The sequence below is a fragment of the Pterocles gutturalis genome, unplaced genomic scaffold, assembly GCF_000699245.1.
Source record: "Pterocles gutturalis isolate BGI_N339 unplaced genomic scaffold, ASM69924v1 scaffold26890, whole genome shotgun sequence".
Lineage (NCBI taxonomy): Eukaryota > Metazoa > Chordata > Aves > Pterocliformes > Pteroclidae > Pterocles > Pterocles gutturalis.
Genome location: NW_010141667.1, coordinates 1 through 70141, shown reverse-complemented (window position 1 = coordinate 70141; position 70141 = coordinate 1). Strand labels below are relative to the sequence as shown.

At 39.6% G+C, this 70141-nt stretch overlaps 1 protein-coding gene across 1 annotated transcript; it reads right to left on the bottom strand.

Annotated features, from left to right (window-relative positions):
- Window positions 1–18701: 18701 nt before the first annotated feature.
- HSPA12A (heat shock 70kDa protein 12A) lies at window positions 18702–58782 on the bottom strand. The gene is made up of 12 exons (XM_010084108.1): window positions 58767–58782; window positions 56809–56894; window positions 54411–54538; window positions 48271–48457; window positions 47265–47369; window positions 44483–44599; window positions 26903–27074; window positions 24019–24105; window positions 23352–23456; window positions 22015–22273; window positions 20819–20922; window positions 18702–19351 (listed from the first exon to the last, which is right to left on the bottom strand). The coding sequence occupies exons 1-12, from the start codon at window positions 58780–58782 to the stop codon at window positions 18717–18719; spliced, it is 2001 nt and encodes a 666-aa protein (XP_010082410.1). The 3' UTR covers window positions 18702–18716.
- Window positions 58783–70141: the final 11359 nt, after the last annotated feature.

The window sequence follows — 70141 nt, the reverse complement described above, 5'->3', positions numbered from 1 at the left end:
ACCAGTGCTGTGGCCCTGTCGTAGAAGGCAACCGAATTCATCAGGCATAATTTTCCCTTGGTAAGGCCGTGTTGGTTGTCACCAATCACCTGCTTGTTTTCCTTGTGCTGTGTCACTTCCACTTTTCCAAGAAGGAGTTTGCATCTTCATGCTTGGCGGTAGGTGTTTTTGTGAGCTGATTCCTGTTTGCGGACATCCATGCATTCAGTTGAGCTGAGTCTGCCAGATCTGGGTGCACTCCAGTACTCCCTAGCGGCTATTCGCAGTACCTGTGTCAATTCAGTTGCTGGAAGTGAACTTTTTCCCCCACCAAATCTTGCTCTAACCTACAAGGCACGCCTGTCGATCCAGCAAAGAAACAAAAAGGCAAAGGGGTTTTGTCCTGTCTCTCATTACTTCCACCACCATAAGCCTTTTAATATGGAGAAGAGTAAACATGCTCCTCTGAAGGCAGAAGAATGAAATAGTGCAAAGTTAGGGGAAGGAACAAAACTCCTGTCTTTCTCGTGAAGCTTGTTAAAACCATAGATGTTTTTTCTGGGAGGTCCAGCTGGGTCCTCTGCATTTTTTTCCCCTTCTGTACCTCTTGGGTCATGTCTTCAATAGCACATCTGCAGTGATAAAGGCATCACACAGCCAAATAACTCTCAATTTCATACAGCAGGGATAAATTTAAGGAAATAGCCCTTCACCTTCAGAGTACGAGCGTAAAGGAGAGCATCAGAGAAGCATTGGCTTGTATTCAGTGAGATATAGTAGCTGAAGCCATTACCAACCTCAAACTGTGGCTGTTTAGAGCTTGCTGTATTGATATGACATGAAATAAGTAGCCAGATTATAAACTATGGTTACCCAAGAGCAGATGCACATCTGACTCGGCCACGGTGCTGCAAATGTGGGAATCTCTGACAGAGAGCCAAGCTGAGCAGCTGGTGGAACATCCTTTTGGCCATCCCATACAAACATCTGTATCATATAAATTAATTAACATTAAATGAAAATTTAATTTGTATGCAAAAAAACCTACATAAACAACAGGGAGCAAGCTCTACTTGCTCCACAGGGATTGTCCTGTAGTAGGGTCTTCACTGCAAGGTGTGAGTGCAGCACATCAGGCCTACCTGCCTCTGCTGCTTCTGACATACACGGACTTGGGATGAACGCCGGAAAATTGACAATATAGTTGTTACTAAATTATAAGCTAAATATAGTCTCTGCTAACTTTCTGCTCATTTGTTACCACAGCCAATCAGTTGACAGGACTGGTACTTACTATTAAATGCTATCATGCCTTACATCCATAAAATGTTATTTTTCACAGGGGAACCCTCCAGCCATCCAGCACCTACACAGGCTACGTTGATGCAGAAATTAATGTTGGAACAGTTACAAAGATTAAATTTCTTTGGAACAACAACATTGTAAATCCATCTCTTCCTACACTAGGAGCTGCAACTGTCACAGTACAATTCGGAGAAAATGGAGCAGAGTAAGTATACCCACTGTGAAAATCTTGAAAGTTACTTGTGAAGATAGGTGACAAAATTATATGTGGGGTGAAAGCATTTTCACAAGAAAAGCTATTTAAAGCATTCAAAGACTCTCGAGGAAACCTTTTATTTCCTTCCTTTCAAGTCACTGTTCATCCATAGCTCATTTCACCACTATTTCAACCCTTTGCCTCAAATCACTTCAAAGAAAAAATATTTCTAAACTTCAGAAGAGCAAACTTCCTTTATGGACGTTTGGGTGAGAAAAATTAGTGCTGGCTTAAGTAATCAGCATCATTCTTGCCAAGCTCCTACTGTCCACAAGAACTAGTTATCTGTGTCTGAGCTTGCGTTACGATGTCTGATTCGCTGTCAGCTGGAACCAGCAGAAGTTTTCTACTGATATTGATGGTCCCTGAGATCACGATTGACAAAAGAGGATGGTGGCAATAAGCCTACCTTTCCAATGAGCAAGACTAATACTTCGAAGCTGTGCTTAAAAGGCTTCACATAAAGTTTTGGCTAAAACTGATTTCTCTGTGCTTTGTGGAATATGGCTTGCATGCTTAGTTTCTAGAAGTGTGATTAACTGATCTGATTTTACTCATTTTCCTGGGCTTTTTAAAACAACCTCCCTCATTTTCTTCATCAGTTTTTATTTTATCCACCCCATGACTGGGTATCTAGAAGAGGAAGTACACTAAAACGTTTTAGACCCATATACAAATTCATAGTTAAAATGCCATCACTTAAAAGACAACATGGGAGATGGAAACAGTTTCCAACAAAGCAAAATAATTACAGCCCAGCAGCATTACCTTTAAACAGGGCTCCTAAGCCCAGTTGTAGTTCTATTCTCCAAAGCACATGGCTGGTGAAGCATATTCCTGCAGATAGGCACTCACTCTTCTATTGACTCACAGCCTGTGCACAAGTAGTTTTGGCCATCTACGTGGTCATGATGGCACAAAGTCTGGACCAAAAAAAAAAACCAAACTGTAAAAATGAAAGGAAGGCAGGCAGTCAACCAGGATGTATACGGTCCATCAATACTTTCCCCAGCAATAATATTTCAAACTCAGGAGCTCAAAGTATGTCATGTTCATTTGTGTCAAATAACAAATCATATTGACTTATTTTAAAATAACTCTGCTTGTATAATCTCAAGGAATGTTCACAACTCACGGCACTTGTATTTATTCTTTTTTTCTTCAGATACCGTTTCTGCAGTCCCAACACGGTGAGGGAGGATGTTCTGCTAACTCTTACTCCTTGCTAACAGCACATATGGATGCCTGAAACCTTGCTAGCAATAAAAGCTAATCATGCATAAAACACTGGAGTCTGTGGTCACTGCAGTTATAATACTGGTGGTGTGTGTTGGGTTTGGTTTTGTTTTTCTGGCTTGGTGGAAGGGTGGGTGTGTCTGTGGATAACCATCTATAGGCAGAATTTTTAGAGTAGTTTTAGGGGTGAATGAGACAAAACTGAAAAATTCCGCTGATTTCAGCCTGTTCCAGAATAATTTCAGAATGAAGGCTAAGCCAGGAAATAGTATGAGATAAAGACAAAACATATATATAGTAGGGTGAGTGGTTACAAAACGAGGCCAGAAGTTTAATTTTAATTACCTGTGAGAGGTGATGGAACAGTGAACATGATGGAGAACTGATAATGTTTTTTGGTGTGTTAATGCTAAGCTAAGCTTGGACCTTGTGATCTGGACAGAATTATTTCAGAAAGCTGCATAGCAAATTTCAAATATTAGTGAAGTTTCACTGACATGCTTTTAATCACAACAATCACCAAAGTGTCCTGAAATCCCATATGCTGGCCTTCAACCTCAAACAAAAATGCCAGATTATGAAACAGTTAAGTCACAAAAAGGTACTGAGGAGTCACTTTTATTTTTTTTTTACTTTTTGATAAACACATTCAGCTGAAGTGGGGATAGTTCACAAATTAATTTCTGCCCCAGCTCCTTCAACCTGCTGCTGGAGAAGAGATCATCTTCTCCTCTGCTCTCAGAGGAACCCCATCCTCCCTGAAAAACCCACAGAACTGCTGGGGCCCTGAGATCTACCCCTCCTTGAGCCCTTTTCTCTTTAGTAGTTTCTCTTGAGGTTCCCCAAGTTGGGGCACCCTGCTCTTTCTGCCTCTCTATGTGACCTTTCCTCCCTCAAAATGTCTTGTCCTGGAGGACATCAACCCCTTAGGAAGACTTCAGATTCCCCTTGCAGTGCTGGAGGTTGAAACCAAAGTATTCTCTGTCGGAGCACTACTCTTCTAATAAAGCAGAAAAATAAGTTTAATTAATTTGGTGCATTCTGACAGCTCTCGCAGGGTGACAGGAGGGAGAGGGGGCTGTAAAGAGTAGAGAAAGAACCATCAGCACTGAAGATTGGCAACCAGTGGCATGCTCAGAGCTGGAATAAGTTCCTGTGTGAAAACCAAAGTGTTCCTCAGTTTGACCCAACTGAAGTGAATTTCCCCCAGCAGCTTCCATTTTAGTCAGAGATGTGCAGGTTTGCTTTTATGTTTAAAAACCTTCTAAATTGCACTTGTGCTTCTGGCCCAGATTAAAAGGCACTAGCCAACTGTGCTGCCCCAGGAGCACAATATGAACCAAATTTTGGTTTGGAGAATCACTGTTTTCTGAGTTCCTTCAACCTTGCCCTGGGGAGGAGGCTGGAGCACCTCCCCTATGAGGACAGGCTGGAGAAGAGAAGGCTCCGAGGAGACTTAATAGCAGCCTTCCAGTACCTGAAGGGGGCTACAGGAGAGATGGGGGGGCACTCTTTATCAGGGAGTGTGGTGAGAGGACAAGGGGTAATGGGTATAAGCTAAAAGAGGCTAAATTTAGACTGGACATTAGGAAGAAATTTTTCACTGTGAGGGTGGTGAGGCAGTGGCCCAGGTTGCCCAGAGAAGCTGTGGATGCCCCATTCCTGGAGGTGTTCAAGGCCAGGCTGGATGAGGCTTTGAGCAACGTGGGCTAGTGGGAGGTGTCCCTGCCCATGGCAGGGGGGCTGGAACTTGATGATCTTTAAGGTCCTTTCCAACCCAAACCATTCTATGATTCTATAACAGGGAATCAATACATGAATTAGTACAGGAGACACCCCTTTCTATGCTGTCACAGATGTGTGAGGTATTAAAATGCCAAGCCAATTTCTTGTCCAACTTCTTTCAAGAGGGAAAACCAGATGTTTTTCACCCTCATGATATTACTTGTGTCTTCACCTCATGACACTGCTTCCCTCCCTGTTCACATCCTCACGGCAGCAACAGGTGAAGCAGGCAAGTAGCCGAGAAGTTTTGTGTGTCTTCTTCCCAGCCTATGCTGTCCACGAGGGGTAATGGCTAACACTTATTTTGGCTCTAGTTTTTCCCATCTGTGATCAGCCTTATAGTGGTGGAATAAGAAAGTAAGGCTTAATAAATTCTAAGATGTGAATTGTTTGTCCTGCACCAGGCTGTGGTGAGTCCAGTTTTGAGTTGCTCCTGCAAAGCCTTTCTCGGCGCTCTGCAGCTGCATGGCTGCAGCTGTGCAGAGTCAGGGGATCCAGCCACAGGACTCTACCCACTGTCACACTTCATCATGTTGTCCAGTCCAAGGAGGAACACACACCCCCTCTCCAGGGAGATAAATACTTACTGGGTTTACCCAGAGCCCGCAGAGCCTTGGACACAGGAGCTGGCATCCAGTGTCGGGTTTCCATCTACCCCACAGCCCTTTGACATCACCTGCTTCCTTCTGCCTTGACTATTTGCCACCTCTAGAATTTGGCTTCCTGATCTCAGTACCTCCTGCTGAGGAAACCTCAGCAGGGTTATCAACTTCCTAACACTGCAGAAGAGTTTCTCCTTTGTCTTTTGTTCCATTACCTTAGTATAAGCAGATTCTTGCCTACGCAATTGTTTTGACAGTCCTGATATTCTCTGCATTATCCCTTGCCATAGCCACTTCAGCAGCCCATGTAATTTTAACAAACACCTAACAGAATCAAGACATTAAAGTTGACAATAGCATAATAAAAAAATCTCCTTTTAATAATGAACTGGAGCTGCCGTCATCTTGCTTTAGCAGAGTAAATTCTCCCCCCCCCCCCCTTCTGAACACTTTACAAAGCTATTACATAAAATGCAATGTTAAATGAACAACAAATTACTTTCCCTTTAGCTAGCTTTTAATGCTAATGGTGCTATTTATTCCTGACCTTTTGAAATATTAGGTTTTTTTAAATGACAACATAAAAAGAATTCTTGTTTGAAAACGCAAGCGACTTTAAACCACATGTTATTACTTGTAAGTGTAGCATGCACATGCATCATTCATTTCAGTGTCCCATTTATGGCTAATTGGTATATATTTCAGTTGACATATATTGTTCTCCTGCAAACGTGTCAAATTCCTTAACGATGTCGATGACAAAAGCATAGTGCTTGAGATATATAAATTACGCTCTTTACCATATAATCATTCTCATCTATTGGAAATGCTATTTGTGACAAATCATGTTCAAAAATACACACTAAATTTTTTTTTTTAACTTTAATATCACAGCATTCATGGCAAGGCTTTGAATCTTTAAATGTAGGAATGTTTTGATTTTTATCTCCATCATTTTGTAGCTTTTGAAAAGCTCACTTTATTTATTAAAGGAAGAGTAGCACAGCGTGGATCTTAAAATGTATCTTTTGTTATCACCATAAGAAAACAAATGGGCTATAATTGTGGATATGGAATGAGTAATTTGGTGAACAAAGCTTTGTGCTATAGTTTAGGTTTTATAATTCCTGCCAGAAATTACTATTATTTTGTTGGTGGGCAGCATTGCAATCAGAATTTTAAATATGGGAGCAACTTGGGCCACATATTTTCATTACATTTTAGACTGCTATGTGCAATGTATTTCTCTCCTATATTACAAATCATCTGAGAACAATCAGAAAAAATTGAAGATTTCATGTGACTCTAATTATTACTGAGATATAGCAGTGCTCATTGTTGTCTTTAGACAATGCTGTCTATAGTCATTACTTTGGTCCATAAATCAGCAGGATAATGAGGTTCTATCTTTCGAGAAATATTTGAGTGCATCTTAATTTGGCATTGATGAATTCTCCCTCCTGAACCTCTTGAGGGTTTTTTTTAATCTAGTTTGTCATGTTAGAGCTTTCATCACCTAGCCACAGCTGGCAGTGTTTATGTGCGCATATTTATTTCCATACCTTCCTGCAATGTGTCCTCAGAGGTTGCAAATAGGAATTTTACAATGTTATGCCTGGAGGCTATTTTTTTCTTAATTTGAGTGTAAATCACAGGGTATTTTGCTACACCCTCATACCTCAGAAATACAGAGTCTGTACGATTGTATATAATTCTGAAAAAAAAAGGGTAAACTTGTTAACATATTTTTACTTTTAAAAATTGCAAACAGTTTCTTTGACAAGAGATACTTACTTGAAGAAAATACTGTCTTTTGCCCCCCAAAATATATAATAAATTCAGATACCCAGTTTTTCCTCTGCAAACCCTCTCAAATCTGAAGACAATGAAAGGGTAAAATGTATCAGAATTTTTAGTTGGTGAAAACAGAAGGCTTCAGCAGGGGGCAGAGGAAGAACGGAAGTCAATGTGATGCTCCCGCAGCCCTAAATGAGAAAATACTAACAGTGGCCTATACGTCACTTGTAAATTGTGCTTTCATACAAACAGAAACAAGAAACAAAGTACTCTTCAGATTAGTCTAAATGTTGTATTCAATTGCACAATAGCAACTGAGTGGCTACTACACTTGCTAACATATTGAAGACATATGTCATGTAAGACCCAAAGACAAGAGTTGTATTCAAGTCCCTCTTTGTGCTATGGCCCACATAATTATTGTTGTGTTACATATCCTATGAAAAATCTTACCATTAATTGCAATAAGTGGATAATTGCTTCACAACAAACCACTTAGGAAGGCAAAGCGGAAAAAAAGGGGGGCTCTAAACCTCCAAAGCAATGCACTTTTTCACATAATAATTTGCATTATTATAATTTTGCATATAATTTTAGATAAACATAATCTCACCTGATCTCATTACAAATAACAACAATGAACAACACTGGAGGCTTGGGTGCCTCAGTTTGGGGTGTGCAGTTTCAGAGTCTGGATTCCCCTGGGAGTGCTGATTATCCTCTCTTGAAAGTGAGGTCTCCCCTTCTCGCTTAGAAGAGGTTCTTCCTGGAGAAGGAATATAGTCTCACCTTAATTCTGTGGGATGCAAAACACAATGAGGATGTGTATGTTTTGCCTGAGATGATGGAAGAGCAGAAGCCATGCCTTCTTTCTCTGAACACCAAGCACTGTGTTTGCTGACCACAGCCTGAGTCGGGCTACAGAAATTTCCAAAGGAGCTGCTAAAAAATAAACTCAAATTTGTGCTTTAGCCTGGCAACCTTTTCCTTACAGCCCTTAATTCCTTAGTCAAACTCCAGCTATCTTTCATTTGATGAGGGAATAAAAGTCAGCCTGAGGGGAGCGTGAAGGAGGTTCTCCGCTGCCTTCAGCTCTCGCCAAGGCTGCTGTCAGTCCCCTGTGGCCTGAACTCACGTGTCTCTCCAATCTTTCTCATCTACCCTTTTGCTTGCAGTTTGGAAACTGGTGCCATCTGACCATTTTACACCCCTTCAGAGGCACAGTAATTTCAGAAAGGAGGATGCATTTGCTCCACAATCACATGTCTCCAAACCCGCATCTCCCGCAGAACGTGGGGAGGGAGAGTTGGGAAAAGGAGGTTTCGTCACCTCATTATAGAGAGATCGTAGATCCTTGTGGCCTTTGCTTTAATTCAAAAAGGAGTCCCAATGTCTTCACTGGGTTATGAAAATCAGCCTCTCGGTTCCTCCCACTGAACCTGGGAACTGAACCATCCCTTGCTGGGTCTGAAGGGACCACAACACGGCAGCAGAAAAGGGCATGGTTTTGTTGCAGAGGATGATTATAGGGGATTAGCAATTTCTTTTTAACTGAGGAAAACGTTAAAAGTGAAAAGTGACTGCACTAAAGAATAATTGTCCTTTTGACCCACAGAGAAAGAGGTGCCTAATGAAAATATATGATCACGGACAGTGCGAAGATAACTGTCTGATCAGATAATGGAATTGTTTTCAGTGATAAGAATGAATCCATTACTAATGCAAATAACGATAATAATTATAATTTGCAATACAGTAAAAATCACCTAGTCTACCTCCTCCTCTGACAGGAGACTGTATAATAAATTATAGGCTGAGAAAAAAAAAATTCAAAGGGATAAAGGTTAAAGGATTAAAAAAAATTCTGAAACTTAAAAGCTCAACAGGGAAGTCAAGACCTGAAAGCAGAAATTGGTGCTGTTAAATGAAGCAATTGTGAAGAATGAGATATTATGGAATTGATTAACAAACCAGAAACCTAACGTTTCCTCGTATTACTACCTCTTGTCAGAGATTTCAATAATTTTAAAGAACAAAAAATTAAGAGTTGGCGTGTAACAAGAAAATTAATTATTTAAATGTAGGTGAATATGCTAATAGTACTCTGGGAAGATGAATATAACTTAACATACAAAAAAGCTTCCAGAACGGTTCCATAAATTTGGGGAGTTTCTTTTTTGCTCTGCTTTGGTATCTGAAACAGGTCCATCTGTTCTGGCACTCCCACACAGGCCATTTGCAGACCACCCAGATCCACAGGGCAGATCTTCCAGGGTTCTCTGGCCACACTGAGATTCTCATACCAATCCCATAATCTTCTTTGTTCATGCAAGGGCTTTTGGGTATGGAGACAATGTGAAAAATGCTTCATTTCACCTTTGTGGAGGAGTGGAATAGGGCAGATGAAATAAATCTTGTATTAGAGAGTTAGCACTATGGTGAGAAGTTTTGCTGTTTTACTGTTTACAGCAATTCTGCTTTCTCCATTGGTTAAGCAGAGAGGAAATACTGCTACATAAGGCTTAGCCTACATCTTTGGCATCGTACCAGCCATATAGATTTAAGCAACAGAGCATTGAGAATCTACCAAGAGATCATGTCATTCTTCCACACCCATCAATTGTGAGTAAAATAGCAATTAAGTGACCGAGTCTAAAGCACTCTCTTTGAACACTCTTCATTAGATCTTCCTTTTCCAAAGCACAGTATGTCCCATAACAGCCACATAAGAAGGGCCGGCGATTTTAATGACAGGGGTGTGTAAGGGAGACTTAAAGATCAGAGGTGCTGACACCTAGTCAAAAGTAGGGGTAACTATACCAAATGAAATCAGTTTTTAACCTCAGAGTGGACCCTGGTTTTCTGCAGTTGGAGTCTTTTATTAAATTTTAACTTCACAGTTAAAAGTTCAGTGTATCCTACCTAAACTTCCTCGGCAAGTCATTCAGGAAGGCAGAGATTTCTCACCCTCTTTGGAGTTTTTCATTGCAGCATTTTTCATGTAGCTGAAAAGCTCAACACACTTCAGGTCAGTAAAGCAGAAGCAGTTTATCAGAACTTCCACAGTCTAGGAGTTGGAGGAAAATGCTTTAATGATGCAAGTTCTAAAAGCAAAATGAGTGCAAAACTCACATGATGTTTCATAACCATGATTTGTGGTTACCTCATAAGTGCAATTTATCAAAAACACACCCAGCTAATACAATATTAACTGCTATAACAAGCTCCCAAGGTGTAAACACGCACCCCTCAGATCGCACGCAAGAAGGTCTTTAATCAATGTCCGCAGAAGTCAAAACCACAATGTGCCTCAACTACTCATATCACATTTCATTATTTGTTGATGCTTTGCCAGGGTTTCCTGTTTCTTAGTGGGATGGGCAGGCACGACTCCTCCACGTGCGTGCACATAGAACGACTTCGGCATTGGTTTCCAAATGTCCTTCCAGCAATTAGATGTTTATCTGCAACCAGCATCTACTATCCCCAAAGCTGCCAACAGAGCCGTAAAAAATACCACAAGTCTATAAAACAGGATTGAAGGACTTGGGGTTTAATTAGAGAATTAGACTCAGGGCAAATATAAGACTAGTCCTCAGATATGTCAGAAGTTGTCAGAAGCAGAAATGGGATGAAAAGTTCCTGCGTTCTCTAGGAGTAGGACAGCCACAGAGAGTCAGAGTTGACATTACGTAAAAGTTTAGAAAGGTGAGGACAGCAAAACATAACTGCCTGGGTAGGTTGCACCACTGCAGCATCAGAAGGTTTAAAACCAGACTAGACTGAAGTTGTGAGTATCTTAGGCAGAACTAATACTCTTTTGCCAAAGGAAGGTGAGTTAGTTGATGCCTGAGGTCCTTCCCAGGTACATGCATCCCCTGCAATGCTCTGACAGAGCTGCAATTGCAGTCAGCAAAAACATTGGATGGGTCTGCACAGAGACAGAGAAGAAAAAAGAAGGAAAAAAAATAAAGCCGTAATTAATACTATATACTGCCTGGCTCCAAAGGAGAGAAATTACAAATGCTTCCATGGGATGTGATCAGTGTATTTTGGCAACATCCCCTTGGTCCTGGAGCATCTCTAGTAAGTGTGCAGTATTTTTTCAACTCACTCTCACGTGTCTCACACCTAAAGCAAAACAAAACTACTAAATTGTGCTTTGGAAGATGTGTTTTGGAACACCCTCTATCATGTTATCTGATTCTTCAAATTCCTTTCACAATTATCAGCTTAAATGCTGACCTTGTTGTCCTGAGCTGACAAAATATCTGTCCTAAAAGCTCTGTGAACAATACACTATACTGCAATGCTCTAAATGTTACCTTGGTACATGTTAGCAAATACGCAGTGGAGGCACGTGTACGGCATGGGGTGTGCTTCTGTGGGGGAAGCATCAGGCCAGCTTTGAGTTTGCTCTTTGTACTACAAAGGAAGAGGATATGTTCAGTCTGGTGTCCGCTCTTATCAGCTGATGGCAGACGGAAATTCCTACTCGAGGTGCAGAGCTTATTCCTCAGAGGGAAGGAAATACTTCTTGTCCTTAGGAAAGGGAGAGTCACTTTTCTAACTCCTTAGATTACTATGGTTTAGCAAACTCTGGTACTCACAGCTGTCAGCCTCACCACTCCTTTCTACTGTGAGACCTTCCTTGATCTTCAGTTACTGCTGGAGCACACTAATGTCTCTGTTCTCCCACATCCCAATCCTGGTTATATACCTCTTCAGCCCATTCCTTTGGTTTCCTTACACTCAATCCAGTATCATCCTCCTTTTACTTGCTGGCTCTGCGGTAGCACCCAGTATTCCCAGGGTAAGCTTATACTGTATTTTTCATTTCTCCATGTTTATGCAAGCTCACCTGTGAACACTGATGGATGGATCATAGCAGTTGCGAACACTGTGTCCTAGTTCAATGACTTTTGCTTTGGGCACAAAGCCAGTTCACCTGGGATACAGCAACTAATAAATTTTTCCCTATTATTGCAGTCCCTGAAAAATGAGAAAATAGATACTACTTCAAAATTTTAGCCAGCACCTACAAAGCTGTATGCTAAACAAAGAAGACACTGAATTTCTTGGTTTGCAGAAAAATGTTTGCAGTTACCTAACTTAATATACTGCACTTAGTCCCTTTATATCAGTGAGGTATATGCTTAGCTGCTTTAGATATATCTTTCAGTGATGCTGAGATCATCTTAACTATTTTATCCATAAGCACGTCCACATGTTAAGTCACAGGTATGAAAACAGAATTGTCATGAACTCATACATCACAAATACACCAGGAACATCTTCACCTCCCCAGAAGCTACTCAGCACTCCTGACATTTGCTGTGATGCATTTTCAGGATAGCAGAAGACAGTTTTTGCTGCAATAAATTGATCTTTGCATCTGTGGGCACTACAGGCTGTACTGCAAACTTCTTCCTTTGTTTGAATACCCACTTTCAGATCTCTAATTTGAAGGGGAAAAAGTACAAAATTCTGCCCCTCTGCCCCCTAACACCCTGTTGTCACTCTACAGATGTTCCTGTGTGTTAGAACACAGCAAGGCATGAATGAGAACTAAAAAATCAGAATTTATTCCTAAAAAGGTAAGTGCAAGTTTTCCAACATCAGGATCTAATGAGATTGGCAAATACCAGGCCTGAATCCCAGTTACACAAAGCATCTGTAGTTCTCACCAATTTATCCAAACTGCATCTCTTGAAAAAATCAGACAGCTCTTGCATGGAGTAAGGGGACGCTGAATCCATTGTCCTTAAGACAGATGTCTGGGTGGTGTGTAGTGTAGCATTTGAAAGGAGAAAATCTCTTTGAGGAAATTGGAAGTGTCATGGAGGTTGTTTGTTTCATTCTATGGAATATTTATTTCCAACACGAAAACACCATCTGCGTATTTCAGTAAGGATTTATGTGATCTTGGTAAAACCAACAATTTATACAAACACCTTCCTATCAAGATGGGGCTGTAACTTTGAATACAAACATACTCTTATGAGAAAAACCTTACAATTTAGAAAAGTCCAGTGAAAGGACCAAATTCTGAATGCACATACGTGAAACCCCCCTGGAAACCAGAGCAATGCACTAGAACACTGAAAGCAAAATTTGGTTCTTAATGTGTCCCTGAAGACTGTAATTATATTTCCCATTGTACTAGTAACATTAATTGAATGTTTAGCTGAAATCAAGTTCATTACAAGTTAAATACAGTACCTAGACTATTAGGATGGTGTTTATAATTATAGTCATAAAGCACTTGTACAACATCTTCATTGCAGCAAATAGGCGGAAGGTGGGGCGTAGTGACTGCTCTGCATCTCAGTTCATTCTCCGCATCTTGAGCCTGAGCGGCATTGTAGACTAAGGTCACACACACCACTGAACTGTCTCCATAGCTAGTGCCAACACTGACAAATTTTAGAGGGACATGGCCCAGAACAGTTAGCATAAAAAATATAATATTGCACAAACTCGTGTACAAGTTTTTTGCAGTGCAGCCAGACTTTACTAAACATTCCTAGATCTAGAAACATACAGTAAAGATGTGCACTGTCATACAAATACACCTGGTTATTGGCCAGCTTATTGGCCTGATAATACAATTTTAACATTAAACTGGTCTTTGACAAGGCCTAAGAGACTCCAGTCCCCTGCTCTATCAGTTTTTATATTTGATTTCCTGGGTCTCCCAGAGCATCACTACAGAAAATATCTAATCTGCTTTTGGTATTGTCCAAAGTCTTAACTCCAACAGATACCCTACACAGAGCCTGGCGGAATTGGAGTAATTCCCAGCAGTGGACTTCCACCTCAGACACATGTGGCGTCCTCCTAGAAAGTGCACAAGTGAACTAAAAATGCAGCAGCCTCTCGTTGAAGAGTTGTGATGCATAAGGGCCTGCAAGCCCTTGGCCAAAACTCTAGGTGTCCCCATACTGAAAGATTGAAGAAATCTCATAAGCAGCACATCCAGTAGATGTAACTTTTTCTCAGTTAAGCATACGCAAGAGTAGCCAAACACAAGTATAATCACTTGGTCCTTCTCACTTTCAAAATAAATTAGGTTTCTTTTCATAGTCATTTTCATAAAAACAGTAACAACCAAAAAGAAAAATTAGTTTTACTGTATTTTATTTGACATGGTTGAAGACACAAGAACACTCAAGATACAATCCAGACAAGTCGTGAAGAGCTCCAAACATCAGTGAAATCTGAATTTATCTTGCACAGAGGTGAACAAGACCACAATGGTTTGGTTTATAATATAGTTTAAGACTATTTCAAGCAGGTGAGTGCTGTGACGTTTTGCCCAACAACTTTTATACTATTCATCCGCTTAAGCCACTTCATACCATAAATATGCAGCTTATCTTGGCGATTAAATCTCTGCAATATATAATTAGCCTTCTCATAATAATGCATTAAAACTCCTGTATATAAATATTGGTATGTTCATACCAATGTAAACTGTCCTAACCATCACCGCGCATTTATCATATTCTAGCACAATTTGTCATTCTATCACAATTAGCTGCTAACTTTCCACCTAGAGTTAAGTAACTTGGACCCAAACTTGCAAGTTGCTGCTTAGAGCACAACTTCTGCCATGGCCTTCTGCTTTCCCTAAGGAGAGCAGTCCTTGCCTTCTCAATATTAAGTTGCACAATGATATCTGAAACCCCTAGCAAAAAATGCTCTGCAGGGAATCTCCTGCAAAAGTATCAGAACTACTATTCTAACAATTACTCATTTCCTAATAAATTTCATATTAATTTTATAGCCTAACATCCTTTATCAAAATGGGCATCCGCATGCCACTTACAATGTAAAGTCATTTAACTGGGTTATAGACTACAGACCACAGCATAATATTCTACTTACAATTTTAATTCCTTAGAGATACAAGCTAATTTTCCATTCTTAGATTTAAGAAGGGCAACAAGGACAGCTGAGAGTTTGTTCAGTAGTTCAGTGCTCTGTAAAGATAAGCTTGACAGTGCTCTCATCAGACTGAAAGAGGAAGTGCAAAAATATGCAAACTTCATATTTTACAGTTACAGTAGAGTCATTTCAGCTACAAATCCCTGCTTGGATCCAGATGGAATCTTATAAAAGGTGAATAAAAAAGGGCAGAGAATCACTTCTGCGCTTCAGAAGAGCTGCAGAAACTACCCTTAGCTTTCCTTGCAGACAGGCTGAAAACAGCACAAAAATCATGGGCCACCTGATCTTGCAGTTCGCCTCCTCTTCAGGGGGAGAGGGGGAGGTTGCAGGCATTAATTAGACCAAATTCTGTGTTAACTTAAGGACACGGGAAACAAATCTGTGCAAATTGGACTGATTCAGTTTAACATAGGACGCAAAGACATGGAAGCATTATTTTAAGAATTTTGTCTTTTGGTAAGGGGTAGTAGTAGAGACTGGGTCCTACCTGCAGCTACAATAAATCAGTGTTGCCTGGCTTTGGAAAGTAATTTTGTGTTTGCTTTTTTTTGGTTTTTTTTGTCTTTTAAAACTAGAGAAGATCCTTGATAAAACCCCAAAACCTAGTGAAGAACTTATATATCTGATAAAACCCCAAAACCTAGTGAAGAAGTTGCGTATCTAGATCTTACAATCTAATTCTTAACTTGGTTTTACAGGAGGATTCATCCATTATTATGATGAACTGCTGGAGATGGAATGGTCATCATCTGAAACAAAGAAATGAAAATCCCAGCAATTTACTAGTGCATCTGGGTAATGTGCTGAACTGGTATGACTTGGATTGCAGGAAGAATGTTGTATTCTCTGACACACCAACATTCATTTCCTATTATTATAAGATCAGCCTTTTACATTTCATATCTTACCATCTTTAAAAGCCTATAATTACAGAAGCTGATTGAGAAACTATGTTATTTAAAATTAACAGCTGAATGAAATCAACAGAGGCAAAGAGCATTTTTATACAAGAAAATAGCACTGTAGAAAGAAAGAGTCTGTACAATATTTAAATATTGTATATACATAAAATTATATTGTTCATAACTCATCTTAAAGTTTCTCTTGTTTGTAAACCATGGAAAGCAACACACACAAAAAATCCCAGTACTTAGCTTTTAAAGCATTTAGCAGGCAGCAGGAAACTGAATGCTAGCAAGCACACTTTGTAATTATAGAAAGTATCCACCCAGATACTGTGACTAGCATTCTCCATAGTCCTTTTCTTTTCTTTTCTTTTTTTTCTTTTCTTTTCTTTTTCTTTTTTTTTTTTTTTTCTTTTTTTTAAGCTGAATGTGGAATAGATTTCACATTCAACTAGAGAATTCTCCAGGAGACAGAAAACTCGATGGCAAAATGCAGTCGATCAGTTCTGCAGCTCTTCACTGTGGCAAAACTCCAGGCTAAACACAGAAAGCTTAAGTGCAGGACTGGAACGTAAATGAGTGAAATAATTGATAAAGATTTCTTTTCCCAAAAGTGTCAGTAATGGATTTAACTCATGCTCAACTTATTAGAATGGAGGGTTTAGTTTAACAATTAACATTGCAAAGTTTCAAAAATGTAATGAATTCCAGCAGGTAATCAGGCAGCTCTGTATAGATGCTCTAAGAGTGTCAGCATTTTAGGGTGAATCTATGGGTTAGTATCGGTGTGCCAATTTCAAGTGGGATTTGGATTTGAATCTGAAATTGTCAGCTCCTGGCAGATACGGATCGTAGGTTTCAGAAGTTATTCACCAGTCACATTTTGCAAAATAAAAACTGTTCCAGTTGCAGAAGAAATTTTCCAGGTGAATGTGCTTAAGAAAACATTTTCAGAAAGTTATTATTTGCAAAAAAAGATGCTAAGATGACCATCACTGTATTTCACCTGCATTAGAGTTGTCTGCTCAGAGCCATGTAGGGAATGCTTTATTTAATGCTATTTGTAGTTTCATTCTCTTGGCTTCTGCCTTCCACTTTACTGGCCATTCAAGTCAACCCAGAAATATATTTTACTCAATTAAAATGTTTGCTCCTCAAATTATATTATGGTACTTTTGATCTGAAGGTTTTATCTCACTTAAGTTGTTTAAACCTTCCTGGACTCCCATCATGTAACTCTACTTCCAAATCTTAACATAGGGATTAACTGAAAGACATATAATCACTTGGAGAAGTGCTTGATAAATGAGACGGGTCAGAAGGACCTCGACAGGCTGGAGAAATGTGCAGACAGGAACCTCACAAGGTTCAGTGAAACAAAGTGCAAAGTTGTGAACCTGGGGAGAAATAACCTCATGCACCAATATATGCTGCAAGCCAACCAGCTGGAAAGCAGCTTGGCAAAAAAAGACCTCGGGGTCTTCATAGACACAAAGTTGAGTGTAAGCCAGCAACGTGCCCTTGCAACAAAGAATGCCAACAGCCTCCTGGGCTGCATTGGGAAAAGCATTGCCAGCAGGTCAAGGAAAATAATTACTCCCCTTTATTCAGCACTGGTGAGACCACATTTGGAGTGCCAGGTCCAGTTCTGTGCTTCTCGGTACAAGAAGAGACATGGACATACTGGACTGAGACCAGCAAAGGCGCATGAAGGTGTATCTGTCACGTGAGGAGAGGCTGAGAAAGCTGAGACTGTTTAGACTCGAAAAAGCTCAGGGGATGCAAAGAATATATATAAATGCCTGATAGAACCCAGTAAAGAAGAGCCAGACTTCTGAGAGGTATCCAGTGAAGGAAAAAGAAGCAATGGGCACAAATTGAAACTTAAGAAATTCCTCTTAAATATAAGAAAAAACTTTTTCGCAGTGAGGGCTGTCAAATACTGGAACAGGTTGCCCAGAGTTTAGGCACCTCCATCTTCAGAGATGTTCAAAACCAGAAAAAGCATCCTGCTCTTGTTGATACTGTTTAGAGCTGAGAGGTTGGACCAGATCGTCAATGGATGTCCCCTCCAACCTCAACTATTCTGTGATTCCATGATTGCAGATGGATACTAATAAAACTCAGTTTAGATAGACCCAAAAGGGAAATAGCTTTGTTCTTAGTAATTTTCCAAAGTAAAATGAGGGAAATACTAGTTATTTAATCCAACAGCTAGTTCTGAGAGCTTTGACAATAAAGGACTTGTTTTCAAACTGCAGCAAACAATATTAGGCTCCTAGAATATACATATATTTCCTATATCTAAGGATTTTCTCTTCAGTGGGATCTCGGAATTTCAGCAACTCAGTTCCCATTTCTTTAAGTCATTGACTTTCAGCACTTAAATTTTTTAAGCCATGGGGCAAAATCCAAAGAATAAAAGAATGCCTTAGACTACTAATTTGTTCCCATTGCTAGAGCATGGTGCTGTTTAAACAGATGCCCCACAGAGACACACCCCCTACAACAACCATGGGGCTTAGAGAGTTTTCTGGGGAGAAAGAGGAAGAAGAGGAACAAGAACAAGGCAAAGAGATTACAATTTTATATCTTTTTAACTAATCTCCAGGATCCAACAATAATCACTATTTACTTAATAAATGTAAATCTTTAAGCATGCTTGAGTAACTTGGGAACTTTTACTACCTCTGGAACTTCTGCTCCCAAAACTTTTTAAGGGTCTTTCAAAATCCAGTCTTTGGTCATCAAAGGGCACAAATATGACATACTCCACCTTTCTAGTTGTTCTCGTATAGCCTGCTGAAATTCAAGTTGATTATGTAATATATGAAAGTCAAAAAATGGAAGAGTGGAAGATCAGTCTCACAAACAGGCTGTGGTGGGGAAAATGGGCTGTCAGTAGTTTAAGAAATCAATACCGACTTTGACACTTTTAGAGGTGGCAACATCAATGGCCATGGCTTTGATTTCAGTGTCCCCAAACTGCATAAGTGTTTTGATCTCCCTCCGGTTTGGCACTGAAGCATCAGTTCCCGTGAGATCCAAACGAAGGGTGCCACACTTTTTCACTCCAGATTCGGTGATGAAGCTGACATTATCTTGTTCTGAGCTATAGATATTGATCACTATTACTAACTGAGAAGGTTTGGCAGGCGTGTAACTGCGTGTCACAGTTTCTCCAAGGGCTACAGATTGGTCGGCTGAGATAAATTTGTCAAAGACATCAGTGCACCAGCGTGTGCCATCTTTGATTAGAAGCTTTTCTGGTGGATGCTTTCCTTCCACAAACCGATTGAGCACACCCACACCATAGGTGAGAGGTGAACGCCGCACTTTGATGACAGCAGGGTCTAGACCAAAGAGAACAGCTCCTTTGAGGATAGTGAGCCCCACATCCTGAGGAATGATGACTCGACATCTTGAACCAAAAGCACTCTGGACAGCTTGTTGGAGTAATGGGGATTCCGCAAAGCCACCCACCAGGAACAGAAACTTGACATTGGTCACTTCTGGTTTATCAAACACATCACCTAAACAGAAACAGAGCCCATTCAATAGGAAAAAAAAATCCACTGTGAAAGGGGAATGCAGGTAAAACTCCTAACGTCTGAGTGCACTGAATGTCCCATGCACATGCATAAAATCTGAAACGGCCACATCTATGCCCACACTGCTGCTCTCAGCATGCACTAGCTCCACTTCTGCAGTCTCTTCTATACTCTGTTTCACTGTGAATGGAAACTTACCTTGAAGCGTGCAATATTTCTGAAGCGGCACGTAAAACAGAATTTTTATTTAGCTTCTATCAGTAAAGTGAGACACCGATTTTTGCAAAGAAATCCTGCCAGTCACTATTTGGGTGGTAGGGAAACAGACATCATCTTGCCACTTCAAGTATCAGTAAGATATTCCCAAACCTAACTGATTCACACACCCTTTACAGCATTCCAGTTAAGTCACCCCATTTTAAATTTGCTTATTATTTCTGACCCTAACATCTTAACCACAATATGTACCATGTGCAAAATAATACCTCCTTACTTTTTCACAGATGTTCCTTCTTAGCTTAAGCCCACATCCCCTACCTTCAAGATTATCATACAGTTTAGTTGTAGGTTCACACTTAGTTCAGATAACTGAGGCAGCATGACTGAGGTATGCGTCACAACTATTGCAGTTCTAGACCTCTATCTCCCTGCTCACATATAAGCTGTTTTGTACTAGCTGTCAAGTTGTGGCGTCTCAAAATTTATCTAATAATTCCTCAAATATAGCGAGTAAAGCTGGATATTCCACTCCAAACACAATTCAATTAGTGCTTTGTAATGTGTAGAACAGCAATACTTTGCTCAGTACACACGTTATAATCTACAATGATACAAATCCCGTCTTCCACCAGGAAGACTTTAAATGAGAGATTTCCCAACAAGCCTATGTCACTTCCCATTACTGGATAAAGAAATTCAGTGCTGGTTAAGCCATGCCTGGAAGTACTTCCACCATGATGTGTCATTTATTATTTGTGTTTTAGACATGTCAGTGATTTGGATGTTCATGAACAAATGTCACTTTATAAGTCCTTCCACTGAGGAGAAACTAACTGGAGGTCTTAATTATAGGAATAATCAGAAACTAGCTATGTCTCTGGCATTATTTAGTTGTTGCCTGAAACGGGAAAAAGAAAAGTGCAATTCAGCCTTCTGAATGCTTGCAGCCCTGGAAGTATAATTGAAGCTTAGGCAGTAACAGGACTGAATCACACCCAATAACTAGTATTAGAACTAGGAAAGAGTAAATGTTAAGGTGATGTCCCTTACTTTTATTATTTTCCTAACTACTTTGTAGAGAACTACAAGCTTCAGAAGTAAATTCCTTGCCCACATTTGGTGTGCCCTAGGGGGGTTCTTTGACTTGAATTCCAGTTACTGGTTTGAAACAGGTAAGCAAAGCTTCAGTTTCAGCTCAGCTGGAAAGTGGAATTACACACAGATACATACTAAGGTGCTGAACAATCTGGTCAATTGTAGGTTTGAAAAGAGCATTCATTGCATCCGGGCTCATCCTCAGCATTCCCTGGGAGGACCACTTCACAAAGTCCACGCTGGAAGAGAACAGTTAGAAAAGACATTAAAATATTATAGATGAGCTATAACAAACAGCCAAGCACCCACAAGACATGCTAAATAAATCAATAAATGAATGAGTTTACAGAATCTGCATGCATTTTGCTTGGAAGAAAGTGCTTCACCCCACCCTAGCCCCACGCCAACTGCAGCAACGTAAAATTTCAAAGGAGAATAATTATTTTTGCTTGTCTAATTGTTGTTTTCTTTGCCTGATTGCTTTCTGTAGCATTACCAACGCTCAGCTGCTTCCTGAAACAGCTGGCAGTCAATCCAGTGCTCGCTCATCTGAAACAGCACTGATTCATCCCCAGAAGGGCAACATTTAGATTATAGCACTAGCATGCCAAACAAGCAAGTATGGGAAGCCTCAGGAGGCAGAAGAGAGCACAGCATTTTTAATAAGGTATAACATTTGTTAAGTGAACACAGGCATTTTGTTATTCCATCACTGCTGCACATTCATATAGCTCAGTAATCTCCTTTTCATTCATGCACATTATATGTCACCTTTATACTCTTTCTATCCCATTATCCAATTAATTTAATTTGATTTGAAGGGATCATTTAGCATTCCTTCTAAGATTTACCATTAAGACTATTAATAAGAAGGAGATGGCCTTGTGAAGGGGAATATTTCCAGAACTTTTTAATTATTTCAGAACCTCAGTCTCATTTAGGAAGTGACTCCGAGCTGGATTCCAAGTCATTTAAACTTAAAGTACATTTACCAGTAACTTTAGGAAAAGATGCAGGAGTTTCAGCCTGCATGCTACATTCAACATTCACTAGCTTAAAAAATGCAGAAAGAGGCCAAGGTACAGGTTCTAAATATCACGTCTTCTCCTCTCAGGTCCCAAGCATTCTGCCCCAGATTCGCAGCCTCTCTCTTGTTCATTCTCTTTGATGCCAATTAATCTAGAGGTCTCCTGTAGCATATAACTTCGAAAGACGCAAAATGCTCACTTCAACCTTCTCCCTACTTCCTCTTGTGTAGTAAAGTGTAGCAGCCCATGATCTTGTCATTTAGGGTGCTTTCTGCATCCATTTGGGTTCAATCGTCTACTCACTTGCTTTTCCTCAAGGCATGTTCTACACTGTGACCTCGAAACTTCTTGTAATAGTCAATGAAGGAGAAAGGCAGAGTGATGTTTAGTGGATTGGTCCTGTCTGGAGCTGCTGCCCGTTTACGGGACTCAAATGCTATCATCAGATCTACCCAGGCAGCAGGGCGCTTGATTTTAAATTGCTCAATAAAATCTTCTCCAAATATTTTACACAGGAGCTTTTCAAATTCATAGTCCACACCTAGAGAACCATACGGTCCACCTGCATTACAAACAAAACATAGCTTTAATATTCTGGACTGCTTACCAGTTTTCAAGTTGACCAAATACCCATCAGACTGACACTGCTAGGACTGCCATAGGAGAAGGTCTACAGAAAGAGGTAACTATACTAAATATAACAGTTGGCCTAATACAGAAAATAATCTTATCTTTGCTTCACTTTTACTCCTATGCCACCATAGCCACTGTAACATTACCATGATAAACCAGAAACATTTCTCAGTAAAAGCAAAGGAAACTGCCTCCTTATCCACATATGAGAGGGTGTGAGTGGGACTCATATTCAGCAGCAGATAGACTTGATGTACAGTGTCCCATTTGCTCTTACTAGCTTGTTTCCTGAGGCAGTCTTACAGCCAGCAAGACTGAGAACGCTCAGCAATGAATCATACAGATGAAGACTAACTCAGTGTGGAGAAACAAATAACAGGCTGTCTCATGTGGGTAGCATCTTAGTCACAGGACAAAGTCAAAGGGGATCTGGAGTTCAAGATGGGAATACCATTCAAGGAATTGCACTTTGTTGTGGAACAATCATGGTGCATTTTTCACAGGGGATTGCAGATGTTCCTTCTTACACTGCCTGTGAAATTACTGGAATATATACGCTTCCCCTTAAATTTAGGGAAACTTCTGTTCTGCCAGCAGTCACTTTACAAGGTTCTTGTTGTGACACTCAGCTATTCTGCAGTACATCTCTAAATACCTGGACAGAGCAGCAAGACACAGGTGTCCTCTCAAAGGACAGGAATATGACAAATCTACTATTGGAAGTCAGACAAGGACCACGGCAGGAGGTCATGGCCTGAATGGAAGTGAATAAGACAGGAGACGACAGTTCCTTACCCTTGCAAACTGAGATTTACCACTCCAAAGTTTCAGAAGCATTAAGTGATTTACCCTTGTATGCTGACCAGCAGCTCGGTTTTACTTATTTTGAACACTGCTCTTATTTCAGGAAAAACTGTTAGTGAAATGTAGCGAACAATAAAGGCATACATTTCCTTCACTGACAAGTAAAATTACATAAATAAAGGAAGTAGTGGAAGTGACATTACCTGTTGCCTTGTATAGCTCCTTAAGGTGTCCTTCAGGGAGTCTTATCTGATGGACAGTAATATCCACTGTGCCTCCTCCACTGTCAACAACGATGTAACGGTCACCTAGTTTTCCAAAGGAATAGGCAAATGGTATTTACATTAACATTATCACAGTAGCGAATTGCAATGAAAACTTCTCAGGGGCATTACCAGCATAAGAGATAATGACTTACAGAAAATCTACACTGAAGACATGATCTTTTTTTAGTAATGATAACACAATGATTGACAGTACATATGAAAATCAGATGTCAAAAGCCATTGATTTAGCACAGATGAAAAGTGGTTTAGTAGAATTGCTCATGCTGCTAGTATACAGTCTAGTAGGTTACCTAATTAATACTATGGCATATTTGCAAGGTCTATTCTGAGGAAGATATTCTGGTAACATTTTTAACCTGGATTCCTTTCTACCACCTCCTTAATAAACAGTATTTTGCTAGAGCATCCAGAATAGCAATTCAGCCTTAGTAACGAAGAGCAGCACATGAACCTGTATTTTCTTCTTTTCCTATTTATAATCACTGTGAGAACAATTCAGTGCACAGCACATTTGTGGTAAACACAATGTTTGCCTGCAATATAAAACTAGTGAGAGCAAAGTTTATTCAAGAAAGGACACTACCTTCCTCCAGTTCGGACCAGATCTCTCCTATGACATTTTCCACCAAAAAGGTACGACTCTGTCGATTACGACGGATGTGTTCCTTAGCTGGTCATTGACAGAGAAAAAATTACTGAGTATAAGAAAGCATGAAGAAGGTGGTATCATAAGCTGCAGGAAAGAAGTGCAAGCATGCTGACAGATCTGTATGTATTGCTTCTTAACAAAACAAAGAACAAAAATTATTGCATTAGAATCGGGAACATTTTGACATTGTTCCTAGAAAGAAGGAAAAATGCTTTGCAGCCACACTGATCATCCTTGATACTAACTGGATTAAAACCAATAACCTAATACGAAAGGTATAAACAGCTCTGACTTATTTTTGTAATACATTCTGGTTTTTAAAGCGCTGCCTGGAGCCGGGTGGGCTCGCAGCCAAGCTGTGCTCAGCGCAGCCTTTGCCAGCAGGCGGCAGCCCCAGCCTGCTGCCAGACTGACCTGTGCCACCCGGGGCCGAGGAGACAATCCCCACGTTGCCAAAAGCAAACGCTGATTTTGGGTGCTCAGGCAAAGATGCCTCCAGAGCCTTTCAGGACGTCAGTCTGTCTCCAAACAACAGCCAAAAGCACTGCTTCTCAGATTTATAACTTCTTCAGTTCACAGTGATCATCAAGTCTGACCCTCATAATATTTTAAATATACACCAATTAAAAATTAAGCATAATCTAGCAATACTATTATAAGAGCAAGTTCTCTTACAAGATTTAATTGCTACTTAGGTATTTAAAAGATGCAGAACAGCCTGTGAAGAGAGAGCAGAGCAGTGAGAGCCTTTGTTATTATGCTTCTAAATTAGCCCCTACAACCAATCAAAAAAATAATTCCCTGCGTAACCTTCACTCACCTTCAAAGGCACCTCTATAAAACACTACAGAAGAAGAGAGGCATCCTGTCATGCATTAAAATACCATTCTTTCTGAAAACATGAGCATGCAAACCACTGAATGCTTTTTTTGCTTCTCATTTCTATAGTGCCTATAATCAGAAAAAGACCAGCGGCTCCAATTGCACCTATATCCTCCCCATAAAGACCCTATGATGCAGAGAAACCACATCAGCCTCGCTGCACTGACTTAGCAGCACACAGCAAGAGCTTAAACGATGAAGCATTCAATGCAGAACAAGCCCTAGGTCCAAGCAAGGGCCTGACACAGAGCCCACAGAAGTCAGCGAGAGCCCTTTCATTCACTCCTGTGGGCTAGAAGGAAACACAAAAGCCAGTCTTTAAGTACAACTGAAGTAAGGTTATCCTGGCTACTATGAAAGTAAAATGTTTGTTTTGACTTCACAGCAATAATATGGTCCTTGGAGTGCTTCTCTCTGTTTATATTTAAAGGGATTTTCTTCTTAATCTGTTCTCAGCTTGTCTTGGGTGCCTGCCATCCCTTTATGAAATTTTAATTCTAACCCAAAATTAATTCATTCCAAACTTTGTTTTCATTAATTTTGACATGAAACCTTTCTCATTCCCAACAGCTTTTACAATACAAAGATGCAGAATGGTACTCCCCATCCAAGAAAAAGTCTGTTAGCAGAAATCCATGATCTGCCAGATTCTGCCCAGTTTCAAAACCTTAACCAGAGAACCTCTTCCTTTTATTATTTTCCCAGAGGCAAACCCCCGTGTAACCTGAAAGTGAGTTCACGTAAAATCACACGGAACTGGAATGGTTCAGGACACAAACAAGGAGGACAGAAGGTGAGGGGCCCCTGAAGGGACTGTGTCCTGCGCAGGGATTGTGTCCTGTGCTCTGCGTGGGTCTCTGTAACACTGAACACATCTGACAAGTGCTGGCTAGGAGAGGCATGGATGTGAGAGAATGATGTCGTGACTCCGCCTAACTAAAAAAAATACCCTCCGGGAAGTACAAGAATAGCTTTACTAGCTCCATCTTCCACTTGCCTGTACTGTTTTGACCTAGTAAATGTGATAAAATAAAAATTCTTCTGAAAAATTCCTTCTGGGGTAGATTGTCACACTACCACCAGTATCAGTGCAACTGTTACAATTCACAGCAATGAGAAATCTGTGCATTATGCAGCAATCACATCTTGCTCCTGCTTTCTTTTCTTTTCTTTTCTTTTCTTTTCTTTTCTTTTCTTTTCTTTTCTTTTCTTTCCTCTCCTATTTTCCTCCAATCTCAGGTAGGATACCAAGCTCAAAATTCTTTGGTGGCAAAGGATCTTTTGGCAAGTGACTTACACTGTGATCTAATCTCTGGCTGTCACTGTCAGTCAGTCATCAAACATCAATATTAGCAACAGATCCCAGGTCAATAAATCAGAAGTACCGTATCTCGTTACTCATCTATGAGCAGATAAATTCATTGCTATATTCCAATACCATGTGTTCCTCTGAGTGTTTAAAGTAATTAATAATATTTCATAAAGATGGCATCAAAAAGCATCTGTCAAAACTCTGGAACACTTCAGACTAAAAGTCTCTTTGCAGATCCAGGTATTCAATATTGCTTCAATAATGCAGCTAATCTAACACATAAATGCTTCCAATAAATTAAATTTTAAAAATGATCCAAAGTGAAGTATTGATGTTAATTAAGGCAGAAAAATACTGTCATGAAAATACTAAAAGACTCCCACAACATCCCAATAAAGACAAGGCAATGAAGCTACCTGCATGCTAAAATTCAAGCGTGTGCAAACGCTGCTGTATCAATGCCTAAACTAGTTAAACAGCAGAACAGTTTACAAAAGCAAACTGATGCTAGCCTGAAACACCTCAAGAGACCAAAAACAACAAGAAATGCTAAGAAAACATCCCTCATGGGCAAAGAAAACTTAGGCATAAGAATCTAAAGAAGTGAGTTAATAGAAGTAGTACCCTGTGTAAATCCAGTTCCAACAGTGTCACTCGGGCTATAACCATTGACAGGCGCTCTGCTACTCAGGTCTATCATCTGGTGCAGGCGGAGCTTTCGGCAGTAGATAGAGGCAGCCTCGGGTTCCAGGGCAATGATCAACTGCTCAGGATTTTCAGGAGATGCCATTCCTGCCTGCGAGAGAGAAGGGATCAGAGAAGTGGGGTGGGAAATACCAAAACCTAGCAGACCCTTTTCAGCAAGTGAACAAGCCTTCCCCCAGCTCGCGGTTTCAGTTAGGGTCAGCCCTCCAGGTTCAACACGCAAAAAAGCTGTTTGCTAAAGGTCTTGATTTGGGAATCGTCCTGCCCACAATATATAGCACAACTTCACAGGCTGGAACAGGGCAGTATGCATGCACTTACCATGCTACGTGTCTAACCAAGCAGCTGTGTGCATGGCAGGTGGAGAAAGGAAGAAAGTAATTTTGAAACCTGTGATGAATGGCCTAAAACCTGAACTCCTAATTAACCTGTGAATCTGCACGCTACGAGGGGCCCCAGCCTCCTTTAAGAAATGAAGGAATACCTTTGGCCTCTCGTCCCCACAATACTTCAAGTATGCCTTTCTTCCTCTCCCAGATACATATGGTCTTTCCTGAAATGGACCCTCCCCACATTGTGTAACTTACTAAGAATATGTGATACACTTTGCCAGTAATGCATCTCTTGACTTAAAACCAACATTTTCTATTTCAAAATCCATTGCTTTTAAGCACATTCACTTTTATAACATCAACAAAATACTCAGTATATTCAATGACTCAAAATACAATAGGGCAGGTTCCCTAAAATGTAACGAGAACAAACCTAAAAATAATCCTACATTATAAAATCAACATTTGGCAATCTTTCTATCACTTTCTGGATTTTCAGCCTCCAGACACATAGATTTTCAAAAAGCCACAAGTTCTCATGTAACCACATCACTCTCAGAGCTGGGCTTAGAGAAAAATATCAAAGAACAGTTGACAAAATTGTGTTTCCATTTCTTTTCTCCTGTATGTCTCCCTACTGTATGGTTTTCTGTTAAAATAGATAGTAGTATCTTTCAACTCTTTCACCTCAACTTTTGGTTTACCTGCTGTTGTTTTACAGTTAAGTGCATGAGTACTGAAGCATGCTAGCAAACAAATAAATGTATGAACATTTTTCTGCTTCCATAGTCAGTCTTCCAGCAAACCTTCACACCAATTCATACACACGCACTGTGGTGGCTCCAGAGCATCCCCAAAAGAGGGCAGACTCACACAGAAAGACTGCAGACCTGGACTGGGATTTGGCTCCCTTCGTACAGCCACACTGTGGGCTGTGGGAACTGCTGGCTAGTTTACACCTGTGGCTAAAAACACAGCGAAGCTTGTTCAAAAAGCAATACTGGGGTAAGACTTGGAGATATAAAATTGTCCTTCATATTTACTGGCTCATTTTACCCTCTCCATCTTAATAAATGAGATAAATAGATTTTTCTAGAAAGCTTCTTCCTCATTGTGGCTAACAAAAAAAAGGAAAAACAACATGAAATAAATTCCAAAATAAGAAAGTAAGGGTTAAGCGAATCACAGTTGCTCATTATTTTAAAAGCACACCTCATGATTGGGATTATGGGTACTTTACATCCTTTATCGCTGTTGGGCAAAACCTTCTGCTTCAGTTACGTGCACTGGACTCAACAGCACGATCTGAAATTAGTGGAATTGTCCAGGAAGGAGAACACTGTGCAAACACCGCAGAAATCAAACCTTGCCAGCTGTGTGGCAACACATATTGAAAAAATATTATATTGAAAAGGATGTTTGCAAACAAAGTTTCAAAATTTGGAAAACACAGATTTAGAGTAACCAGAGTAACCGTAAATGATATTAAAAACCTATCGATCAGGCACAGGTCCAAGCCAGACTCTCCTGCCGTCTTACCATTTGCATGTAAGCGTATTGGCAAGTACAGGCTTAGATGAAGCTCTGGAGTGGTACTGGGGATGAAGTTCTTGCATTGTGCCTTAGTATAAACCAAATCTTTCATCCAAACGGTTTGCATGTGCTAGGCACAGGCAGGGCTGGTTTCACTCCAGCTCACTTCAACATCACCTATCTCCAACTGAGCTCTTCTACACACACAGCTTTCATTTGTTGCATTGGAAAGGGCAACATTCAAGATATGAATCAATACTTGGTCCCTGACAAATATTTATCTAACCCATTAAAGAACTCAAAAAATGTATGGTCTCTGCACACAAACTATCTCAGCTCTTTAGTGTCTTTGCCTTTGGAAAGTTTTGCTAAAAGCCTAATCTGAGTCTTTCTTGCTGCAATTTTAAGACCAGCACTTCTTGCCCTATCCAGTAAGTGCCCAGAGAACAAACAGCTCCCCGACACCCTACTGCAGTTTTCATGTACATTCAATCCATTATCACATCCTGTGAGAGGTCTGAACCTGAGCAACAAGTGTTTTGGTTCTGTTTTGGTTTTTTTTTAATATCCAGCAATGTGGATGAACTTAGCATGCTCAGTCTTATCCATGTACTGGGCATACATCAGTAGCACAGACAAAGCAATTCTCAGTCTCTTGTCTAACCTATGCACTAAAAGAGAAAATTGTATTTTAGGGAAAAATAGTTTGTTGCTAAGGATATTAAAATCCAAAAGCTACAGCATAAAGTATTTGCAGAGGTGACAAGAACTGAGCTGCACACAGGGAATTCACTGGTATTTCCTAACTTGAGGGGAAAAAAAAAGGTTTCATTAATTGCAAAGTCATCTGTTCTAGGGGGGATTCTGGTACAAATTTCTAAGGCTGGTTTTGCTAAAAGAAAACAGTAAACCATTAATAATAACATTGCTTCCTCCTCTCCTCCAGCAGTAGTCTGTACCATGAACTTTTCACATTGCAGCTGCACTTCAGGAGAGGAAGGCAACGACCTGCAGCAGATGGACTCAGATCCATGTTCTCAGACTGTCCAAGTATAGCAGATGCTATTCTTGCTACTTTTGCTCTCCAGATATTATTTTAACATACTCAAAATATCTCCCGAGGAAAACATTCAACAGAATTGACAGTTTTTAATGGTTCAAAGCACAGCTGATCCTAAAATAATTTCATGAAAAAAATGTTGGGGGTTTTTGTTAAAAAGCTTTCCTTACAGAGTTTGAAGGGCCAGTTACAATGAAGAATGTGTTATTTCACTTCACAAAAAGACCATGCAAAGAATCTTGTACAGTTAAAGTACCTTTAACTCTTTTACAGTGCTTAGTACCTTTAACTAAGCATCCAACATATATATATTTTTACATGTACATGTACATATATGTATGGATCAATATTGTCTCTGTTCCATACCTTGTGTATGTAGTATTTCTACTTAGATCACCAGAGATAGGGCATTACTGTACAAATATATATATCTACACACAGTACAGAGAGAATGGGAGAAAGGGAAATGAGAAAGAAACATGAACACATACATACTGCTAGGGAGGAATGAAGCAATGCGGTTGCTTTAATACAGCCGCTGAGGAGATGAAGACTTCAGAAGCAGTATTTCTGTCTTATCATTACAGCTGAGGAGAATGGGACAGATAGGAGAAAAATATCGAGCATGCAGAGAAAGAAGAGTGAAACCAGGAGCAATCAACACAGAGTGATGCATTCACTAAAAATATGAACTGTATAAATTTGGGAATTTGCTATGCTTTACCTGAGTTCCTTCCTATCTGCCTCCCTCCATGCCCTCACCCACTGCTGCCCAAGTACTAGTGTAACTAAGAACAGAGATTCACAAGTTCATGGGACACATCTAAACAGTGTCTAGGTATTCAACATTATATAGATCACTCTGGCAGTGGGACAGATGAGTTGCGTTGAGAGCAGTTTATAGCAGACTTTATAACAGAGACATATCTTGACTCCAGTCTGGTAAGGAGATTTTCCTTCTCCCATTATCCTCACTAGCAGTGTAAACCCAGCCAACACTTATGAAACATGAGGGAAGCAGACAGCAGTTTTCCCAAAAATGCAAATGTGGAAAACCCATCATGGTACTACAAAATGTGAGCATCAGAAAGTCCTTAAAAATTAATTTATTTGCAGGAATTGCTGCATTTATATACCTGGAAGGAGGGCAGAACGCTATGAAACTAACTGCTTTACAACACTGCCCCAAACTCACTCCGCTCATACGCCTGAGGACTAGGATTTCATGCTTTGACAAAAGAACTCCCAGGCCCTCACTCACTCCAGTAAAGCAGGTCTGTGAGCTGGTGCCAGTGCATTGCTGTTCATTCACTAAGATGCATCATCACGGCAAGTCTCAAAGTGCTCCAAAGCCTCAAGTACTGGAGCACAAAGGGCCACCATCCAGATGCAGGTGAATTCTCAACCTGGTGCACTAGCTCTGCTTTTGTAGCCAGAGATGTGTCACCAGATGTGAGCCACAGCTGACCACAAATGCATTCTTGACTCTCTCAACAGCATCAGCTGCCAAGTGTTAGACTAATTCAACGCTAGCAAATATTGAGGTCTGGACTGTAGCTCAGTTTAGCAGCTTGAGCACTTTCAGAGAACTAAATGATACTCACTCCATGCACAGAATCATCATTACTACAGATTAAAAGATGCTACTTTTAAAACCCAACCTCACATGCCACAAAGCACAATGAAAAAAAAGCAATACACTTTTATTTATATTATTGCATATAGCCTTAAAGACAGTACTATACTAGAATATTCCATGTAGTTTGAACCTTTTTAAAAGGCAATGAAAGCCACAAGGAAGGCCTAGATGAAAAGCCTCCAACTCTGAAAGCCACCATAATTAGAAGAGTCACCCTTTAGCTGGAGCACTCCTGTATTTCAGAACACAGCCAGGCAGGATGCTGTTGCTCTATCAGGCTTTATTCACTACACCGCAGTGACCTCAAAAGGAATTGCGTATTAGGCAATATGCCATCATTGGTACGTGTTTCCTATTACTATCCTTTCAAACTATTGAAAGCAACAGCTAGATTTCCTTTTTTGCTTTTACTGAGATATACATCAGATGTCTTTTTAAAGATTAAAAAACCAAAAAAAGCCCGACCACTGACTCGTAACACAAGGAACATGCCTTACATGGAGTGAACCCATTTCTTTGTGTTATAAAGCAGATTAAAAGAACAGATACTAAGTTCTTAAATATTGCAAAAAAACTACATACAGAAAACAGCACTCCATCTGTTGAATTTAAGATGCTGATTTATTATTAGAATTGTATGTTAACTGGAGTCAGTCCCATGCATTCTGTATTCACCTTTACTTCCTTCAGCTTCATCTGCCTGGAAATCCTCTTCACTCAAAACATTTTAAAGTCAAACTTCTTTTCTGAATACTGAAACTGAACGCCATGAGGGCTGGGAGGCTCTCAGCTCACTCTGCAGTGTTTCCCATTGTCCAGGAACACAAAACCATGACAACCATGCTTTCCTGCGCATGGCAGCCTACTTTCAATCATTTCTGAAGCTTCTGCCCTTCCATCAACACTGAGTGGTGACACAGGCGGGTACACACACTTTCACAAGATCATTGCATAGGTCTAGCTTGCTTTTGGAACCAGACCATTAAAAAGGGCCAAACCTACAGAATGAAACTAGATTCGAGGCACAACAGCAGTGATCAAAACACTGCCCTCTCTTGTGCAGACCTTCCAATAACTTCTCTCCTCCAGAAGGAAAGCATTTTGTGTTAAGTTTGTATGTACAAAAATGAGACTTTTATGTCCCTGAGGTTGTGTGGAGGAAGAACAATCTATAGTACAGCTGTCAAACCCAACTGAAGCTGTGGGCCAGTCCCTAGGCTGTTTGGTGCTACCCTGCCAAGCCAGGAGGGACCAAACCGGCCCCACACAGGCAGACAACAAGAAGACCAAGAGTGGAACGATTTGCCTTAATGATGTGCTGCAGCAAGGGGGGGTTGAGGAGATGAAAACATTAAGTAAATAAAATAAAAGACTCAGATAGTTCTTGCACCACAGTGTTATGTTAACATAGGCAGAAAAGCCTCAACTTGTTGAGATGCAGCTGTACTTATAAAATCAACATCTTCCTTATGGCAAAAACACAGTGAAAATATGTATTAACACAGCCTCTGAAAAAGGTCCAAAAAGTAAAAGAGAAACGGTTAAGAGTCGGTAAATATTGGAAATAAAGTAGGTACAGAGGAGCACTACACAGATTTAGGGCTAATCGGGCAGTCTGGTCTTGACCCCTATTTCACTGGAATCTAGAGTCAGAGCCAGAGCACACTGCAGCTGGATTTACTTCAGTGCTAATGCTCATATTAACTTGCAGAGTGGTTGCCTTCACCGCCACAAGAGCAGAGAGGCCACTCTGACCCCTTGATTCCCCTTTGGTCCAGGGAGCAGTTCAGGCCAATTCTTGGAACTAGAGAAAATAATCTGATTGAGACCCATTTTATACCCATTTAGTAACATTTACTACATCACTTTCAGGGTTTAATGGAATAACTAAATTATTCCAACATATACTCAAAAATTTTAAAAAACGCACTTTCTCTGGATAAGAACTGTGCTTATACTCAGGATAAGTGAATTTTACTTTCTAACTGGCACTAACCACTGAAGTGATCCTGGCAGACTCTGTACTCCTTACTACCTCTGATTACCTATTTGTAAAATAAGTATACTAGTGCCTTTGCCCTTCATGCATTGAAAGCCACTAAGGGAAAACATTCTGTAAACTAGGCATAGAGCAATATAGTACATTACTTTCATGGTAGTTACATTAGATTTTTCAGAAAGAGAAACCAACTAAGAATGAGTTCTGATTGGACGAACTCTGCTTTACTGCTTTGATAATTTTTGTCGTAATCCAAAACCTGATTCAGTACTGCGTCAGTGCCGTAAGCACTGCATTCACAATAGACATTTCCAGATATAAAAAATGTAGCATGAACAGACTAAACAGATAAACATCCAAGAGGAGAACCACCCTCATTAGACAGTTGGAAAAAAACAAGACACAGAGACTAAAAGCCTTGGCTAATGCGCAGGAACCCATGATAAGGTGGGAATTCACTCCACAACCCCAGAACTCCAGTTCAGTGTCCCAGCCAAATGCTACTCTTCGCCAAACCGCAGACTTCAATTTCCGCATGTGACACGTAGCACGTGCAGAAGCTGCAGGGACAGCTACATCACAGCCTTAGGTCTTCCTTCTGCTTTTGCAGTTTGCCACCTCCACCAGCTGCATTACCTTAACCACTTCCGAAGCAACGCTGCAGATGAGATGAGTGTAATGACCCATTCTTCTGGGTGGTAGGAAGAACTTTTCAAACCTGTTTAGCTGCTAAAGCCACATTTGTAGGCACCAGAGATAAATGTTAAAAGTTAGATTCCGTGAAATAGCTTTGTAAAGATAATGTGGTTCATTAGGAAATTAAGCCCTGCAGGACAACATCATTCCGCCAAAATAACAGAAGCTGGCAATTAACATCAACATTTTTCTGTTTTCCAAGATATTTATTATAATTAGTAACAATAGGAAAGCCCTGATTGCAAGTTAAGCATTGCACACAGCAGAAGAAAGTACTGTGTGACTGAACCAAGGCAACACAAAACAGCAGTTGGAAATTAAGTGCCTTGTGAAATTCACACTGTTTAAACTAATCAGTTCATTGTGTTAAGGGATCCATGATAACACCATCCACTTAGTGCCTTGGTAAGCAAGCTATTCTCTAATCCTCCTTTTTCACTAGCTAGCACTTTCTCCAGCTCTATGGCATCAAACTGGGATGTCACAAATAAACGACTGAGATCTAATTACAGAGGCAGAGCATGCCAGGAAAGAAGATGAGCAACATGGGAAAAGACTCTCAGCATTATCATAAAGAGGCGCGGAAGGGGGAGCTGGGTTGGCAGGGAGAGGAGCTAGTGGATACCACAAAGCTGCATGAAAAGCACAGTGCACGCAGCTTTGCTAGATCTTCAGCCTTGAGACTTCAGTAGTCCTCACAAAAAATGTTTGAAAATCCCTGCATCACCACACACACCGATGCTTTGCTGCTAGTCTTCAGAGCTATGAGAGTACTGCAGTACAATAAGTGTCATGGATGAATACAACAGAGTGAGGTCAGACAGCCCATTTAGCTCAGTCCACTTATCTGTTCAAAGACAGATGCTTAAAATTGCTCAACAGCCACAAAACAAACAGGATTTTCAAAGGCACCCAGATTCCTCTCAGGGACCACCACAGTGAAGAGGTTGGTTTTACAAAAGGCAGGAAGAAGGGCTTCTGGGTGCTGCCCTCCTTTGGAAAATTTATCCTCAGGATTTAAGACCCTAGATGAAAACCAAGAATTACTGTCTCTTTTTTCCTTTCTTTTTTTTTTTTTTTTTTTTTTAAATCAGTCAACACAGGGTTTGGGTGGTAGTTGATCCTGCAAAGATCTGACACCTACAATGTCACAGAGGTACTTTCTGCTTTACAGAACCAAGAACTTGTTGGTTTCTTTTAAACAACACTTGCACATGCATAATAGATATACTAAATGCACATATTTTCACACTACTGTTACCTACTGAGTTAAAATTAGGTTTGTGGCACAGGCTGTCCTTCATCTTATCCTGATCAGGTGCCATTGATAATATTTAGCATTTCACAAGGGAGAACATAGTGGCTAAAAATCACAGTTGCAGAATTCCTTCAGTGTCAGCTTCCCCACTTGTACAGTTTAGTGACAGGACAAAGATACTCACCTCTCTGTGAGAAAACCGCTTGAGAGAGCATAAATTAAATCTCAGACTATGGTTAAATACTAGTAACTTTATTTTGTAGACAAGGGAAATATAAATTATGAAAGATGACAAGTGGAAAAGCCATTGGTTTAATGGACGGGGCACAAAACTGGAAGTTAAGAGACCCCTGTAATAATTTTCATTTATTCACTTTGCACTAGCATAAGTAATTCAGTAACATGAAAGACAGAAGGATGAATACCAATGTAAAAATTAGCCTTGAGATTGTCCTTAGGATTTTGGGATTATCCTGAGACCTATTTTTGAGATCCCGGACAGCTTCCCTTCTGCTATGATGAAGCAGCTGCTGTTACTATGTATTTATATAACTTTTCCTTGCTTTTAAAATACCAGAGCGTAGGCTTTGCAGTGAGTTTTGAATTCCCAGGGTTTGCCTATACCAGAACTTCATACAAAGTAACTAACCCACAGAAAATTCACAGCCTCCCTACAGCCTTCACATAGGCTGAACTTTCTGCTGCTCACACTTCAGAGGTAGAACTCAGAAGCTATATACTCCTGTGAAGGAAACCTTTGGGTGAAATTCTCTAATCTGCAGGAAATCAGGGTAGATGATAAGAAGGTACCTCACACTTGCATCCATGTATCAGGTTTGGTGAACTTCACCAGCCAAGATATAAATTAATTCCAGTTAATAGCAACACTACTCCCCATTACGAGTTTGTGCTTGAATGTGTATGTTGAAAGGGCAAGAGGTTTACATCAGCATTTATAATCAGACTTAGTTTTATGGTGGAAGAAACTCTTGGATAACAACTTCAGAAAGCTGGGATGAAAATATGTAATCATTGTGTAAACTATTATTATTAATTCCGAATAAACCACTAGAATCATTTACAGCCCTCCACTACAGCACTTACTTCCACGTTATTTCTCAGTGTAACTATTCATGCCTGCTAATTTCCATGAGTAATGGCTACAGAAGGAGCTCCTTAAAGGTTCTAAAATGAATGCTTTTGTACCCCTCAGTTCAAGAGAGACATGGAGAAAGTGGAGAGGGTTCAAGGGGGGCTACCAGAGAACATGTTCTGTAAAGAGAGACCGAGGGAGCTGGGTTTGTTTAGTCTGGGGAAGAGGCAGCCAAGGGGCAGTCTCGTATCTGCCTGCAGCTATCTGAAGGGCAGTTACAAAGACAGCAGAATACAACTTTTCTTAGTCGTGACAGGAGATATAACAAGCAGCACATATTGCAGTTTGTAGAGTTCAAATTGGATACTACAAAAAAGCCTTTCCACTAGGAAGGTGAAGAAGTATGGGAACAGCTGCCCACAGAGGCATCTCTGTCCTTGGAGATTGTTAACATTTGGCTAGACAAAGCCACTGATGGGCTGGTGTTGGCAACAACCCTGCTTCTAGGGGAAGGTCAGACTAGATGATTTCCACCAAGTGCTTCCAATTAATGCCTCCATGATTTTAAAATGGTGCAGGTATTGCACACCAAGAACAACCAGAACTGATGGTAGGAATCTCTCCCAAATGACAAACACCTAAACACTTCCCATTTCTTGTCTTTGTGAATGCCATGTCAAATCTTTCCCTGTATCAGCGAGAGGGAGCCAGTCACGCCTGACAGTATGCCAGCAGCACCAGACTCACCGTAACAAGCCTGCAGTTATTCAGGGCCTTACAGGTTTCTGTGTGGGGTTTAGTAATTTTTGCAATTAGAACTTTTATTTAAGTGTCTTGGGATCAAAAAGTAAACATTTGTCCCAGTAAAAAAATTTTTTTTAAAAAAATCTGAAAGCTACACTTTTTAAAACTGAAAATATAAAGAGCACATCAGCCTAAGCGGTCCCATAGCTTTAAGCATCAGCTCTCAGTCACTTTCAAAAGTGATTCAACAAGGGAAAGCAACTAGTTTAACTCATCAAAGATGCACAAATTGAATTTACAACACTAATACAATCTGCACCAAAATATTCCTGCCTCAGTCCAGTGCGTTGTCAGTGGAGGAAATTCAATTCTTAATTGATTAATTTTCTTATATTCCGTTGCAGAGAACAGATAGTCTTGATCTTAAAAGCATGAGGATACAAACAGCAGACTTGGACCTGAAGCTCAATTTTTTTGCATTCAGCTCTACTACAAGCTTCCCATATAACATTTTGCAAGTCACTTCAACCAAACTTTGTGAAACAATCCACTGAAGCAAATGCATCAATTTCTGAGTATCCAACTCAATACCAAGGTTTATAACCAGGCTGTTACTGAATTTTGTTGGAATGGGGGATGCTTGGACTCTGAATAATCAAGCTGTGCCTATTCCTCAGAAAGCTTTTGTGAACCATTGATAAGAAAGAAAAACAATTTCTTGCTACACACAGGCAAGGCACAAGCGTTCTGGGTCATCATGAGAGAGGAAAGGATTTCTTGTATTTGTGAGACAGAAAAGACTACCAATAACTGCAGCAGCCTTTCTTAGGACTCCACACCCAGTCTATCACATTTTGGTGTCAGAAGTAATCCTAGATAAGTAGACACAATTTTCTAAGGGGAAGAATCTTGGATCTCTTACAAGGGAAGGTGCAATCACACCACTATGAAATCATTCTTTTTCTTTGCACAACAGGCAAAACAAAAATCTCCAAACTGCTTGTTGTGCCCCTGCCCTTTCATTCCTCCAAAATTTTCCAAGGTCTTGGGACAAATAAATCCAAATTAGCATTACTAAAGCTGACTCACACATTGCTGAACAATAAGGGAGAGTTTACATCTGTTGTCAGGTTGATGGTAAAGTGGGACCACAGTGGCACTGAGTCCATACCTCCACTAAGGTGATGTTGCTGCAGCTCACTCCCAAGTGACTGTTGCCACAGATCACATTTGTGCAGTAAATGAAAGCTTAGCTCCGAGTGGTGTTACCAAGAATTTTTTGCTGCATTACATTATATCCCCCAAGGTGCAGAAGGACATTAGTTGCAAGTTTTATGAGTAGCGTGCATTAGAAAAATGAAGCCATTAAATTCTCATCAGCTTTTCAATTTTTCATGTTACACTATTCTAGAAATGCTTTTTGTACCATGGGCATGCACCAGTTACCACAACAGCAAAGCCCAACTCTCTTTCTATTTAAGTATCCTCCTAATGGCTCAGGCTCTCCCCTTCCCTTTGCTCTAAAACATCCTCTGTTGTAGGTCTTTATGGCTCAGGCTGATTTTACTAAGGAGACACAAGTGGCCCTGACTGAGAGCAGTTTCACCAAGGAAATTATATGCTTGCTATTTTCTCTTTGCTGCTTCTTGTTTTGTACCTTGGGCTTTCTGATTTTGCCTGAATATTTTTCACTATATTTCCACTTTCAGCTTGTATTTCTTTTCTCTGTCTTTGTAATTGAATCCTGGCATGTAATACGTCTTTTAGACTGATTTATAATCCTTCTTCACTGTCCTTTCTATGACCTTATTACAAACAACCCTACCCACTAGTTTTAGACCTTGTCCACACTGATTTATGTTTCTTTGTGGACTTTTCTCACTCACCCCAATCCTCCTGATTGTAGTTTAAAGCCTTTCAGACTGTTGTTTTCTTCTTTTGGCTGGAAAACCCCATCTAGCACAGTGTTTCTGCCAGGCAGAGGGAAGGTTCTGATTTTTGGCTATCACTGTTGGCTCCAGTGCCCTTTCAGGCAATTTCTAAGATCCTGAGAAACATGTTCCACAGCTTCATAAGACAGGCACAGATCCATCTACCTACTCTTACCTAGAATGCTATGAAAACCTCCTATTTTACTTGTTTGTCAAAATAAAAAGAAAACCTTCAAATATTCCAACTTGTGCCCCAGAAGCGGACAAATGGAAATGTACAGAACTGGATTAGCAGGTGGCTTTATCAACAGCTTCTGCTTTCACGTGAACTTGGCTTTGTAATTAAAATGTGTAAACTGAGATCAGTTAGTACACATTTGTCACCTTGCTGAGTTCCCACCTGTAATCACTCCTCAATTAGTTATCCTGTCTTAATTAAACACAGCTACAAGATGCATATTGCTCCCTAACACATCACTTAATAAACATTTTAATCCTTATGATTTTAATATCACAGAAGTGAAAGCATAGACTCAAGAGAACCCCACAAGCTACAAATAATCAGGATGGTTGATGCATTAACGCATTTCTGCCTCATCTACCTCCACTTAGGAGTACTGTTTCAAAGAACTCACCAGCTTCCCAGGGCTGTTTATGCCTGAAAATCATTGCCTTGTTATGTAGCTTATAGCAGAAGCCTGTTACACTGTGCCTAGACTAATAAATTTCAGTTGCATGTGTTTCATGTACCAAAGAAAATGCTTAGAAAGGAATAAGTGTAGCACACCTTCACTGATATCAATCTGTTTAAGTCTCTCTAGTCATCTTTTTAAAAATCAAACATACTTCATATCACATTTTTATTAGCATGGAACGTTATGTGCTGTGACATTCTCTTTCACTAGCTTTGTTTACTCTTCTCCAAAGGTTTCTACAGAGCAGGCTAGTACTGATCAATGCAATGTAATGCAACCCTGGAGCACCATGTGTTAAATAATTCTCATCATGTGCATTCCATGATGAAACTGATGTAAAAACATTAATAAATATTCAGTGTAAGAGCTGGTTAAAGAAAACCTCTGGAATTCCAGGCTCACATGCTCAACACTACAACCTAGACTGCCTCTTTACTTATTTATATGAGCTTACCATGCAAATTTTTGCTATTTGCTATTTCTAATTGAAAGATAAATGTACTTCAGAGCTCTAGAACTCCATTTAAAAACCAACAGTTCATGTTAAAAGGAAAAGAATCCTCAATATCTCAAGAGTAGACCACCTGGCTGATGTTCCTAAGCCTAGGGAATATTTCAGGCAAGCCTGTGAAAAAGCAGTATCCTTCCCTTCCCTTTGCCCTGAGTGCATTCGGTATGCTATGTTTTACTTTCTTGTTTTATGGCTTCTGCATTCACATACTCTTGTCACACTCCAAACTCTTCCTTAAAATCTTATTCCTATTGGCATGTTCAAGGAATACCAGCCTGCAGATTCTGCCCTGCACTTACGGTGCCCAAAGAACATGTATTGAAAGATGAGCTGAAAGAATGCCTTCACTGAAAAGAAACACTCCGCCAAGAATATTGGATCCTGTGTTCCTCTGATAAACAATCTCCAGTGCCTGAATTTCATTGGGATAAGGCATTAAAAACGCTGCTCATAGCAATATATAAAGACAGCAAAGTGCTGTTAAGACTGAACCAACTATTCATGCCTACATAGATTCAATGTATTTCTACACAAATGGTCTTGAAAACTTACAGTTTCATCTTTCCATTAGTGGACACACTCTTTTGGGGGTTTTTTGTCATCAGCAATACAAGACCAAAAAAACCACGGAATTTTCTTGTGTCAGTGGGACCTTAGATGACACAGAGGAGGGATCCTGGTTTTGTGCCCACATTCACACACCATTCCGATGAGGCTGTAAGTGCCAGGCCATGTTCACAAGCAGGAAATGGCTTGCCTCCACACCTAAGCCATCTTTTCATGTTGGGCTCTCAACCTCAGGCCCAGTGCGGGTAGTTGTGTTTCGCTGCTTCTGCAAGGACAAGAACAAGGGCAGGTCCCACATACGTGAGTGGGACAGAGTCCTCCCACATGCTGTCCAACTGGACCACACTGCCAAGGTCTTCAAAATAAGAACATATACCAGTAATTTGAATTTATTACTCACAATGCGAATTCTTCATAAGAATGGGATTCCTTCTAGTACTGGTAAATACGGCGCTTCTGACAGAACTACACCAAAGCAAAGAATTTGAAATGGAACAACTGAGACACAGACACAAGAAAAGTTAACACTATTTATGATGCCTTATATTTTACTGGTGGAGACAATGGCAAACCTGACTAATGCATCCTAAGAGCCATTATTCAGGATGTATCGAACACAGATGCAATGCACGCTAATCCCAGTAGACATGCTTTGGGAAAGGAAACTTAAGCCAAAGTGGGTCCTACAGAGATGACGCTCTGCTATTGCCACAGAGCTCTCTCCAAGTGTGACCAGACCTCAACAAGCATCACACAGCTTTAGAACTATCTCTGGACACATAGGAATTAAGCATGAGAGACAGGAGAAGCGTCTGTGAACTGTTATTCAGGAATAAAGCGACTTTGATTCAGCAAAGTGAAGCTGTGAAGACATGCAGCTCCCACAGCCTACCAGACTTGGTCCCTCAGGAGGACCCAGAGAGCAAGACAAATGAGAATAAACAAATACCTGCTTCAAAGAGGTAACAACTCAAGTATAACAAGAGTTAAGGATACAAAAAGCACAACACACGAGTACAGATGGGGCAGGCAGAGTAACAGCAAGAAGCGATGAGGAGCAGTTTTCATGTATCAGTAGGTTAATCACAGTCAAGTTTTTGTAGCCATGAAAAAAAAACCAGCATTTTAGAAAGGGTTTCAGAGGAGGAAAATGAGTTAGCATTACAGATGTTCATGTCCAGGACACGCAGTCCATGTTTGAGACGATGCAGATGAAGGAGTCAAATGTAGGCTGATTCCCTGTGAAATGTAAGACTATAAAACCCTTTAGCAGCAATATTCTGCAGAGACACAAACCAGGCCAGACTACTATTGCCAAAACCAAGAAAATGGTGTTGCAGTAACCAAGATGCAAAAATCAATGACAGTTTTGATGAAAGCTCAGCAGTATGCACAGACAGGAAAAGCTGTCATGCAGGCAGAATTAGCAGGATTTTGAAAGAGAGAGGAAGAACTGTGAGCTGAAGGAAACACCCAGATTACTCATTCAAATGTGAAAGCAGCACAGCAGCTGGAAGTGGGTGTTGCAGGAGCCCTTGGGCAGATGAAGAGTTCCAGGTTAGCAATGTTTCATTTAAGGCAAGACAGAGATGAGATGTCAGAGTTGCACTGAGATTGTAGGCTGTATAAAAGCTGATGGATGTTGAGTGTAGAAGCAGATGGACAACACCTCTTACTTGACTTTATTAGTTCCATGCAATATTTAGCTTTGCCTAGACAACTACTTAACCATTCCAGAAAGGCTGGGCTTTACATTGTGAACCAATGACTGAAGCCATTAGTATTTTTGTTCTCTCAGAGCTAGGTCACTTGCCAGAGATTATTCAAGCAGATTTCCACAGCTTATTAACATTTCCCACAAGTTAACTCTCATCTTAGACTAGCAGATGTCCTTTGGTGTGTTTCCAGTAACAAAGTTTCTACCACTGCCTTTTCACACTCTTCTCCACCTGAAGCCCCTTACAACAAGCTCTCATTTTCAAGATGCTTGCATGTTACAATAGCCAGGAAGAAGAGCTGCAACTTCTGATCCATCTGTACATACTGGTTTGATGAATGTGTTCTGACAATGGGAATCTGAAAGACTGAATGGTAATGCAGAATTCTCAGTTTTCTGCACTTCTTCCTTCATCCCCGTTACTTAAAAAAAAAAAATCAACCATGTGTCAAGTAAACATCAATTATTTCCCTAAACTCTTATGTTTTCCAGCAATTGATCACACACCCAGAGTTGAGCCTTGTCAGTCCTCGCTGTTTACCAAGCTTGCCGATATAAGTACACAATCACAGACACAACCACAGACACAGACACTAATTAACAACATTCCATTGTGCCACAAATGAGAAATGCCGAGAGATCTACCTTACCCTGCCCTGCTCCTTACGCAGCTCCCAGTTCACGAGTACACATGCACACAGACAGCAGGCAGACAACAATGAACAAAGATAATGAAGGGGTCTCTAGTATTTCAGATTTACCTACAACCGTGTCCTTCCATCAGAACTTTAAGAGTGTTTTGCTTCTGGCACTAGCATTAGCAATCCCACAATAAAGACTGTTAAGAAAAATGTTGCTCAACATTAGAGATAGTTAGAAACAGAGTTAGAAAAATCTGGGTGCTTCCCAGGAGCACTCTGCAAATTACTCATGAACTACTAGATATTTTACAAACTGTGCTTCGCATAGCTGCTGCCAATAGCTTATGCAATTCTCTGACCAAAAATAAATAAAACAAAACAGAAAATTAATATCCTGATGAAAAGAATGTGTACATCCTGTATATCAAAGACACAAACTGAATTTGAAATAAAGGACATGCATATGAAAAGCGCACATATTTGAGGGGTCTGGAGGGAAAGGGTTAAATGCAGATAAACCTCTTACTGGTGAAAATAACATTTGAATTTAATTTTATATCCAGACTAACTGGTTTAGAGTTCTTTCATTCCCACTGTGGGAAAAAGGGAACTGGAAAAAAGTCCCACTGAGGAAGATCTTTGCTTTCCCTCCTCTTCCCCACTCCCCCCCCCCTTTTTTTTTTCACTTTAAAAGTCTGTGATGATCTAAAGATAACAACAAAACGAAACTGTGTCTAGTATTTTAAAATCAGCTTTCCCTTGGGTTTCAAAACTGCGTCTGTTCCATGTGCACTGAATTCATCAGGAATACAGTGTACAAGATGACTAAAACATCACTCTGCAGTGAAGGACAGATATATATAAAAATAGATAGAAAGAAAAATGCATTTAAGAGGTGAACACATATGCCTTAAATCTACTGCTTGGTAGGGTTAACTTCTCTTTCAATGTTTCTAGTCTGACTCTTTTCTAGACCATTTTATACAGTTTATACTAGAGCTAATTGTCCCGAATACAGTTTACCATTTAGCCTATCAACTAGGGCTTTACAGGGGCATTTCTAGGCTCAGCCTGTACTCTTACCTTGTAGGCAGCTTGTCTCATAAACTGCTTTGCAGGCTGCTTCCAAATAGCAGGCACCGTGATGACCCATCTTACTTCAGTGTTTTCAAAGTCCGAGCCTCCTTGGTCACTGAGCTCCTAAATAAAAGGAAAATAGAGGTGAACACAAAATGATGGGCGTCAGCTTTATGAGAAAACATTATTTTTTGCTGGCTCCAGTAACAGTAGCTTTCTCATTTCCATTTTTTTCCTGTTACACCTATTCTACAAATCAGAACTATTGCCAACCTGTCAAGAATGCTTTACTGTGCCAAAAGCTGGGATTAGGGTTGATGCCTTCTCAAGGATGCCTATAGAAAAGTTTACTGCTAAACACGAAGCAGAAAATTTAGTTTTTCCAAAAGCAGCTTAAGCACTGCTGAATATTACAGTACTTTTATGTACATTAGTCACGGTGTGGGATTTGCTGTTAGTTTGAAGAATGCGTGCTTGCATCTTGATTAATACACAGAAAAAATATTTGAGGTCTCACTGATGAACATTATGTTTTACAATCTGGGTTTTCCAATGATTTCTTTATACACCACTTACCTTTAAATCAAATTTTTACAACTCATTTAACAAGGGGAAGTTACAGTTAAACTCTTAAAAAAAAAAAAAAAAAAAAAGACTGCTCCTTGCAAATTTTGCTTTAAGCAAACTTTCAAGACTAGTTTAGTTTTTTTATTGTTCTTTTTTCTTCCCTTAAAAAGAGGTAAGTCTGTATTGCATTCGCAAATTAGGTGAGATACTGACATGTTTTGGGAAAGGTTCCAAGTAAAACGTCATTACCGTATGTCGTATCTAAATCTCCGTCTAAACAGGGAAAGGTTCAGAAAGGTGAACAACGAGCCCTTAGAATATAAAAAAATGTTTCTGCATGTGCTGTGCCAAGGTGTTGTGTTTGTTTAGCTATGCTGCCATTCAAAAATCCACGCTAGAAAAGTAGTACCTTTATCCTGCACAGGGCACTATGAAGAGACAGATTATAGCCCAAAGTAACAGTTCATTTACTGTTGTAATTAGACACTGCTTGTCTAATTAGTTTCCGCATGCACTCACAAATCACAGGGATTTATTTATTAATGTAAAGATGTAGCCCTGAACAGGCAGCATAGCAAATATACAGGATTATACCCAACAGCATTCATATTCCTTAAGAACTTCTCCAGACTATGCACAGGTTCAAGTCTGTGACTCCACAATGAACCCCAAGATCTAGTTAAATAAGTCTTTGACAAGATGAGGAATTTGAGTTGTAATGGTAGGATTGTTTCTCTGTATCCATAAACAATAGACTGAGATCTCTCAGAGAATAAATTAAACCCATTCAAAAAAGTAGGTTAGTTTTTAACAACAAGGCTATTTTAAACAATGCTTGCTTGGATAAATATTCTGATTTGACCTAGCAACTACAATGCTTACGTTGACATTGCAGTGGTACAATTTAAGCCAATGTGTACTTAACTCACATTTTACTGCTTACACGACATTTTACATCTCGAAAACTGTTTACTGGGAACGTGTATTTTACAGAAGAATACAAAAAACAATCTTGTGACCCAAGAAGATTATTACAAAAAAAATGAGTATTGCAACATTTCAAATGGAAAGTAAAATGCATTTTCCCTACCAACACCAGCCACAGGAAAAAAAAAAATAAAAAGAAAAAAAGAAAAAAAAAGGCAACATCAATAGAGGCAGCCCATCAGAACACAGTATGAATTTACAAATTAAACCCCTAACAGATATGTCTCTTATTTTTTGGTTCTCCCTAATGTTTGTTAGATTTTCTGCATAAACGTGCATCAGGCTCAGGGCAATCAAACAACGTCTCATAGCACAACAACATGAAATTCACTCCTCATAGGGTCAGCACAGGGCCAAAATACCATAGCCTGATTGCAGCCCTTTGGCACACACTCTACAGTTTAACTACACAAAACAGAACAAAGAAGTGTTGTGCAAAGGTTCCTGAGTCGGTTTGGGTAATGGAGGTTATATACCTGTGCTGGTGCAGAATTCTGTGTAGGGTAATACGCTGAACCTCTCAGTGCAATCAAGTAGCCTGTACAGATCATTGCACTGGCATAATTACACAATTTCCTGCAGGTTAGCTAGCTGGTACACCTCAGCACGTCATCTGTACAGACTTGCAGCAAGATTCAAGTCACCAAATTATAAATGAGCTTTTAATAATCTTTCTATTACAAAATAAATCCAGATAATCCAACTTCCCTTTGCTTAATTAGTGAAGACAAAGTCACGTTGGGGAAGAAGACATCAGCAGGTGCCTGTCCTAGCGTGTTTCACAGTGTCAACTCTTTAACATGAAAGAGAACCTTGTGTGAACACAGAACAATCCATCATCCCAGCAGCAGAAGTGCACGGGATGAGGACAGGACTCACTCTCTAATTTAATTCCTGAACTTCAGCTCCTGCACTTTTAAATTTTCTCTTCAAATCAATGTTTCTTCATGAAAAAATCATCAGAAAATATTTAAGCCAATAAGAAGATATTCAGAACTCTGCATTATGGTGATACTATTATTGAATCAAGCTTCCCCTGTGCAACGGGAAATCACTCCAGGCTATTGTGAGCTCTCCAGAGTCCGCAGCCTGCCTAGAGTTTCTACAGCTGCCTTGCTTTGTTTACGTCAAATACTACTGAGGTCAAAGCTTGGCAAGGTTAGAAGCGTTAAGCTCACATTTACACCAGTTACAAGTACAGAAAATCCAGATAAGGAAGCATTCATTACCCCACCTTTAATGCCTGTTCCTTAAAGAATTGCAGAGCGTAAGCAAATATCTCCAGTGCTTTGACTTTTTTGCCATTGGCAGCTGTCAGGTCTGTCTCCATGGTAAGATTCTACATGAAAGAAAATAACTGTAAGTTATTAAAAGGAAAAGGTAAACATGAAATTAATTCCCATTGCTTGAGGAAAGGGAATTCTTTATCCATCTGGCTAGGAAAAAATGACAAAATTGTTCTGAAGAGGATCTAGCTCATCATTTGAATTTCCTGGAGCATGATATTTGCTGCTTATTTTAGACTGTTTCTAAACACCTATCAGGTCTACAAATAGCTGCAGGCAGAGAAAGAAATATGGACTAAATATTAAATAATTACAACAAATGTATTTGTAATTAATTGCAACAAAGCTGCACATGCAAGATGTTTAATCCAAGGTAAGACTTAAAAGCATAGATTTTTGGCTTCCCACTGACACATGAAACCAAAAAACACCAATACATAAAGTACTGGCCAAGTCCCAAAACTCTAGAATGGCTTAGTTTAAAGACAAAAATATAATCAGTAGGAATAACACCAAATCAACAGCATGATTTGCATTTGCAGTTTTGACAATGAACTCTGGGTAAATTTGCTCCTCTGCACTAGAATTCAGTACGGCTCTTATATTCTACTTCTGCTTTCTGAGTAAATTTATAGAACAAACCGAGCTCATAGAGACTCCCTAGACAGCTACAAATTTCCGCCAGGAAAATTACAACATGAAGATCTAAGCAAAGCAGATACTGAACTTCTAAGATCTAGAAAGAAGGCTGGCAAAATAAACTTGTCAAATGCAGTGAGAAGTGAAATGAATCATAATGTTAACTGAAAAGTTTAATTTACTTTATTTACTCTCTAAACTTAGAAACAGAGCTGTTTCACACATCCAGTTCACAATCTTTAGACAAAATCTAACATGGGAAGATGAATTGAGCAGCAAATACAGAATTGCCCAAGAGAGCTGGTTACTACTTACACTGGTAGTATGTAGCTTCATCTTAAACTTTTCAAAATACAACCAGTGCTTTGATTCAGTGGGATCCAAGTCATGGTAGAAATCTCTTGCTGCATACCCAAAGCTATGAAACTTTCTCTCTGGTGTTAGGAGGATGGTAGTTGGCGTCTTCTGATTGGATACGCCTGGATCTCCACCTTCCCATCGTCTATCCAACAAACGAAACAGCCTCAGTAAGTGATACTAATGTTTAGAGCAGCAGAAAAAAATAGTGTATTGTGAGAAAAACAATCTGGTGGCAGATTTCACAGACTGCTTTCTCCTCCAAAGGTACCAATTTCAATCTTTTTAATACCAAAACCAAGTGTTTTTATTCACATCCAAGAGGACTGTAATTTTAATTTCAGGTAATTCATTTTGCAGTTAGTTATAGCATTTTTAAGGACATGATCATACTCTGTCTTTGACAAGAACACAGGTTCCTTAAAGTAAGCCACACACAATTAACAAGAAAACAGCATTACACTTACATTTTCAAACGAAACATACACATGTAACAAATATTGTAAGGAAAAAAAAAATAAAGTAATTATCCAAGAACACTACAAACAAAAATGCAAACCCTCAAAATGGCCTACCCAACTGTCAATCAGACTTCACGCATTCTTACTTGTATGGGATATTCTTCCCCATTTTGAAATAGGGACCTGTTTAAGTCAGCTGAACACCACTGCGGAGAAGTCTGTTGAATCCCTGTTTCTGTCACAGAACACTCTCTGAAGCAAGACAAGCCAGTTCAACACGTCTGGATGTGCATAATTCCTGGACACCTGAAACTCTGAAGACAAATCTGCACATGTTGAGCTTTCTCTGCTGCACTCTCTGTTCATATGAAGTTGATGGATTTTGTGTTTAAATCCCCAAACTGCTGTAAAAATTTTAGTCTGTCAAAAACAAAGCAGACTCCCTCAACCCCCAAGTATCTTACAGGCACAAAAACATTTCCCTCACCACCATCCGGTAAAAAAGTGAACAAAGCTATCCTATCTTATCAAGATTGTGAAGGTATCTTCAGGAAGACCCAAGAAGCACCAAGGTATTAAGGCAAAAACACCACAAGGCTTCTTTCACAGAATGGATAAGGAAATAAGAACATTGAATATGGGAACAAACATTAAGTGCTGCAGGAATTGGGGGTGCACGGGGGGCCAACAAGGTCAGACAGTAGAAAGTTGTACTACAGAAACAGCTGTGAGCATTCCTGTCTTTTTGTCACTTCTCCACCACAAAAAAAAAAAAAAAAAAAAAAAAAAAAAAAAAAAAAAAAAAAAAAAGCAGAATGGAAGAACAAGAAACTCACATTACTATTCCCCCTTGCCCCAAATACATGTACCTTCAGCAAGGGAAACAAACACTTATCAGGCAACATTTTCTTAAAAAAGCATCAGTGGAAAATGTGCTCTATGCTATCAGACATCATCATAAGGCAGCTCAACCAGCAGACAAGTTAAGATCACAGAGGCAACTGCATTCATTATTAAACCACATGTTGATTTTTTTTTTCTAAAGACAGCAAAACACACTTCCATGATACACTACTGCCAAAGTCCTTGTTCTGAAGCACAAAAAGATTGCCTTGTTCTGTGGTACTTGTTTATGTGACATAGGAAGATTACATAGGAAAAAAAAAATCTTTTTCACTCTCAGAAACACTTGAACCAACTGAAAATTAATTGACCTCCAGCCTAAGGCAGGCAACAGACATGGAGAATTTCAATCTAAGGGGTTAACACTTGGCAAAGTAACAAGGAACAGGATCTTCTAAGGTGCTGGGACCCTTCAGACCATTCAACTAAATCAAACAGAGCAAAATCTGCCCATTTCTGTACCAGCAGCAGCAATAGCAGGGAATCACCGCCTGCAATGAATTTACTTCAGTTACAAGGCAATTCCACTGCTCTGAAAGCAGAAACAGCATGATGAGAAGTGGGATGATGTCTACCTTCTTCCACTTGAAAAAAAAACATTTCCTAGATCTCCCAAGTCCTGCTGCTCAGCCCCTAAGCTATCATCAGCTGGCAAGGGCCCTGCTCCAGGTCATTTCTGCTCACCTGCTCCTAGAAATGTACTTGGTCAACTCAAAAATCTTTGAGCAGGTGTTACAGCAAACATATGGTTCCAAGGTGGAGAAGCTGGGATCCCACAGCCCACGAACAGAAAACTGCCTATTTCACCAGAACATTAAATCCCACACACCCACTGGAGGCAGAGAGGAGACAGTCTGGTATCGCTTTGGCTTGGAATCATTAATGATTCATTCTGAGTCACCGGTGGGAAACGCCATAAATAGCATGTGGCTAATAACAACACTCCTTTATTGTTCTTTACGGCTAGGCATATTTTCTCTTTCCGGAATAAGTATACTTAAGGTGCTATGTAAATGAAAACAAATGGATGATCAGTGGTATGGACTGAAATTTCCACAGCTGCCTCATGAAATGGATATTCACTTCCTGACAAGTTGCTGACAGAAACTAGACACAGTAATTGCTCGGCAAGTTCTAAAGTTCTCAGCCTGCATTACTGCTCCAGTCACAGAAAGAGCAACAAGGAAACAGAAGTCCAAGGACCATTTCCTAGGCTGATACAAAGAGGAGCAGCTCAACAGAGCAGCACAGACCCATTTACAACCACAAGAGGATCTGACTGCCTATTAGAAGTGAAAATAGAGACAAGAGGAAAGTTAGTGTGGAAAGAATCACAAGGTTATACTAAGGTTAGGGAGATGCCCTTCCTTACACGTGAATCTGGCTGTCAGAGCAAAGAAAGTGATACGTGCAGAGTGATGAGAAATTGATCCAGAGCTGCAGCTTAACAGTCAAGGAAACAAAGCAGTGGGGTCATCAAAATGTAGCTGAACACCGCTAGGAGTGTGTATGCAAAAAAAAGGCCAGCATGTGTCTGCCAAGAAATACAATCAAACAGGGAAGAGAAGGAAAAGCAAAAACCTGAAGGCTGAAATTAAGTTACACTGAAAAAAAAGATCACCTTCTGCCTCCTTCCAAAGTCAGGCTGCAATTTGTTTCATAATCACATGAATTTTTACATGTATTTTTTCTCCATTTGTGAAATACTTACATTCAGTTTCTTGCTATTTAAGCAGCAGCCAAAACATTTATTACTTCACATAAATCAAGAGGAGTTTTTCAAAACCATGTAGGAACTCATGTCTTCCCTTCAAAGGAGATGTTATTAACTCATTCTACAGCAACAAACTGTCTTTCGTTATAGCTCTGGCACTGCCCTGCCCGCTGAAGTGCTTGCTGAACTCATGGCCAGGCTGTTCATGTGCATTTACTCACAGCCTCAAGGTATGCAGAAAATAACGGTCACCGTAACGTATACTTCTATTCTGCAACAAGAGCCTGAAGGTAACCACCACAACTACCTTTACAGAAGCTGTGGGGAACTAGCAAGAGTTGACAGGTGTGAAGTATTACCTAAAATTGACAAAACAGTAACTAATGCTAAGCAATCAAGGTAAAGTCATTCATCAACCATCTAGAAACACACGCCCAACTCCAAACACATGCCTTAGTCTACTGAAGTGAGCGAGGCTACTCATACATTTAAAGCTAAGTATATGCTTAAAGAACTTTGTTACATCAGTGCTCATAAATTCCTTTTTAAAGTACAGGGCATCACAGCAAACAAACACACACAGTCAAAAACATGACTTGTTTACTAATTACATGACTAGAATTATGACTTTGCTGACACTACACTCAAACTTGGTACTAAAGCCTGTGTGTTCACTCTTTTCTGAAGTAGGACCTTCTGAAAAAAAAAAAAAAACCATCGTACACTTCACTGAGACATTTGCAGAAAAGCAGCTTTGTTAAAAGGCAGTCAGAAATCTAAATGTCTGGAAAGGATCAACACTAACGAGGGAAGGTGGAAAAAATGTTAGGAAGCAAAGAGGACCATGCATCACTGGTATGCTTTATTTTAATGTAAACATTCTCGAGTGCAGGAGGGAGGTTACATTTACGCTGCTGAAATATTTGTAAATTACCCTGTGTGTAAGCCTCATTATATACAGAGTTCGAACCTCTTAATACCTTCTGAACTACTGAAGCCTTCTTTTGACATGTATACCATTCTTTTCATTGAATTTAATGAGTATTTATATATAAGTATATATAAAAATATTACATACATTATTCAATAAGTCAGTTTCAGCTGTATCTTCCCCCAAATCCTTCTCTGACACAAATATTTATTAAAAAACCAAAACAAAACAATATTCTTGGTATTAAAATATTTTCCCTTGTCTGAAATACCTGTTGAAAATCTGAATGCATTCCTCCCCCAGAATATGTCCCTCCCTTCTGGCTGGAAATACATGAATCCATTTATTTCACTTCTTTTTACATCAGTATCTCATATAATATCTTCACACATCTGAAATCACAATCATGCTGCCATTACAGTATAAGGAACAAAATACAGTCTTTTGAACCACAAGTAGTAAGATGTCTACTGAGATGTGGAACATACTCTCATCTGGCCACACAGTGCCTAGATTTCAACATCCCAGTGACCTACAGCAGGAACCCAATGGCAAAATCAGGTCCTAAGGTAAAATTTTGAGTCCAAGGCACTTAAAGGACATCCCTAAAACTAGGAGGGTTTTCACATAGTAAAACCTCCACAGCGATTGCAGGAACAACACAGTATATAGGATTTAGGCTTGCTCAGGTACAGCTTTGGAGATGTCTTCCCTCACTTCATCCAGCTTCTTTAAGAAATTTGATTCATTATTTGCTGTCAAAAGAGAATCAGAACTGATTCGCACGGATTCATGCAGCTTCCTCCGCTGCTTGCAGAACAACGGGTGTACGGGATGCAGAAAAGGCCTCGAAGCATTAGTTGTCCGTACTGGAAACAGCAGGGATCTTTGCAACTGGATGGCCTAATACCAAAATTTACCTCCCTTTGGACTGTATTTCGCATCACCCAGTTGTGTCAGATCTCTGAAGTACTTTGCAGCCATACACAAACTAACTATGCAGGCTGACTGCACAATCAATACTCTCTGCTGAGATTTAGAGAGCTGCATTCAGCCAGCATCTTTGCTTAGAAAAATTACAATATATCACACTGGACTACAGCAAGTTAGCCTTTTTGCCCTTTTGTTCTCAGTGCTGAAACAGTAGATTACATACTGCTATAACAGCAGCTTTGTTTAGAAGAACTTCTGTGGCTAAGCTTTCCATACATACCTTGCTTATGTCTGAAATTACCTAAATCTTGGTCTTATTACAACATAGTAATTTTAAAGATATTTTAATAAGAACTGTATAAGCTTTTAGTTATTAAAAAAAAATCCTTTAAAAAAGAATCAAAAACATCATACAAATGGTTTGTAGGACAATCCTTTCAGGTACCAGCCATAATAGTTTTTGCATTTGCAATTGCATTAGATCTATATGCATAAATTCATACAGAATTTGTCAAGAAATAAACAAAAAAGCCCTACATAACAACATGTAAAGTCTGTTCCTTACACAAATATAATACAGAATAGATATTTGAATCAAAATTTAATTTTCATATTTGTGCCTTTTGATTGCTTTATTTCCCAGTGTCACTGGCTCATTATCAGGAATTGATTCAAATTTAATGCTAAAAAGCTTAAATCAGACAAACAAACTATCAGTTTCCAGTTTCTGGGTGCAAGTCCCTAAGCACTGTACACCCCAGTACACAGGCATGATTCCAGGAGGTGGGCAGCTCCTGGGAAATGCCATGACCCTTAATAAAAGTATAGTTTCTCTCAATCTCTAAGACAAAGACATCTTGACTTAATAATTATCACTGCTCCCTGAATAATTCTAAATACTCACTGATCTCTCCTTTTACTCATGTCATCTTGTAAACTCAGAAAAACAACAGAGACGGGACATGTTCACATTGATTATTAAAGCAAATTAGAATACAATAAGATGCAACAAAAACTATAACCATAAGAAAGGTGTGCACTGTGGCAACACTAGACACATCTAGCCACTTCAGGCTCTTGTGGAAAACATCTAGAGCTACTGCAGACAATCCATGCTATCACGATCCAAAACGAAATGCTGCATTGCAGCCCTTACCTCATCACATGAATACATTCTGGTTCCTTGGTGAAGCTGTACGCGTAGCCACTGGATGTTGTGCCAAAATCAATAGCCACAACAACAAGAAATAGCTGTTCTACAGCATCATCTGCATCAGAGTCCTTCTGTTAAATAGCAGAAGCAAAGCAGACACTGAGTCACTGATTTGAATAACTGCAACCTGTTTTGCACTTCAGTATTTCTGCTCTCTGAGACATGTACATCTCTTCAGCAGAAATAAGAACTTCCCTAAAGCTGCATTTGTGACCAGAGTTGATAGCAGAAAGCTCCACATTCCAATGGAAGTGGAAATTCAATATACAACTCAGTATATTTTCTGGTGACTTTTATACATAACCTTTTGAATCAAAAGTTTCCTTCATACTCATTTATTGGAATAGCTGTTATCTTGTATCTTTAAAACTTACGGCTAACCACTAGGTTATCCGGTTTGGGGCTGTTGGGTTTTGTTTTGGTTTTTTTCCTTAAATTGATCAACTGAAGAACGCTTATAGCCACCAATGGGGCATTTCTGGGACTTATTTGGTGGGTTTAGGAGTCACCTATGTCATGACCTTGAATATGAGGTACTACTACCATTCAAAACTAGTGGAGACAGAACAACCCAAAATACAGCAATAGGCTTTATATCCCATGATAATTATTTATTTATGAAAAATTTAGATAACACTTATTTTGTAAGCACTATATGCATTTTTTCCTTCTGCCTGTCCTAGAACATGGAAAGCTGTTCAGCTGCTTATAGTGAATTTGAATCCTTCTCCCTGCCTTTTACCTGTAATCCTGCAATCCCTGAACAGCACAGTCCAGGGCAACGTGGGAACGTTAACTAGAAGAGGTCGAAGGGTTACGGTCCAAACCATAAGGATGTGATATAGGGCATGATGTGAATAAATAAAGAATTGTACCACTCCTCAGTATGCTGTCGCCTAACATATAAACAGCAGGAGTAAGTAATGAACAGCAAGGAACTACTGTTCTCATGCTGATGGTTGCTAAATCACTAACAGCTTAGCAAGATAGGAAGAGAACAAGCTGGTAACACTGGTGAAAGCGCTGTGTGCTACAGGCAGGCAGATAGCGAAGGAGGATAACACACCCCATCTGCACACACGTCATTTTGTCAAAATCACCATGGAACAGACCTGTTGACCTACTACTATACAGGCCATGTCCAAATCCTCTGCCACTGCTGTCCAGCCTGTGCTCTCAATCACATGTTGAAGCAATTGTTATCATCTTTTGCAGAGGAACCGTCAAACGCCCTCATTCTATGAGCAGTGTTCCACCATCTTCCTCACATATCTCTGTTATCTCCAAGCCTGCTACTTCCAGTACCTTTCTATTGTACCCCTACATTTTCCAAGATCATCCCATAGGCCTGCTACTTAAAATGGAGGAATGAGAGTAATAAGGTTTGGTCTCAAATAATTAAAGACTTGTTTGAATTTTCCTAATAAATCTTTTAAACTAGGGCAATATGTTATTTAAACGTCTTACTCAAAGAGTTTAAGGAGCAAATCTAACTGAGAGAGGACATAAATTCATCAGTACGACAGAAGTAAAAGAAGGAAGTTCTGGAGTATAAGGAAAAAAGGGAATAAAAGCAAAAATTTATGAGAGAACTAGAAATCCTGCAGAGGAATGTTGTACAACTCTGAACTTGATTCAGAAAGCTAAGGAAGAAATCCAGCAAGGGTAGCAACATGTTCTGAACATGATCTCTCACAATATCTGTGTTACAGATGATACAGATGATCTTAAAAACAGATGGGACTTAGTTTTAATGGGAGTTTGTAAATAAAATGAACATGATGTATAAGAGATTAAAACACACTACCTTTATGGGACATTGGCTTGCTTATAAAAGCTTGCAGAGGTGGCTACTTTCATTAAGAAACTAAACCAGTTCTGTTCTGAGCTTCTCCCTCTCTGTGCTGGAGGAGATTCTTTTCTCTGGGAATTTGGATTTTCCTACTGAATATCATATATATCCTTCTTTTTTTCTGAATAAAATGAGACTTTTCAGGGGCTGCCTAAACAAATTAGTGACAAAGACAAGGACAGAACTTGTGAACCCTGAGGATCAAGAAGCCCCTGCTTTTGATATAAAAATATGCAGGACAAAATCTGTCAACTCAGCAAGTAGACTGGAGAAAAAAAAAAAAAAAAAAAAAGCATAACCAGGACCCTAATGAAATGAATGAGAACTTTGTCACCAACTCCAGCATCACCAAAATTTCACTTAAGACTATAGATACCATAAAAGGGACCACTATGTGAAGAAAAGACAAATTTCTAAAGAAATTACCTCCCACCGACAGTCAGGAGAAAGCAATGTCAACGTACAGTGTGTTAAGAGTACATTTCTTACCGCAATATGCGACGGAGACAGTGGGGTTATTCCAGGGTCTCCCAGACTTTTGGCTGGTGATGAGTAAGCAGATGTGGAAACTGCATCTGAAAGGAAACAAAAATTCCTCAGTGCCAGTAAGCGGAATGAGTAGGATTAGACTGTTGCTTTGTGTACTGCTACACTATCTTCCTGTCGTAACAGATCTGCCAAAAAAGAAAACAAATTCCACAGGCACCAAGTAAAATATATTTTTTTGCACTTAACAACACTCAAAGACACAACAACTGCAGTTTCGGTTTTAAAATATTTGTCTGACCTTTATGACTAACTTCTGTTCTTTCGCCTATTACATTACCATGTGTAATTTTAAAAGTCTTTCTAAATATATTGAGAAGTCATAGTTGATACAAGCAGCTTGAACACTATACACCCACTTTAATGGCTTAAGATTTAAACGTGTGAATGCAGAAACGAAATACAAGTTGTGAGATCAATAAAGACATACTCATTTTAAGAGAAAACGAGCAGTTGATATCAATTGGATAATGCAGTTAAGAATAAGTTGCAATTATTCCATGATGAACCTTTATTCTGAAACTTTCCCAATACTGTCTCTGTTTTTATTCTCCAATTCACTCTGCACTGAAATATCTTGCAGCTGTTAATATTACTGCAGGACAGAATCCAGCTGGGGAAAAGGAAAGTATTATTAACAAATCATCAAAGAAATATTTCTACCCTGCCTAAAATACTGAAATTTATTTTGAAGGAACATACCAAATAAGTGACAAATACTGTAATGCACTATTTGTATTTTTCCTTCTCTTGTATCTACCCCATCGATGACAGAAACTGAAATGGCTTATTAAAATAATTAAGCACTGATTTATATATAATATATTATCTCATGAAGGATGCAATAACATTTATAAAAATGGAAAGCAGAAAAGGTACTAGACACCCTGTCCATGCTCATATCCCTCTACCCCCAAATTTAAGCCTTGAGTTAACTGAATTCTCTTCTGTATAATACAACCTAATTAGATGTAAAGCTGAATTATTTAATAAGTCTCTAAAGATTAATAACCATAAAAATATTAAATAATACATTTCAACATATTTTGATCACCTACTTGGGTGTATCACACAATAAAATGCATATTTATGCATAGCATGAGACTTCCAGACATGACTGACAAGTCAGAGCATTATTCTAAGATGACACAGGAGCTGCTCTCCAAGAAAAGACCTTAAACTACTTAACGATGAATCCTGTTGCTCCTGGAAATCAAATATGTGTTGTTTCCCGGGGAAGATGCAAAAACTCTGCAGTGGGCAACTACGGGATAAACTGCCCACAGGAAAAAAAATCTTCCTCCAAATCTTAATACTGCTGTTGTAACAACATCTATTTGTGTTCAGGTTATAATATACACGTTCAGCCTGATCTTCAGAAGCATCTGCAGAAGCAAAATATTCACATTTCCTACACAAGTTCTTCAAGAATACATTGTGTTACTCCTCTTGTGGTAAAGCACAAAAAGCCACGGGCCAAATGTGACAAGCACAGAATCTGCTGGGTTCGTTAAGATATATTTGGATCAGATGCTGTTACCAGCCTCAGATGCTGTTATCTGCCTCCTCTGTACAATCTCTTCCTCTTTTCAAAACAGATTAATTTTTGTACCATCAACATGGCATTTTTCACAGAATTGAAAAACAAGATTTCAGCACAGGAATTAAAAAAAAAAAAATAATTAGGAACAAAACAGATTCTTCGCATCCTTCTGTCGCTCGCGACTGGAGCTGACCCAACGAACGCCTCCTGGGCAGACCGGGACGTTGCAACACTGGCTCAACATTGTTGGTACAATTCTCCTACTTGGGATACTGGCTTTGGAGGACAAAAATGTAGACATCAAATCACTATCTATGTGTTTTCAGTCCTTCTCTTTGTTACTAATTCTTTTTGTTACCTGTTTCAGCACTCATGTTTCAGTGATCTATTTTCCAGCCTGTCTTCAGTTATCAGCCTGGGTGTACCTTGAGAAGTTATTTATAGCTCTATGTGCAACTCAGAAAATCCTGTGTGACAGTATGCACATTTTTTTTGTTTCTCAGAGAGCAGCGATTAAATAACGAGTGCAATATCCATATTCATCCAATAAACTGTGAAAACTTCAACGGTGTTCTATCATTAATTTATTCAACCCAATTAACTTGTGATAATCCAGAAGTATAAAATGTATACACGGGCACTCACTGTATCTTCAAGTATAAAATATTTGCCAACAAATAAAAAGTGTTCAGCAGAGATCAGAGGTCTGTCTTAGCTACCCACAGAAAATGCCACTTATAACAGAAAACAGACTAAGATATTTTCATTGAAAATCTTTAAAACAAATTGCCCATTTCAGTTTCAGAATGCTCTTGAAAACTTACAGATAAAGGCTGGATTTCTGGAAGGGCTAACTTTTTCTAATTCTCATCAACTGCTCAACTCTGCTGCAAGGTTAAGCTCTTGGTGATTTATCAGTATTTTTTGACCAGAGGAAAAAAATCCTTGAAAACCCACGACCATTCTGCACTGCATTCACTGCTGCTCCTGCAAATACCCACCTAAACAAAACAATTCTACAATAAGTCCTACATGCCACCAGCCTAGAGTTTTGTTGGGTCAAGAGAGGAATATCATGGAAGGCAATACTACTAAAGAAGCAAACTAAAGTTTTAACCAAAATGTACTGTCACAGTTATTCTGCAGAGCTGCTATCATGTTGGCACAAGCAGCAGTTGCACTACATTGCACCTCATTTCATGAGACTACAAACTAATCATGTGCAATAATTGGGGCAGCCATAATTGCTGTATTGTAACGCAGGTTCTAAAAGAAGCCCTGACATTAGGAGAGTTTGCAGAGCTAATCAACTGCAGTTCAGAACACTGGGAAGTTAAAAAGTCATTTATCAGAGCGGTTGGCATTTACAGAAAAATGGCTTGCAAGCCAGTCACCCTAGATTTAATGCCAAGAGTTCTTCTAATAAGTAGTAAAATAGTTGTTAAAAGCAAGTGAAATTAGGAACTTTGTAACATTATACTATCTACCCTACCTAAACAGAAAGGTGTCAAAACACGCTTGTCCATGTGGGAGCTTTACTATTTTGTTGAGTTAGTGTTTGCTTGGCGAAAAAATGTGCATGTGTCACAATTTTACAACTCTGTTCTGAAGAGCAGTAAATGCATGAATATTCTGGGATATTTAAAAATCTCTTACTTTTAAAGGACTGCAGTTGGTTGATCTGAAATAAAAAAAAAAATTAAAAAAAAAAAAAAAACAGGATCTGTTTCAAGCCAGAGAATGGCTAAAGTGTTGCAAGGAACCCAAATTGCAATCATGCAAGATAAAAAAGCATGCGTAGCCTCCATGAGTAAATTCCTCTTCTTAAAAACTTAAAAAAGACATCCTGGATAGTGTTATGGTATTTGGAACAGTTCTTGAATGCAGGGTCTTACTAAGGCTTCTGTAATGAAAAAACACAACCAAGTAGCGTCTGACATAGCTCAAGTTCCAGCTTTATCTCCCATGTTTACTAAGGATCTTTATCTGTGACAAACCACACACTATGAAAAAAAACACATAGCTAAACAACATGCATTAAATAAACATTTGGTTCTTGACGATTTGCATGCCAAAATAAATGGAGGATTCTGATTTAGAATCCAAATTATATTAAGCCTTCAAATATTTGCACCAGTATTCGAAATAATCTTCTTCTACCTATGATACAAACTTCTTGAATAGAAATCTTTTCATTTACTTATGCACAACAGCACATCAATGCTTATAATAATGAACCTGAATGATGACTGTCTACATCAGGGGTTTCTATAATTTAACTAAATGTGTATAGAATGAATTTAACCACATCACTACCATTTCTGACTTTACTGCTAATTTAAGCAATTGCCAAAGAACAACTAGTGCATTTTCAAGGTGACCAAAAGAGGCAGGGAAAATAGAGAAAACTCTCTTTTTCAGAACTTTTTTTTTTTTTTTTTGCATTCAAAGGGTATTTGCAAATTTTGAAACAATTACAGAGCTGGTGAAACTATGCAATCAGCAGATACTATATTAATAATGAATCATGTCAGATATCATACTAGCTGCAATTGCTGGTTTAGCAGATTTAAGTTATTCCTTCTTCCAGTTTAGCTTTTTCTGTTTTTCAGTAAATGATAAGCCACATTCTAGCTTTCCAACGTTGCTGTCAACAAAATGCAATAAGAGTTAACCTTTAAGTGTCACAGAATAAAGAGTAAAAGCAAAGTCCACAGCATTTATAAAACTTAGCTGATGTAGTGCTAACACTTCACTAACAGCATGTTCAGCTGAATCTGATTTTCTAAGATACCTGAAGAGCAAGACTAAGCTCCTTATTTAAGGTACTTTCTGAACCTTTGCAGACCTCATTTCCAAGTGATGGTGAAAGGGACTCATCATGGTCTGTAACTCTTACCGCCCTTTGCAAACCAGAAAATAGGCAGCATCACCATGATAACATCTCTCTGTAGGAACGTGCCTAAACACTAGTGTGTATGTCATAACCAGCTCAAGGTGTCTTAAGTTCATTTCTCTTTCTATCCTGCCAGAGTGGCCGCAAACCCAACACTTGCTAATTAAACGCTTCTCATGATTTTCTGAATCAACAATAGGATTGATATCATTCTCTATTTCAGATCATACTTCTAGCATTGTAAGAAGATTTCACAATAATAAGTCTTTTTTTTTTTTCAATCCCTCATATACAATGCAATGAAGTCCATTCATTGTGCAGATCTCAGCCCCTGCCTGAGCTTGAGCTGACTCATCAACATATTACACCCTTTTCCAGGCTCTCCAAACTCCCAACAGAGTGTGCCTGCAGTAAAACACCCTGCCTCCAAAGGAAAGCTACAACAACTTTTTGATTTGTATGGAGCATATCCACTGCACCCTATGCCAAATCCATTCAGCCTCTCAGTTATTTGTAGGCTGATGATCCAGACACACACTGTAAATCAGAATGGATTAGACCTACTAAAAATGCCACCATTGCGGTGGATTTTTATGGGTCCAGTAAATCCAAGTTAACTGAATTTACAGTGCACAACACTTGCACATATCTGAGAGACATTTTTCTGGAATTTCCAGCCATCTAATAGCTGGTAAGAATGATTACTATATGTAGCTACGATCTCAGTCAGGTTGCTGGTCATTCCAAAATCTTGGCCAAATTCTTAATTTTTCATTCAGCCAATATCTCTGCATTAAAAAAAGTACCAAATGAAATATGGGCACAGGGTAGACATCAGGAAATAAAAGAATGGAATTTAAAACATTGTTTTTCATTGTATATAATTTTGAGCATCAATGATAATTTTTCTGCAAATAAAGATTGCTAAAGATGATCGCGCAAGAGGAAAGGAAGGGTTTACCATATTGCTGTTAGCTGGCAACTGCTGCATTGATCAAGAAAACCTTACTCAGCTTTTCCTATTGCTCAGATTTTGCTTTGCATTGAGAACAAAATGTCACAGTTTCCAAATGTAACGTGATAACCTAGAGCATTTTACTGCAAATACAAAGACAGCCTTTGAAATAATTATTGAACAACCAAAAAAAAAAAAAAGAGACAGAGAGAAGCAAATACAAAAAACCCACTGAAAATATTCTTATTCATAATAAAAAGATCCTATATTTCATATCAGAAGTAAGAACCTTCTGTTCCTACTGAAACCAATGACACTACTGCTATTACCGTCAATTGAGTCAGAGTTCTTTGTTTTAAAATGCCAGTAGGCATCCAGCTGGTTTGTTGAAGACTGCAGTACACTTCCCTTCTATGAATACAGCCATAGCGAATCACTGATACAAATCCAAGTTTCCTGATACCCTTTCATAATAATTGGTCACCCAAAGAGCTGGTATTCATTGCCCTGGTACCAAACAGAGCACAGTGATTTCATAAATAAAAGGTCTCCCAATTGTTTGGAAAAAATTCTAAAAATAAGACATGTTCCTCATTACAACTTTGACCTTTTTAATTTATGATTTTACAGTGCCTCCCATCATTATTACAGTTTGATCGGTGGAACTACTTTTCCACCATGCTATCAAGCTTTCTAAGATAACTTAAGTTTTTTAACATTATTGTTAAGAGTATCAGAAAAACACCTCAGGTTCATCCCATTGCTCACTTGGTGGATAATATTCACTTTCCTGCACTTTACCAGCAAAGGGAAACCAAAAGACATCACCTGCTTTCTGGGAACTTAGTTTAAAGGTGAAAGAAACACACAAGAACTTGCAATAACCTTCTGAAAATGCCACACGGGTTGTGTTCACTTCTCTTTTTGACAGGACTATTGGCTAAACTATTTTACCCAGATTTGATATGACCTTGTTAAAATGTACTAAAACAGAACTGTCACACCCCTGTGCACACTTCACAACTGGGTCTGTAAGGCTTCAGCCAGGTCTTTAGCAATAGCTAAGTCTGACCTTAAAGGTGCCTTAAAGCCATCAACCATCTACACTGCAAGGTCTTCAATCCAGTTCCACCTTGAGTGACCTGAGAGCCTTACAGCTTTTGTGGTCAGTCAGCTCCCTCTTCCCTCACACTCCTGCCACAGTTCCCACTTGCTCAGAAACTGGTCACACCGCAGAGCCTGGGGCTTGGGGGACTCACCAGGGCACCTCACAGGGATCGCTCTCTTCCTAGATACCAGCTCTTTCACACCCAGACACTGCTGCCAGGAGACACAAAACTGATCCTGGTTTACACGTTGGAGAGGGCAGGTTGCATGTTGTGATAAAGGTGGGTTAACAACAGATTTTGTGGCTCAAAGTGGTAGAAGACAACTCTGCAGGATCTTTCTAAAAATTCCACGGATATAGTTCTGTAAAAACATCTTTAATAAACACTAATTAAGCTCCTCTTCCTTCAACAAGCGCCTTACTATGAACTTGCTTCCTTGAGGCTTTCTTGCAGTATTTGCCTCTGTGCAAGCACTGTTTTCCTCTCTCCCTCTCATCAGCTCTCTCCTTTATTCCAAACAGAAAGACATAAGGAAGGGAAAACAAAACATAGATGTACAGCACCTAGATTCTGTTAAAATAGACCTTCCTAAAAAAGGCTTCCTGATGCTTCTCCTTCCCCATCACATCTGTCAACATCTACCTCATCTACTTAGTTCACTGCAAGGTTGTCAGGAATGGCACTAACAAGATTATGCTTTAATTCCCAGGATCACGCTTATAAAACAGAACATTTCTGATACTAATCACTTTCTTTGGGAGAAACAATAACTTTACCAGCTGAGGGTGGGCTGGTTGTTGGTTTTTATTTTCAAAAAAGCAAGATCAAAATATTACAGTTACAAAAATCTCTATTTTACTGCAAGTTCCTATTTAAGAACCATCTCAAAATGCAGTTGTAGCCTGAAAACAACGCAATCCTAGATTTAACTTTCTAGATTAAGATTTTTCAAAGGAATACTATTCAGAGTGAAAAAAAAATACTGTTCAGCTTTTCCGGACTGTGCATCCAGCACACCCAATAAGAACAAACTGGGGGTACTTGTTTACTTAGAAGGCAATAAGCTAATTTAGTCATCAAACATTGATAGATTCTTGAAGTATCTCGTAATGCATCAAGCTGGATGAATGCAGTGATTCCTTTTTCTTGAAACATGTATTGGGAAAAATGCTTGAAAATGTTTATCTTCTTCATTTTTTTTTTTAGGAATGCCAAATATGACTCAAACATTTTTAGAGTTTTGTCAAAAAGAGAAAACTAATCTTCCCCCCAACCTTCACAGCCCCCACCAAAAAAAACCAAAACAAACAAACAAAAAAAAGAAACAAAACCAAAAAAGCAGAAAGAAAGAGGCAGACTGGATAAAAAGAATAGCCAAACCAGAATAACTACTGCTTTTCATAGCTGTCAGCATGAGTGATGCTACATATAAATCCCTCAATATTCTTCAAGGCTATTAAATCTGGTTTTGTTCAAAGATGGGAAAATAAGAGAATATTAGTTGTCACAAAACTGCAAAAAATGTTGTCAAATTTGACAATTCAGTAGCAAAGACATCTGTGAATCCACAGCCTATGGCTATTGATTTAGCTTCTGAGTGACACTTCACTGCTAAATTGAAAATAACTTTGTGTTTCTTTACTCGTTTTATTTTATGATCTAGAAAACAGATCAGCCATCAGGCTTAAATGAAAATATGTTATGAAGAGAGAAGCTATGGAGAAGAGAACGTAGATATTTAGGATTTCAAGAGTGAATCATTAAATCACGCAGTCACTGGCCAAAATCCATTTCCAGAGGTTTGTAGACCAGCACCCATCCTGCTTACATCCAAAAGCCATGACTTCGCATGCACATCAGTGGAGACCAATGCCGACCAGCCAGATAACCAGCTGGAAAGTTACACAGCCACAGCGACAAGCAGATGGTGCAGCCTGCAAAGGAGTTCCTACGGCTAAAATCATAACAGCAGCATAGCTGAGTAAGCACAAGAGCTACTACAAAAGGTTGATTTTTGAAAGCAGCAGTTCCATAATGACAACACTGAAAGCTTTTGTAAATGGCATGCCCTGCCGTTCTGATTACAGTGTGTGCTCTACTAAGGTATCCATGGAAACTCGAGAAAGAGATGTTAAATTTGTTGGATCTGTTTGGCACCAGGGAATGGGGTTAGTTTCCAGTCAGCCTAGTACAACCCCAGGTATTTTGATCTTTAAGCATGGAGAAAGCATCAAGAGTCCTCAGATGATGATGAAATCCACAAGACCAAATTGTCACAGGAGTACATTTCCCAAGCAATGACTAGGAAGTGGCAAGGATGTACTAAAGAAACTGATTTTAATGTTGTTACTATCTCTTAATAGAGAAAAATAGCCCAATCACTGTAACAAGGAGAGAGAGACTCAAATATCCACTCTTTAGATCTCACAGGGAACAGAAAAAAGAAAGCGTGAATGCAAACACACAGAGCCTCATGAGAGAAGGCTGCAAGGGACAGGTGGACACGGAGCACTCAGGACTGTAAAATCCTTCGAGAGAAACTGCTTCAACCCTAGAGAGTAGTCCTGAACAGCACTAAGAACATGAGATTTATCCAGAAATGGACAAATCGAAGCAGTGTTCCCAGATTACTCCCTATGAGAGAAGGAAGTAGCATAAGGATGATAATTTATCTCTGCCTCCTTCCCCAAGAAAACCAGTGCACGTTGGGTAGGGTCCTGCAATACAGCTTTTCTTCAGATAGAGTAAGTGAATAAACTCCCTCAGATGACATTAAATTGCTATACTATGCGATACGGATAGTTTCATATACTATGAAACTCCATTTACAGACACACCTCTTCATGGACTCCAACTGATAACAATTCCTAGAAATGTCTCTCAGTATTCTTTGGAAACTGCATCTGTCATAGGGTGTTGTCTCAGGCATGGAGGAACTACTGACAGAAGGAACCACTGTTAGAAAAACCCTCTCCAGGTCTCCTGTTCTTGTAAATTAAGATGCCGTTAGAACTGATCCGTGCACCCAGAGCCCTGCAAACCCATCACGACAGAGCTGCGGATTTGGGCCAGCGAGCACCAAATGACTCTCGCACACGACCAGATCCCAGCAGTGTGCCGATGACGGGGCACATCAATGCAGCTCATAAAGCTGCTCTCTGATGTCCTTGACACAGTCCGATGTGGTCCTGAGTAAGGACATTTAGTCAAGTCCTTAGTAAAGAACAAAGGCTTTCTATCCTGAATGCTAGCTCCATATTCTGAGTATTTTAGTTTATTTATTTGCTTATTTTATTAGAACTGACTGCATTTTCCTTTTCATTTACATGAAAACCCTTCTCAAATCCATCTAAGACAGACTTTTAAGGAATTTCCTGTTTTAATACCCATTATTTACACAGTTCACCACTGCCATCTTAATTTTAAAACACTGCAAAGTCACTGTTTAAGTAGTAGTTACAGCAAAATTTAAAACTCGTATTTGTTTATTTTAAATGCATACAGTATGTTTCTTAACAGCATAACACATGGGCCATAGCTCACGTATTTTGAGTAATGAGAGCTATGGAATGTTATTTCTAAGTCCAAAAAATGTACCTGGTCACTCCGAGGAGCCATTTTCAATTTAATGACCCAGGGGCAAGGACATTTGTCACAGTGAAGAAGATGAAGTCTGCAGGTATGTCACAGGCATTTCAGATCACTAAATTTCATACTTGGCAGCAGCATTCCCTCAGTACAACACCAACATCTGTGACCTTCACATCACCAAACTGCTGCACGTTCTTCAGTAAAACATCTGGGAAGCAAGTGCACCGTTTACACTCACGACCGATGGACTTCAAAGCTCACTCCTGAAACAGATTCCAAGTTCTCCTGGTACCTCTCTCTTCCACCATTGGGGAAATATCGCTGAACAAGCCTGCGCAGTACTGATGCAACCTGGAGTTTCACCCGTGTCTGTTTTCAACTAGCAAGGCTGTTTAATAGAAAAGGGACAAGTGCATTCAGAAGCTGAATAAGCACCTGAAGTCATTTATGGATAGGCAAAATAAAGATTTCACTAAGCTGCATATGGAAAATGTCAACATCTATTTTACTTAAAAAAATAAAAAATGAATAGATTCAAACTCCCCAAAAAAAGGTCATGGTGCTTCATACCTAATTAAGTTCATGACCGTTCTTGTTCTCCTACTCAGAAGTAGCATCATTTGAGTGAATTGTTTTTTATTCCTTTCACATTTTCCCTTATAGTTTACTGAGAGCCAGTGCAGCTTTCTTAAATATGAAACAAAAAGCCGATTTGCTCCTTCACAATACATACAGACTAAAACAGACACAGAGAGGAGTTTCTAAAAATGTAAGTGGTGTGGTCTTTGAAGTCAAACACTTGAGAAAATCCCATCTGACACACCGTCAAAAGGCAGAACCAATTCAGATACAGAAAACTGAGGTGATGCGATCCTTTGGATGTTATTATTTTAAAATAAAAAGTATATTTTAAAGATTTTTTGAAGAAATGGATGGTTGTTTGGTGCAATTATAGATAGAATAAGTGAAATCACAGTAGAGGACAGCAAGAAGGGAACTAAGCACCAAGGACAGCTTAGAAGAATAAGGAACTGCAAATTTTAAAAGATTTGACCAGACCTGTACCTTTCAAAGAAAAAAAAAAAAAAAAAAGAAAAGAAAATTCAGACTTAATTGCAGCAGCAGATACGGTATCCAGAAGGGGACTCAAAAATTTCAACAGCATTCCCATGGAAGTGGGGGAAGTTGGCCACAGCAGGTCACATCAATTCAACAACAACAAAAAAGAATGTGGCAGAAAAGAGCACCAGATGAGACACCAGTCAACTCATATAACCCCAACCACCAGTGACAAGGTCAGAAAGCAAAACAGATCCTAAACCTTGACATTTACATGCAGAGATCAGGTCTTTTGCAGCTGAGGCAGCATCCTGGTCCTCCTGCACAGAACTGGCCCCCCAAAAGGCTGCTCTAACCTGAGCTGACATCCAAGGCTGCAGCAGCCTGTTCCGGTTCATGGTGACAGTTGTATTTGAGAGACATCTAAGTCACACCCTCTAGACTAGGATAAAACCCCCTTGCACCGTACACCCATCAGCTAAATCAGCCTCCGGACAGAGCAGACCTCTTGGGGCCTCACCACAGCTGGCTGCGGCTCTGGGGAAACTCTGCAGGTACAGAGCAGGGCAGCTCTGCTGAACACCAGCTGCTGTCCCAGTGGGAATGAACCACATATTCAGAGTCAGAGCTTGCAGGGTGACAGTGCCACAAGGGAAAACTTGTTGGCTGGATCAGCACCACCCAATTATGAGCCAATGGCTTTAAAAACACCAAAAGTCAGTAGAATCAGAAGCTTTACATGCAACAGCTCCTGGGTATGAACAATTTCATCCAGGCTCATACTAACCATGCTGCAGATACCGCAATGCTGTGCTAACCGAAGCTATAAAAATGATTGGCAGGCACTGCACACAACCCTTGGCTATTTTACATATAGACATTTTGTACACATTGTACTATGCTGCAATAAGTGACTGCAGCTTCAACAGTGTCAATACAACAACACTCACTAAATCACATTTTATCCCTGAAACCTTTTTTTCCTCTGTCAGCTGCAGCATTAGAGTGCGTGGAAAGAACAGAAAGATTTCTGGCACAACAAATCTTTGCTTTACAACACAGTCTTCTGTCTTCTACAAAAATCCCTCCTGCATAGATTCTCCCTATGTCACAAGTTAGTTAATTTCAGCATTGCATCACACCAATGTTGCAACTTTGCAGAAAACGAAACACATGATACCCTGTCATCTAAAAGACAAGTGAATCTGTCAGATTGTTCTTCCCTTTGTCAGCTGCATGATAGAAAATTGTTACAGGTAACTTCAAACCAGACACTAAAGACTTTATTTAGGAAGCACTGAGAGAACATTTAGATGTGGAAGGGAGCAGGAGGGAATCCAGTAGAGCAGGTCATCTTGAAGATTCCACTAGTTTCTAAGTATTGCTTTCTGGGGTTTTTAAAATGGTTACTTTATGACTCTTTTACTCCACTTGCACTGCAATTAAGCTATTTCATTCAAAATATTCCCCAAATCCCATTAGGATCTGTATAAACTCAACCTTTCAAGTTTCCCCATACATTACTGCCACCACCTTAGGCTCAACATTACCATTTCCTCAAATCTTTGCAGCATACATTGAGGAAGAAGGGATGGAGCGATCAAATGAAATCAGGCTGAGTCTGCATTTCCCGCAGGGTTATTCACCCGTATCATTTGTATCCTAGGAACCCTCCTCCCTTCCCTAGTTCCCTTCCCACACAAGGAGAGACCACCCCTGCAAAGGCTATGTTATTTTCACCAGGCACAGTGTCATCACAAATGGACCAAAACCACAGAATCCTCGTTTCAGGCAAAACAAGAGTCAGACTGTCTCACCTCATATGTCAAGTTTGAAAAGTCAGAGACTCGCGGACCCGTTAAAGGGGTAAAATGGAACCTCTCGGGTTTTATTCCCTCCCCATGCCTCACTGGAAGCTCTCTGGTCCCCGAGGCTGCCCCAGGATGCTAAGGCTCTCACCCCAGACAGCGCTGTCTCTCCCACCGAGCTGCCCGGTCTTTCTTTTACAGTGCATCAGGGTACTTGCTAGGAAGGGTGCCTTCCTTTATTTCACCAGCGGCCCCTGATTTCCAACCCTCCCCCTTCTTTCTCGGGCCATTACTGGGAAAGGGAGACCCCGACCC

What these genes read in the sequence shown, in the direction of transcription:
- HSPA12A (XM_010084108.1), bottom strand. An exon ending in GAATGTATTCATGTGATGAG is followed by an intron (nt 48,458 to 54,410) that starts GTAAGGGCTGCA and finishes TTTGTTGGATAG; the next exon opens with ACGATGGGAAGGTGGAGATC. An exon ending in GGAGCTATACAAGGCAACAG is followed by an intron (nt 22,274 to 23,351) that starts GTAATGTCACTT and finishes TTTGTAATGCAG; the next exon opens with GTGGACCGTATGGTTCTCTA.